The following is a 72,089-nucleotide window of genomic DNA, read 5'->3' as shown; positions in this document are numbered from 1 at the left end:
ACCCACACACACCCCCCCTAGCCCACACACACCCCTAGCCCAGACACACCCCCACTAGCCCACACACACCCCCCCTAGCCCACACACACCCCTAGCCCAGACACACCCCCCTAGCCCACACACACCCCTAGCCCACACACACCCCTAGCCCAGACACACCCCCACTAGCCCACACACACCCCCCTAGCCCACACACCCACCCCCCTAGCCCACACACACCCCCCCTAGCCCACACACACCCCTAGCCCAGACACACCCCCCCTAGCCCACACACACCCCTAGCCCACACACACCCCTAGCCCAGACACACCCCCACTAGCCCACACACACCCCCCTAGCCCACACACCCACCCCCCTAGCCCACACACACCCCCCTAGCCCAGACACACCCCCACTAGCCCACACACACCCCCGCTAACCCACACACACCCCGCTAGCCCACGCACACCCCCGCCAGCCCACGCACACCCCTCTCCGTAGCAGTGTGGATTCCGTGCTGCTGCTGCTGCAGCGTGCGTGAGTGTTCACTCCGCGGCGTCTCGCAGTGCGAGGCGACCGAGCACGAATTTCCCACTGCCGCCTCTCTCCCTGCCGCCTCTCTCCTCCATCCACCCCTCCGCCTCTCTCCCCCTCCCTCCCTCCCTCTACCGGCATGCCTCCAACCCACACAGAACCCCACGCACTCGCCCACACACCACCACCACCACCATCACCCCCCCCGCTCGCTATTCTCTCGCCGTGTTGAGCCAATTTCCTAAGCCGCCTCATGAAAGAGGCGCTGATGGCCGCGCGTGAATGAGCGAACCGCGTGAATGAACGAACGACTCCCACCCCGCAACCCCAGGCAAAAATGAATGAACCGCGTTAATGAATGAACACCGGGAGTGAAAGCGCTCTCCGATAGCCATCAACGTTGAATGATCGCGCAGTAAATCTGTCCCTCCTGGATATGCGATAGCTTGCCAAGGCGGCGCAGAGGCAAAGCGACTAACGCGAACAAATCACCTTCAACATCACACGGACACAGATTCCCAGCCACACGACCACCACCACCACCGCTGTGTAGCGTGTGTAACAGGACGTGGTGTGAGCGCGTAGCAGCGCCTGTATGAAGGCCGGGAACTGTGGCACACGAGGGGGTGGGGGTGGCCAACAGCCACGCCCGGCCGCCTTTGTCTCTCCAGTGGGGGAGACACATTACACACACGACGCTCTCACCGCCCCCTCTGTTCGCTCGAACAGAGATGTTCATCGGGGACCCAGGCGAACAGAGGGGTTCATCGGGGACCCAGGCGAACAGAGATGTTCATCGGGGATCCAGGCGAACAGAGATGTTCATCGGGGACCCAGGCGAACAGAGATGTTCATCGGGGACCCAGGCGAACAGAGGTGTTAATCGGGGACCCAGACGAACAGAGATGTTCATCGGAGACCCAGGCGAACAGAGGGGTTCATCGAGGACCCAGGCGAACAGAGGGGTTCATCGGGGACCCAGGCGAATAGAGGGGTTAATCGGGGACCCAGGCGAACAGAGATGTTCATCGGGGACCCAGGCGAACAGAGATGTTCATCGGGGACCCAGGCGAACAGAGATGTTCATCGGGGACCCAGGCGAACAGAGATGTTCATCGGGGACCCAGGCGGGATTAGTGGGGAATCCGGAGGAGCTGGGATCGTTTGGAGTTCGGATCGAGGGGGATGGGGGTCCGTGAAGGAGGCATGGTATCACTATAGAGGAGAGACATGGTATCACTATAGAGGAGAGACACGGTATCACTATAGAGGAGAGACACGGTATCACTATAGAGGAGAGACACGGTATCACTATAGAGGAGAGACACGGTATCGCTATAGAGGAGAGACACGGTATCACTATAGAGGAGAGACACGGTATCACTATAGAGGAGAGACACGGTATCACTATAGAGGAGAGACACGGTATCACTATAGAGGAGAGACACGGTATCACTATAAAGGAGTGGCACGGTATCACTATAGAGGAGAGACACGGTATCACTATAGAGGAGAGACACGGTATCACTATAGAGGAGAGACACGGTATCACTATAGAGGAGAGACACGGTATCACTATAAAGGAGTGGCACGGTATCACTATAAAGGAGAGACACGGTATCACTATAGAGGAGAGACACGGTATCACTATAGAGGAGAGACACGGTATCACTATAGAGGTGAGACACGGTATCGCTATAGAGGAGAGACACGGCATCACTATAGAGGAGAGACACGGTTTCGCTATAGAGGAGAGACACGGTATCGCTATAGAGGAGAGACACGGTATCGCTATAGAGGAGAGACACGGTATCACTATAGAGGAGAGACACGGTATCGCTATAGAGGAGAGACACGGTATCGCTATAGAGGAGAGACACGGTATCACTATAGAGGAGAGACACGGTTTCACTATAGAGGAGAGACACGGTATCACTATAGAGGAGAGACACGGTATCGCTATAGAGGAGAGACACGGTATCACTATAGAGGAGCGACACGGTATCACTATATAGGAGAGACACGGTATCACTATAGAGGAGAGACACGGCATCACTATAGAGGAGAGACACGGTATCTCTATAGAGGAGAGACACGGTATCATTATAGAGGAGAGACACGGTATCACTATAAAGGAGAGACACGGCATCACTATAGATGAGAGACACGGTATCACTATAGAGGAGAGACACGGTATCACTATAGAGGAGAGACACGGTATCGCTATAGATGAGAGACACGGTATCACTATAGAGGAGAGACACGGTATCACTATAGAGGAGAGACACGGTATCACTATAGAGGAGAGACACGGTATCGCTATAGAGGAGAGACACGGTATCACTATAGAGGAGAGACACGGTATCACTATAGAGGAGAGACACGGTATCACTATAGAGGAGAGACACGGTTTCACTATAGAGGAGAGACACGGTATCACTATAGAGGAGAGACACGGTATCGCTATAGAGGAGAGACACGGTATCACTATAGAGGAGAGACACGGTATCACTATAGAGGAGAGACACGGTATCACTATAGAGGAGAGACACGGTATCACTATAGAGGAGAGACACGGTATCACTATAAAGGAGTGGCACGGTATCACTATAAAGGAGAGACACGGTATCACTATAGAGGAGAGACACGGTATCACTATAGAGGAGAGACACGGTATCACTATAGAGGTGAGACACGGTATCGCTATAGAGGAGAGACACGGCATCACTATAGAGGAGAGACACGGTTTCGCTATAGAGGAGAGACACGGTATCGCTATAGAGGAGAGACACGGTATCGCTATAGAGGAGAGACACGGTATCACTATAGAGGAGAGACACGGTATCGCTATAGAGGAGAGACACGGTATCGCTATAGAGGAGAGACACGGTATCACTATAGAGGAGAGACACGGTTTCACTATAGAGGAGAGACACGGTATCACTATAGAGGAGAGACACGGTATCGCTATAGAGGAGAGACACGGTATCACTATAGAGGAGCGACACGGTATCACTATATAGGAGAGACACGGTATCACTATAGAGGAGAGACACGGCATCACTATAGAGGAGAGACACGGTATCACTATAGAGGAGAGACACGGTATCACTATAGAGGAGAAACACGGTATCTCTATAGAGGAGAGACACGGTATCATTATAGAGGAGAGACACGGTATCACTATAGAGGAGAGACACGGTATCACTATAGAGGAGAGACAGGTTATCACTATAGAGGAGAGACACGGTATCACTATAGAGGAGAGACACGGTATCACTATAGAGGAGAGACACGGTATCACTATAGAGGAGAGACACGGTATCACTATAGAGGAGAGACATGGTATCACTATAGAGGAGAGACACGGTATCACTATAGAGGAGAGACACGGTATCACTATAGAGGAGAGACACGGTATCACTATAGAGGAGAGACAGGTTATCACTATAGAGGAGAGACACGGTATCACTATAGAGGAGAGACACGGTATCACTATAGAGGAGAGACGGTATCACTATAGAGGAGAGACACGGTATCACTATAGAGGAGACACGGTATCACTATAGAGGAGAGACACGGTATCACTATAGAGGATAGACACGGTATCACTATAGAGGAGAGACACGGTATCACTATAGAGAGACACGGTATCACTATAGAGGAGAGACACGGTATCACTATAGAGGAGAGACACGGTATCACTATAGAGGAGAGACACGGTATCACTATAGAGGAGAGACACGGTTTCACTATAGAGGAGAGACACGGTATCGCTATAGAGGAGAGACACGGTATCGCTATAGAGGAGAGACACGGTATCGCTATAGAGGAGAGACACGGTATCGCTATAGAGGAGAGACACGGTATCGCTATAGAGGAGCGACACGGTATCACTATATAGGAGAGACACGGTATCACTATAGAGGAGAGACACGGTATCACTATATAGGAGAGACACGGTATCACTATAGAGGAGAGACACGGTATCACTATAGAGGAGAGACACGGTATCACTATAGAGGAGTGGCACGGCCTCGCTACACAGGGTAGTCCGGTTCCTAGGGAAACTTCGTGGGTTGATGGGACGAGTTTGGTTCGAGTGGTGATCCGATTGGGAGGGATATTTCCCGGGGGATACAAAGGCGGTCTTGGGGCTCACTACCCCTCCCCAGCAGCTGTGTATGAGGGAGCTCGCAGTGGTGCAGAACAAATAAATAAAAACTCAACACGTTCCCTGTCAGTAACAACACCGCGTGTCTGTGTCTGTGTGTCTGTGTGTCTGTCCCTGTGTGTGCGTGTGTCCGTGTGTGTGTGTTTGTCCATGTTTGTGTGTCCATGTGTGTGTGTGTCCATGTGTGTGTGTCCATGTGTGTGTGTGTCCCTGTGTGTGTATCTCTCTGTGTATGTCTGTGTGTGTATCTCTGTGTGTATGTCTGTGTGTGTCCCTGTGTGTGTGTGTCCCTGTGTGTGTGTGTCCCTGCTCGCTAACAGCACTTGCCCCTGCAGTCTGTTAAGGCTATATGGGGGATCTTTGTCTTTGTGTCCCTGCTGCTGAGACTGGAGCGTTCCACTAGGAGATGGGGCCTTACCATCAGCCCCACCAAAACTAAGCACCTGCTTGGGTATTTTGTACCATCGGACACTCCACCACCACAACTCCCAATCGGTGATGGGGCAGCTGTGGAGAGAGTTGAGAGTTTCCCATACCTGTGCAGTGTGCTTATGACCGGCTCCAGTTTAACAGCAGAGGTCTCACTCCGAATCAGTCGAGCGGCAATATCTTTCCATCGTATTCTTGGTTTTCGGTAAAGTCACGTAGAAGGGAAACAATAAAATAATAAAAATATAAAACAATAATTTTTATTTAATTTTTTCCCGTCTACGTGAATTTACCGAAAGAACCAATAATATGAATCCCTGCAGTCACGAAAGCTTTAAATCAAAATCTTTTCATCGGTTGCATAACGCTGTGTGGAAGCTTCAGGTCTTCTCAGCCACGGTCATTCCCTCCCTTCTCTACGCTTGCGAAACGTGGACCACCCTAATGGAACATCATCGCCGGTTAAAAAACATTTAGGCTAGCCTGCCTACGTCCATCCTGGGCTTAACCAGGCTGGATTGTGTGAGGAGCTCACAAATCCTTGAAAGATCTGGGCACGGTCCCATCGGTGAGCTCCTCCGGCAGGCAAGGCTGCGTTGGCTGGGTCATGTAGCCCGCATGCCCAGCCACCGTATGCCGAAACAGCTTTTGTTCGGCCGGATCGAGGGAGCTAAACGGGCGCGGCACGGGCTAGAGAAGAGATGGAGTGATATGGTACAGGAAGACGTGGAGCTGAGTGGACTTGCCGATGACCGGTACCAGCGGTGTCAAGATCGGCCTCTGTGGAGGAGGCTCGTGAAGGACGCTACTGGGCAGTTGGAGGCAGTCGCCCTCCAACAACAACGGAGGGCGGAGGAGCGACGCTCACAACAACGAGCGGAGCGCCGGGTGGATAAAGCACAGGAAGTTGGCACAGTAGGGGGCACAGGTGGTGCATTAGTCAGTCATCTCAGTAATCTCAGTCAGTCGACCCGTGGCACCTGGGTCTGCCCCGTGACCTTCTGCCAGCGGGCGTTCGACACTTCACGTGGCCTCAAGGTGCACATAGCCTGGCACAAGCGTCGTGGTGACGTCACCGCCACTTAATGGTGAATGGCGGTTGTTGTTGTGTATGTCTGTGTGTGTGTCTCTGTGTCTGTGTGTATGTCTAGGTGCTCGCTAACAGCACTTGCCCCTACAGTCTGTTAAGGCTATATGGGGGATCTTTATCTTTGTTTATCTTTGTGTGTATGTGTGTATGTCTGTGTATGTATGTCTGTGTGTGTATGTCTGTGTGTGTATGTCTATGTGTGTCTGTGTGTGTGTCTCTGTGTGTGTTTATGTCTGTGTGTGTCTCTGTGTCTGTGTGTATGTCTGTGTGTGTATGTCTCTGTGTGTGTGTGTCTGTGTGTATGTCTGTGTGTGTATGTGTCTCTGTGTCTGTGTGTATGTCTGTGTGTGTATGTCTGTGTGTGTATGTCTGTGTCTGTGTGTGTGTCTGTGTGTGTGTGTGTCTCTGTGTCTGTGTGTGTCTCTGTGTCTGTGTGTGTATGTCTGTGTATATGTCTGTGTGTATGTCTGTATGTATGTCTGTGTGTGTATGTCTGTGTGTGTGTCTCTGTGTCTGTGTGTATGTCTGTGTGTGTGTCTCTGTGTATGTGTGTATGTCTGTGTGTATGTCTGTGTGTGTATGTCTGTGTGTGTCTGTGTGCGTCTCTGTATCTGTGTGTATGTCTGTATGTATGTATGTTTGTGTGTGTATGTCTGTGTGTGTGTATGTCTGTGTGTGTGTCTCTGTGTCTGTGTGTGTATGTCTGTGTGTGTGTCTCTGTGTGTGTGTGCCTGTGTGTGTGTGTCTCTGTGTGTGTGTGTATGTCTGTGTGTGTCTCTGTGTGTGTGTGCCTGTGTGTGTGTCTCTGTGTGTGTGTGCCTGTGTGTGTGTGTGTCTGTGTACGTGCGGTAGTGGAGCGGTTAGCGCTACGCTGCGCTACGAACCCAGCGACCCGATTTAGATTCCCGCTCACGACCAACACCACCGGTGACATTGTCTGAACCGGTCCTGGGCCTCCCCTAGGTCGACTCAGCCTCAAATTAGTACCTGGTGCGGTGTTTAGTAAACATCGCCACGAGGTGCTGTTCGCTAACAGCACTTGCCCCCAACAGTCTGTTAAGGCTACACGGGGGGAACGAGTATACAATAGGCGACGTTTCGGGCAATGGCCCTGCTCCACAGCATGAAGACCATTGGCCCGAATCTTCGCCTATTATAGATTTTTTTTTTTAAAAAAATTCTCACCATAAAAGCTCTCCTCACGATTCAGAAAAATACACATAATAGGCGACGTTTCGGGCAATGGCTCTCCATGTGCTATGGAGAAGGGCCATCGCTCGAAACGTCTATGCTCCCTGCCTTCTCCTCACATTTAACTAAATCATCATCATCATTGTTATTATTAACACATCATCGTTTTATTGTATAATTATTATATTTTTTGCCTCACACCACGGGTCCGCTCGCTCTCTCCTCACGGTAGAGACGCAGCGCGGGAAAATTGTCCACTCGTGCCACGGCACCTGCAGTGCGTGACTCTCCCTACTCCTCCTCACTACCACCACGTCTCTCACCTCATCACCACGTCTCTCACCTCATCACCACGTCTCTCACCTCCTCCTCACCACGTCTCTCACCTCCTCCTCACCACCACCACGTCTCTCACCTCCTCACCATCACCACCACGTCTCTCACCTCATCACCACGTCTCTCACCTACTCCTCACCACCACCACGTCTCTCACCTACTCCTCACCACTACCACGTCTCTCACCTCCTCCTCATCACCACGTCTCTCACCTCTTCCTCACCACGTATCTCACCTCCTCCTCACCACCACCACCACCACGTCTCTCACCTCTTCACCATCACCACCACGTCTCTCACCTCCTCACCATCACCACCACGTCTCTCACCTCCTCCTCCTCACCACCACCACGTCTCTCACCTCCTCCTCCTCACCATCACCACCACGTCTCTCACCTCCTCACCATCACCATCACGTCTCTCACCTCCTCCTCACCACCACCACCACGTCTCTCACCTCCTCCTCACCACCACCACCACCACGTCTCTCACCTCCTCACCACCACGTCTCTCTCCTCTTCCTCACCACGTCGCTCACCTCCTCCTCACCACGTCTCTCACCTCCTCCTCACCACCACCACCACGACTCTCACCTCCTCACCACCACGTCTCTCTCCTCTTCCTCACCACGTCGCTCACCTCCTCCTCACCACGTCTCCCACCTCCTCCTCACCACGTCGTAATCCTCCTCCTCACCACGTCTCTCACCTCCTCCTCACCACGTCTCTCACCTCCTCACCACGTCGCTCACCTCCTCCTCACCACGTCTCTCACCTCCTCACCACCACGTCTCTCACTCCCTCCTCCTCACCACGTCTCTCACCTCCTCACCAAGTCTTTCATCTCCCCGTTCACCTCATCTCGTATCTCCTCATCTATATCACCTCATCTACTCTCCCCACATCATCTTCCCTCGAATAATATTCACCTCACATTGAATCTCACACCGTTTCTTATTTGATTCGCATTACCTCTTTTCTCCTCACCTTGTCTCTCACCTCTCCTCACATCGTCTCTGCTCCCCAACCTCGTCTCCTCCTCACCTCATCTCCTCACCTCGTCTCTCTGCCTCACCTCGTCTCTCTGCCTCACCTCGTCTCTCTGCCTCACCTCGTCTCCTCCTCACCTCGTCTCCTCCTCACCTCGTCTCCTCCTCACCTCGTCTCTCTCCCTCACCTCGTCTTTACCTCACCTCGTCTCTCTGCCTCACCTCGTCTCCTCCTCACCTCGTCTTTGCCTCACCTCATCTCTCGTCTTCACCTCGTCTTTACCTCACCTCGTCTCTCTGCCTCACCTCGTCTCTCTGCCTCACCTCGTCTCTTTGCCTCACCTCGTCTCCTCCTCACCGCGTCTCTCTGCCTCACCTCGTCTTTACCTCACCTCGTCTCTCTGCCTCACCTCGTCTCTCTGCCTCACCTCGTCTCCTCCTCACCTCGTCTTTGCCTCACCACGAATCTCCCGCGCATTTTACCTTCACATCGTACTTACATCACGCACTATTACAATCAGAAATATATATTTACACTAGAAAGAATCCGATGAGCTATCAAGCTCCTTTTGTTTTTGTTTTTAACAAAGATGTCCAAAATCTCTGCTCCCTCCGTCTTTAACAACCCGCATCGGACCCGCGTGGTGAAGTATGGTCAAACAAAAACCCTCACCACCAACACCCACACGTCTTGTGGAGAGCCTCATCCAGCAGTGGATCGGCAAGCAATGGCTCTGATATTCTTGGTTCTTTCGGTAAAGTCACGTAGAAGGGAAACAATAAAATAATTTTAAAATATATTATTTTATTGTTTCCCTTCTACGCGGTGACTTTTAGCGAAAGAAACACAAATATGAATCCCTGCAGTCACGAAAGCTTTAAATCAAAAATGGCTCTAATGTTATTTTTAACAATTCGCATCGATTAATCTCCGTGTGAATCTCTGTGCGTCTCTATGGGTCGCTATGCGTTCGGAGTATTTGTCTGCTGCGAAATATTTCCACGTTGGTGATGATGATGATGTTGTTGTTGTTCATAAACCACTTCGTTGAGCGATTATTTAGTGATGGTCAAAGTCGCTTCTGACAAAAAAAATGGGGCCTTTACTTGGTAAATAAAAATCGTTACATTTTCACATGGTCTATGGGTCTATATTCATCTCTATGGGTCTCTGCGTTCAGAGTGTTTGACTGCTGATAATACATTTCTACGTGGTGGTGATGATGATGATGATGAAGTCCACTTCGTCATTTGTGATAACCAGATCGTTTCTAAAAAAAAGAAGCTATATAGTTGCCCAGCGGGGCCTTTACCGGGTAAAATAAAATTTAAAAAAATTAGTTACTTCGTTACCTCAGATGTCACCTCTCACCTTGCGTCGTCTGACTTGACATCGCCTCACCTCGTCTAATCTCACTCTACCTCTCGTCTCACCTCGGAACCTGCCTCCTCGTCACAATCTCGCACCTCTCCATCACCTCCCTCTCATCATCATCTCTAGAATCTCCTCATCTCTCATCACCTCCTCTCTCTTCACCGCCTCTAATCTCAAACCCTCATCTGCCCTCCAACGCTCATCTCGCGTCACTTTCCCTCGTCTCACCCCGCACTCTCTCCCCGCACTCTCTCCTCGTCTCTCCCCGCACTCTCTCCCTGCACTCTCTCCCCGCACTCTCTCCCTGCACTCTCTCCCCGCACTCTCTCCCCGCACTCTCTCCCCGCACTCTCTCCCCGCACTCTCTCCCCGCACTCTCTCCCCGCACTCTCTCCCCGCACTCTCTCCCCGCACTCTCTCCCCGCACTCTCTCCCCGCACTCTCTCCCCGCACTCTCTCCCCGCACTCTCTCCCCGCACTCTCTCCCCGCACTCTCTCCCCGCACTCTCTCCCCGCACTCTCCACACTCTTCGTCTCTCCTCGTCTCTCCCCGCACTCGCTCCCCGCACTCTCTCCTCGTCTCACCCCGCACTCTCCACACTCCTCGTCTCACCCCGCACTCTCTCCTCGTCTCTCCCCGCACTCTCTCCCCGCACTCTCTCCCCGCACTCTGCACACTCCTCGTCTCTCCCCGCACTCTCCCCACACTCTCTCCTTGTCTCTCCCCGCACTCTCTCCCCGCACTCTCTCCCCACACTCTCCACACTCCCCGCACTCCCCGCACTCTCTCCCCGCACTCTCTCCCTTCCTCTCACCTGCGCAGTCCGCTCCGCAGCCGCCGTCGCCACCACCACCGCCGCCGCAGCCCCCCTCAGCCCCCCTCAGCCCCCCTCAGCCCCCCTCAGCCCCTCTCAGCCCCCCTCAGCCCCTCTCAGCCCCTCTCAGCCCCCAGCGTAAACATCCAAAGGGGCCGCTGGCCGTACAGAATCCACCGTGGCGCAGTGAGGGGAGGGGGGGGGTGGTGTTCGATGCCGGGTCCCGCGGATGAGGAGGAGCAGGAGGAGGCAGCCGGGGGGTGGGGGGGTAGGTGGCAACAGCCAGCTGATGATCACGGGGAGGAGGAGGACGACGACGACGACGAGGAGGATGAGGAGGTGGAACAGCAATCGGCAAAGGAACAGCAGCCGGCCGGAGCAACGCGCTTCAAGAGAGGCGCCACGATCCGAGTGTGGGATCCCGGTGAAAATAGAGTGGAGAGTAGAGAGAGCGCGCGCGTCTCTTCTCCACCCACCACCACCACCACCACTCCACCTCCAAGCAGGTGTGAGGCTCCAGGTGAACGTCTTAACACGCTCCTCGCGGCGAGAGCTCCCCTCGATCTCACCCTCAAAGGGGGGGGGGGGGGGGGGGGAGTGAGTTCAGTACCGCAGTCGCCTCCACCTCCTTCCTCCACCTCCCTCCACCTTCCTCCTCCTACTAACACCGCACGCGCCGCTCGGATTATCGGTCAGCTCCAGGACGCACGGGGAGTCGCGTCCCTTCTCCTTCTTCGCCCTCCAAGGCTCGGCGCAGAGCTTCGCGGCTCCCGCGGCCCGGAATACAAATGAGACGCGGTAGCCGTTGTCCTGTCTCCGTCTCTCCCTCCCTCCCTCCCTCTTCCTCCCTCCCTCCCTCTTCCTCCTCCTCCTCCCTCTCTTCTTCCTCCTCCTCCTCCTGCAACTCCCCTCCTCCTCACGCTCTCTCTCGCACACTCACACTCTCTCCTACCCCCCCCCCACACACACACCCCTACCCCCCACACACACTCACACTCTCTCCTACCCCCCTCCCCCCCACACACACACTCCTACCCCCCCCCCACACACACACTCTCTCCTACCCCCCCACACACACACACACTCCTACCCCCCCACACACACACACACTCCTACCCCCCCACACACACACACTCTCCTACCCCCCCACACACACTCACACTCTCTCCTACCCCCCCCACACACACACACTCACTCTCTCCTACCCCCCCCCCACACACACACCCCTACCCCCCCACACACACACTCTCACTCTCCTACCCCCCCCCCACACACACTCTCCTACCCCCCCTCCCACACTCTCTCTCTCACTCTCTTTCTCCTACCCCCCCCCCCCCCACTTACACTTCGCTCCCACCTCTCATCTCTCTCCCTCTCCTACCCCACACACTCCCCACTCCTCTCTCCCTCTCCTACCCCACACACTCCCCACTCCTCTCTCTCCTACCCCACAGACTCCCCACTCCTCTCTCTCACCTACCCCACACACTCCCCACTCCTCACACTCTCTCTCCTACCCACACTCATCACGCTCTCGCTCTCTCCTACCTGCCCCCCACACACTCCACCCACCTCTCACTCGCTCCCTCTCCGCTCCAGCACTCCACTCCCTCCCCTCGCGCGCTCTCCCACTCCCTCCTCTTTCTCTCTCCGCAACCACCACCCCCCTCCCTCTCTTCTCGTCCTCCTCCTGCACCTCCCCACTCCTTACACTCTCTCTCTCGCAAACTCCTCACTCTCTCTCCTTCCCACACACTCCCCACTCCTCACACTCTCTCTCCTACCCCACACACTCCCCACTCTTCTCTCTCTCCTACCCACACACTCCTCACTCTCTTTCTCTCCTACCCCACACACTCCCCACTCCTCTCTCTCTCTCTCTCCTACCCACACACTCCCCACTCCTCTCTCTCTCTCCTACCCACACACTCCCCACTCCTCTCTCTCTCCTACCCCACACACTCCCCACTCCTCACTCTCTCACTCACCTACCCCACACACTCCCCACTCCCCACTCCTCTCTCTCTCCTACCCCACACACTCCCCACTCCTCTCTCTCTCTCTCTCTCCTACCCCACACACTCCCCCCTCCTCACACTCTCTCTCTCTCCTACCCCACACACTCCCCCCTCCTCACTCTCTCTCTTCTACCCCACACACTCCCCACTCCTCACTCTCTCTCCTACCCACACACTCCTCACTCTCTCTCCTACCCCACACACTCCCTCCTCCCCACTCTCTTTCTCTCCTACCCACACACTCCCCATTCCTCACTCTCTCTCTCCTACCCCACACACTCCCCACTCCTCACTCTCTCTCCTACCCCACACACTCCCCCCTCCTCACTCTCTCTCCTACCCCACACACTCCCCACTCCTCACACTCTCTCCTACCCCACACACTCCCCACTCCTCACTCTCTCTCCTACCCCACACACTCCCCCCTCCTCACTCTCTCTCCTACCCCACACACTCCCCACTCCTCACACTCTCTCCTACCCACACACTCCTCACTCTCTCACCTACCCCACACACTCCCCACTCCTCACTCTCTCTCTCTCCTACCCACACTCATCACGCTCCCTCTCTCGCTCTCTCCTACCTGCCCCCCACACACTCCACCCACCTCTCACTCCCTCCCTCTCCCCTCCAGCACTCCACTCCCTCCCCTCGCGCGCTCTCCCACTCCCTCCTCTTTCTCTCTCCGCAACCACCACCCCCCTCCCTCTCTTCTCGTCCTCCTCCTGCACCTCCCCACTCCTTACACTCTCTCTCTCGCACACTCCCCACTCTCTCTCCTACTCCACACACTCCCCACTCCTCACACTCTTTCTCTCCTACCCACACACTCCCCCCTCCTCTCTCTCTCTCTCCTACCCCACACACTACCCACTCCTCTCTCACTCTCTCACCTACCCCACACACTCCCCACTCCTCACTCTCTCTTTCTCTCTCCTACCCACACTCATCACGCTCTCCCTCTCTCTCTCTCTCCTACCCCACACACTCCACCCACCTCTCACTCCCTCCCTCTCCCCTCCAGCACTCCACTCCCTCCCCTCGCGCGCTCTCCCACTCCCTCCTCTTTCTCTCTCCGCAACCACCACCACACCCCCTTACACCAGCACACCAACACTCTCTCTCTCTCTCTCGCACTCTCTCCCTCTCTCCCACCGCTCGCTCTATCGCAGCCTCCTGAGTTCCACGGCGCACGGCCGCCATCTGTTGCCCGAGGCAGAGTTGGCAACATTCTGACTGGTCCTGGGATAGACTTCGACGCGATGTCATTTCGCTGGGTGTCACGGTGGTGTTGATGTTAACTACCTCGCCTGGTCTACACGTGGTCGTTTCAATACGGGCAACAACAAAGGAAAGTCTATTTGTGTTTCTCCCTTGTGATGGGATTTTGTAGGATGAACGTTGAGATTTATAAGGGGCAAGTGGTCTGCAATAAGGTACTGATAAGGGGTTGAACAGGTACGATTATAGACAAAGACCCATAGAGATACATAGAAATAGATAGATACCCATAGAGACCCATAGAGAAACATAGAAATAGATAGAGACCCATATATATACATAGATACCCATAGAGATACATATATAGTAGCATACCCGTCATGAGGTTTATCCCCTATTATTGTAGATGGAATTGAGTTTTCAGGTCCATACAGCATACAGCCGTTTCAATACGGGCAAAATAAAATTGTGTCTATGTGTTTGTGTTTCTAGCTTGTGATGGGACGTTGTAGAATGATAGTTGAGATTTATAAGTGGCACGGGGTGACAATTAGGGTCTGAATTGGTCTGTAATCAGGTAGGGCACTGATAAGGGGTTGACAGGTTTGGTATTAGTTTATTTAAACATGTTTATTTTGTAATGGTTATGATTAGATATTATCGAATTACTACTAAACTTCGACACGTCGTCCATTATTCAGGGTGGCTAGGAGATGTTAACTACCTCGCCTGGTATTCAGGAGGTCATGGGTTCGATCCCGACCCTGACGCCTGTTGTATATTTGGAGTTTGCGTTTCTCTCTCTCTCTTCGTGGTGAGATGTTAACTACCTCGCCTGGTATTCAGGAGGTCGTGGGTTCGATCCCGACCCTGACGTCTGCTGTATATTTGGAGTTTGCGTGTCTCTCTCTCTCTCTCCGTGGTGAGATGTTAACTACCTCGCCTGGCGTACAGGAGGTCGTGGGTTCGATCCCAACCTTGACGCCTGCTGCCGTATATTTGGAGTCTGCGTCTCTTTCTGTGGTCGCGTGGATTTTTCTCCGGATCCTCCGGTTTTTTTCCCCTCCACATTTAGAATCAGCATCACCACGCGTTTAGAGCTATTTGTCTGCTGTACATTTCCACGTGCAGATGATGATGATGATGACAAGCCCCTTCGTCGAGTTGTCATTTGTGGCCGCGTCCCTAATGACAAAGAGCTACGTAGCTCAAGAGCGCCTTACCTGGTGAAATACAAAATATAGTTTTAGTTTCACAGCTATGGGGGGGGGGGGGGGGGGGTTTCACAACGAATGCTGGCGTGCTGCCGATGATGATATGGTTTTCTTTCGTATGGCTGATGTAGATTGCAGAGCAACACAATTACAATTTCACATTCAGGTGATTAAGCCACAGATAACCGCGTCAGCATGAGCAGTGGCGGCCGTGAATATATTCTTCTATGTATTTGTGGATCTGTGGGCATAGCATCGTTCTATTGGCAGTGATGAGTCTATGGGCAATGTTGAGTCTCTGGTGCAGTGTTGAGTCTATGGGCATAGCATCGTTCTATTGGCAGTGATGAGTCTATGGGCAATGTTGAGTCTGTGGTGCAGTGTTGAGTCTATGGGTAGTGTTGAGTCTATGGGCAATGTTGAGTCTGTGGTGCAGTGTTGAGTCTATGGTGCAGTGTTGAGTCTATGGTGCAGTGTTGAGTCTATGGTGCAGTGTTGAGTCTATGGTGCAGTGTTGGGTCTGTGGTGCAGTGTTGAGTCTGTGGTGCAGTGTTGAGTCTATGGTGCAGTGTTGAGTCTCTGGTGCAGTGTTGGGTCTGTGGTGCAGTGTTGAGTCTATGGTGCAGTGTTGAGTCTATGGTGCAGTGTTGAGTCTATGGTGCAGTGTTGAGTCTATGGTGCAGTGTTGAGTCTATGGTGCAGTGTTGAGTCTATGGTGCAGTGTTGAGTCTATGGTGCAGTGTTGAGTCTATGGTGCAGTGTTGGATCTATGGTGCAGTGTTGAGTCTGTGGTGCAGTGTTGAGTCTATGGTGCAGTGTTGAGTCTATGGGTAGTGTAGTCTATGGGCAGTGTTGAGTCTATGGACAGTGTTAGTCTATGGTGCAGTGTTGAGTCTGTGGGCAGTGTTGGATCTATGGTGCAGTGTTGAGTCTATGGTGCAGTGTTGAGTCTATGGGTAGTGTTAGTCTATGGGCAGTGTTGAGTCTATGGGCAGTGTTGAGTCTATGGGCAGTGTTAGTCTATGAGCAGTGTTGAGTCTATGGGTAGTGTTAGTCTATGGTGCAGTGTTGAGTCTATGGGCAGTGTTGAATCTATGCGCAGTGTTGAGTCTATGGGGCAGTGTTGAGTCTTTGGGCAGTGTTGAGTCTATGGGGCAGTGTTGAGTCTATGGGTAGTGTTGAGTCTATGCGCAGTGTTGAGTCTATGGTGCAGTGTTGGATCTATGGTGCAGTGTTGAGTCTGTGGTGCAGTGTTGAGTCTATGGTGCAGTGTTGAGTCTATGGGTAGTGTAGTCTATGGGCAGTGTTGAGTCTATGGACAGTGTTAGTCTATGGTGCAGTGTTGAGTCTGTGGGCAGTGTTGGATCTATGGTGCAGTGTTGAGTCTATGGTGCAGTGTTGAGTCTATGGGCAGTGTTGAGTCTATGGGCAGTGTTGAGTCTGTGGTGCAGTGTTGGGTCTGTGGTGCAGTGTTGAGTCTATGGTGCAGTGTTGAGTCTATGGTGCAGTGTTGAGTCTATGGTGCAGTGTTGAGTCTATGGTGCAGTGTTGAGTCTATGGTGCAGTGTTGAGTCTATGGTGCAGTGTTGAGTCTATGGTGCAGTGTTGAGTCTATGGTGCAGTGTTGGATCTATGGTGCAGTGTTGAGTCTGTGGTGCAGTGTTGAGTCTATGGTGCAGTGTTGAGTCTATGGGTAGTGTAGTCTATGGGCAGTGTTGAGTCTATGGACAGTGTTAGTCTATGGTGCAGTGTTGAGTCTGTGGGCAGTGTTGGATCTATGGTGCAGTGTTGAGTCTATGGTGCAGTGTTGAGTCTATGGGTAGTGTTAGTCTATGGGCAGTGTTGAGTCTATGGGCAGTGTTGAGTCTATGGGCAGTGTTAGTCTATGAGCAGTGTTGAGTCTATGGGTAGTGTTAGTCTATGGTGCAGTGTTGAGTCTATGGGCAGTGTTGAATCTATGCGCAGTGTTGAGTCTATGGGGCAGTGTTGAGTCTTTGGGCAGTGTTGAGTCTATGGGGCAGTGTTGAGTCTATGGGTAGTGTTGAGTCTATGCGCAGTGTTGAGTCTATGGTGCAGTGTTGGATCTATGGTGCAGTGTTGAGTCTGTGGTGCAGTGTTGAGTCTATGGTGCAGTGTTGAGTCTATGGGTAGTGTAGTCTATGGGCAGTGTTGAGTCTATGGACAGTGTTAGTCTATGGTGCAGTGTTGAGTCTGTGGGCAGTGTTGGATCTATGGTGCAGTGTTGAGTCTATGGTGCAGTGTTGAGTCTATGGGCAGTGTTGAGTCTATGGGCAGTGTTGAGTCTATGGGCAGTGTTGAATCTATGGGCAGTGTTAGTCTATGGTGCAGTGTTGAGTCTATGGGGCAGTGTTGAGTCTATGGTGCAGTGTTGAGTCTATGGTACAGTGTTGAGTCTATGGTGCAGTGTTGAGTCTATGGTACAGTGTTGAGTCTATGGTGCAGTGTTGAGTCTATGGTGCAGTGTTGAATCTATGGGCAGCGTTGAGTCTGTGGGCATTGTTGAGTCTATGGGCAGTGTTGAGTCTATGGGCAGTGTTGAATCTATGCGCAGTGTTGAGTCTATGGGGCAGTGTTGAGTCTTTGGGCAGTGTTGAGTCTATGGGGCAGTGTTGAGTCTATGGGTAGTGTTGAGTCTATGCGCAGTGTTGAGTCTATGGGCAGTGTTGAATCTATGGTGCAGTGTTGGATCTATGGTGCAGTGTTGAGTCTGTGGTGCAGTGTTGAGTCTATGGTGCAGTGTTGAGTCTATGGTGCAGTGTTGAGTCTATGGGCAGTGTTAGTCTATGGTGCAGTGTTGAGTCTATGGGCAGTGTTAAGTCTATGGGGCAGTGTGGAGTCTGTGGGCAGTGTTGAGTCTATGGGCAGTGTTGAATCTATGCGCAGTGTTGAGTCTATGGGGCAGTGTTGAGTCTTTGGGTAGTGTTGAGTCTGTGGGCAGTGTTGAGTCTATGGGCAGTGTTGAGTCTATGGGCAGTGTTGAATCTATGGTACAGTGTTGGATCTATGGTGCAGTGTTGAGTCTATGGGCAGTGTTGAGTCTATGGGACAGTGTTGAGTCTATGGGTAGTGTTGAGTCTATGCGCAGTGTTGAGTCTATGGGCAGTGTTGAATCTATGGTGCAGTGTTGGATCTATGGTGCAGTGTTGAGTCTATGGTGCAGTGTTGAGTCTATGGGTAGTGTAGTCTATGGGCAGTGTTGAGTCTATGGACAGTGTTAGTCTATGGTGCAGTGTTGAGTCTGTGGGCAGTGTTGGATCTATGGTGCAGTGTTGAGTCTATGGTGCAGTGTTGAGTCTATGGGTAGTGTTAGTCTATGGGCAGTGTTGAGTCTATGGGCAGTGTTAGTCTATGGTGCAGTGTTGAGTCTATGGGCAGTGTTGAGTCTATGGGCAGTGTTAGTCTATGGTGCAGTGTTGAGTCTATGGGCAGTGTTGAGTCTGTGGGCAGTGTTGGCTCTATGGTGCAGTGTTGAGTCTATGAGCAGTGTTGAGTCTGTGGTGCAGTGTTGAGTCTATGGGTAGTGTTAGTCTATGGGCAGTGTTGAGTCTATGGGCAGTGTTAGTCTATGGTGCAGTGTTGAGTCTATGGGCAGTGTTGAGTCTGTGGGCAGTGTTGAGTCTATGGGCAGTGTTGAATCTATGGTGCAGTGTTGAGACTATGGGCAGTGTTGAGTCTATGGGCATTGTTGAGTCTGTGGTGCAGTGTTGGGTCTGTGGTGCAGTGTTGAGTCTATGGTGCAGTGTTGAGTCTATGGTGCAGTGTTGAGTCTATGGGCAGTGTTGAGTCTATGGGCAGTGTTGAATCTATGGTGCAGTGTTGAGTCTATGGGCAGTGTTGAGTCTATGGGCAGTGTTGAGTCTATGGGCAGTGTTGAATCTATGGTACAGTGTTGGATCTATGGTGCAGTGTTGAGTCTATGGGCAATGTTGAGTCTATGGGACAGTGTTGAGTCTATGGGTAGTGTTGAGTCTATGCGCAGTGTTGAGTCTATGGGCAGTGTTGAATCTATGGTGCAGTGTTGGATCTATGGTGCAGTGTTGAGTCTATGGTGCAGTGTTGAGTCTATGGGTAGTGTAGTCTATGGGCAGTGTTGAGTCTATGGACAGTGTTAGTCTATGGTGCAGTGTTGAGTCTGTGGGCAGTGTTGGATCTATGGTGCAGTGTTGAGTCTATGGTGCAGTGTTGAGTCTATGGGTAGTGTTAGTCTATGGGCAGTGTTGAGTCTATGGGCAGTGTTAGTCTATGGTGCAGTGTTGAGTCTATGGGCAGTGTTAGTCTATGGTGCAGTGTTGAGTCTATGGGCAGTGTTGAGTCTGTGGGCAGTGTTGGCTCTATGGTGCAGTGTTGAGTCTATGAGCAGTGTTGAGTCTGTGGTGCAGTGTTGAGTCTATGGGTAGTGTTAGTCTATGGGCAGTGTTGAGTCTATGGGCAGTGTTAGTCTATGGTGCAGTGTTGAGTCTATGGGCAGTGTTGAGTCTGTGGGCAGTGTTGAGTCTATGGGCAGTGTTGAATCTATGGTGCAGTGTTGGGTCTATGGGCATTGTTGAGTCTGTGGGCATTGTTGAGTCTGTGGGCAGTGTTGAGTCGATGGGCAGTGTTGAATCTATGGTGCAGTGTTGGGTCTATGGGCAGTGTTGAGTCTATGGGCAGTGTTGAGTCTATGGGCAGTGTTGAGTCTATGGGCAGTGTTAGTCTATGGTGCAGTGTTGAGTCTATGGGCAGTGTTGAGTCTATGGGCAGTGTTAGTCTATGGTGCAGTGTTGAGTCTATGGGCAGTGTTGAGTCTGTGGGCAGTGTTGGCTCTATGGTGCAGTGTTGAGTCTATGAGCAGTGTTGAGTCTGTGGTGCAGTGTTGAGTCTATGGGTAGTGTTAGTCTATGGGCAGTGTTAGTCTATGGTGCAGTGTTGAGTCTATGGGCAGTGTTGAGTCTGTGGGCAGTGTTGAGTCTATGGGCAGTGTTGAATCTATGGTGCAGTGTTGAGTCTATGGGCAGTGTTGAGTCTATGGGCATTGTTGAGTCTGTGGGCAGTGTTGAGTCGATGGGCAGTGTTGAATCTATGGTGCAGTGTTGGGTCTATGGGCAGTGTTGAGTCTATGGGCAGTGTTGAGTCTATGGGCAGTGTTGAGTCTATGGGCAGTGTTGAGTCTATGGGTAGTTTTGAGTCTGTGGGCAGTGTTGAGTCTATGGTGCAGTGTTGAGTCTATGGGCAGTGTTGAGTCTATGGGCAGTGTTAAATCTATGGTGCAGTGTTGGGTCTATGGTGCAGTGTTGAATCTGTGGGCAGTGTTGGGTCTATGGTGCAGTGTTGAGTCTATGGGCAGTGTTGAATCTATGGTGCAGTGTTGGGTCTATGGTGCAGTGTTGAGTCTGTGGGCAGTGTTGAGTCTAAGTGCAGTCTTCTTCTTGTGGAACAGCTGCTGATGTAGATACAGAGCAGCACGACTACAATTTCACATTCAGGTGGCCAAGCCACAGCTAACCGCGTCAGCGGGAGCAGTAGCGGAGTGTAGCAGTCGTGATGCTCCTTCTTCGTATTTGTGGATCATGGGCATTGCTACGGCGCTGTTCGGGTTTCACCTCCAGTGGCACACTGCTGCAGAGTTTTTAAGAGCTGATGATGATGCTGATGCGTTGGAAGTGATTGCACAACCACACTGGGTTTTTTTTTTCATTTTACCAGGTAAGGCCCCACTGAGCTGTATATCTTTTTTTATATATATAGAAGCAACCTGGCTATCACAAATGATAGCTCGACAAAGTGGATTACCACGTGGAAAATTATAGCATGCGTCTATATATGGAGGGGAAAACCTGGAGGGAAAGGGAGGAAAATTACACACGACCACAGGGAGAACACGCAAACTCCAAATGCACAGCAGGCATGGTCAGGCTCGGGATCGAACACACGACCTCCTGTATACCAGGTGAGGTAGTTGACATCTCCTGGCCACCGTGATGATGAGAGACAGAGACACGCAAACTCCAAATATACAGCAGCAGGTGTCAGGGTCGGGATCGAACCCACGACCTCCTGTACACCAGGCGAGGTGGTTAACATCTCCTATCCACCGTTTCAGGGTCAAAGGACCCCTCTTAATAGCACGTTAAATCCATCAGAATCAGAATATTTGTTCACACTGGAGGAATCCGATGAGCTACAAAAATACAATTTTCCACAGAAGTCTAGCAGACAGACATCTGTGAAATCGAGAAGGCGTTTTCTTGCCGAATCGTCGCCCTGTTACCTAGTGTTGTTCTTTTTCAAGCCACGCGGTTGTCGTTGAAGAATGCGTTGAGTTGCGATTTGTGCAAAGAATGGTAGAGACGATAAGAGTACACCACCGCCTCCCCCAGAACCCACTGCAGAATAACAAAAGGCGGCTTAACTTAGCCCCCCTCCCCACCCACGTTTCTTCCTGGCTCCTCCTCCCCCCCCCCCCTTAACCTGTATATAAGCTCGTGTGTCCCAGAGCTGTTCACTTGAAACAGCGAACTTTGCTGTGTCTGTTCCACCTGAAGACGGAAGCTTGTGTTGCCTCCGAAACGTCGTGATTTAATTTAGTTGTTTTCATTTATTTCATTTTACCTACGTGACTTTACCGAAAAAGCCAAAGAGTATGAATCCTTGCAGTCACGAAAGCTTCAAATCTTGAACGATAAGAGGATTTCGGCGAACAATCGAACAAACACCACCACCATCAGCACCACACACACACACGTACACACTGCGTACCACCAATAGCGCGGTGTCGGTGACGCGAAGATTTTTGGGTACCAGGATCGGTTCAGATATCTCTCGCCACTCATGTTGGCCGTGGCCCGGAATCGAACCCGGATTATGGTCTCAAGGGACCAGAGCCTGGGGCAATCAGTCTGCCAGTAAGGGGGGCTGACTGCTGCTGCTGTTTCATTTCATGTATTAGGCATAGCCCTGTGAGCCATGCGGCTCTAGGCACGGGTGCAACTGCAACAAAACAAAAACATGAACAAAGAAACATCTTAAAGTTACTACACGCAACAGGAACATCCAGGAAGGGAAAAAAAAACCAGTAAAATCTTCCAGAAAAAAAAAAACACCGTACATCAACGCTGTGTGCGAAAAAATCCCAGTGGATTGCAAGTCGAACAATAACAACCATAAAACAATTTAGATTAAAGTCATCGGGCTAACTCCGTACTTTAACAGACAAACATGGCTTAGCCGCACGTTTTCGAATATCACCAAAATAAAGCTATAAAAACAATGTGACAGTGATCATAGGAACTGTGATTGAACAATAAACGATCTCCATAACACGTACGACCAAACTTTGCAGCCATAGCTGGCTGCATGAGTCACTCCATAACAGCAGGAGTATCAGTAGCAGTATATAAAAAAAATAATGCAACTTTAAAGATCAGCATACTATAATCGAAAATCAATATCATACTTTGCAGCGGACATCTGGAGCGGTGCATTTGATTTGTGCGTATATCGTCCAAATTGAGTAATTTTGCGGTGTCATTTTCGAATTTGGGAAAATTTGGAACCGTGACAACGCCACGCCAGACGCCGCGAATGTGAGTTGGTGAGTGGTGTGGTTGGGTGATAGGGTGAGTTGTGGTGAGTGGTGGTGAGTGGTGGTGAGCGGTGGTGAGCCACACTACGAACTCAGCGGCCCGAGTTCGAATTCCCGCTCATGACCACCACCAGCGACGATAATCCGAACCGTTTCCTGGGCCTCAACCAAGGTCGACTCAGCCACAAATGTGTGTGTTCGAATCGCTAACTCGGGAGACAAAGGCGGCCGGGCGTGTTGCTTGTCACCCACCAACCCTTCGTGTGCCGTGTCGGCCTTCATAGGTGCCGCTACTCGCGAACAGCACTTACCCCAAAAGTATGTTAAGGCTACACGGGGGATCTTTGTTTGGTGGTGGTGGTGGTGGTGGTAGGAGTAGTGGGACTTACCTTGTCTCCAGCTTTTTGAAATTTTGGAATTCCCAACGCCTGCAGAGCCACCGCTTCAGTAGGGTACTTTCTATAGCCCGGACTGAACTAAGTAGTGGATTTAATTGAAGGTGACCGGGCGTAGTGAGTTCACGCGGCCTTTGAAATGTTTTACGATTAACGGGGGCAATTCGCGTAAAATAGAGAGAGAGAGAAAATTTAACCCACAAAGACAAAAGATCCCCCCCCCCCCTGTATAGCCTCTACAGATTATTGGGGCAAGTGCTGTGGGTGAGTAGCGCTTAAATGAATACGTGAAGGGCTGTGCACGATCACAGCGATCGTAACACTGCGATTAACGCACGAAGTATTATTGGTCCTTTCGGTAAAGTCACGTAGAAGGGAAACAATAAATAAAAATTATCAAACAATTAAATTATCACGACGTTTCGACTGCAACACCAGCAATCATCATCAGGTGTGAAAACCACAGCAAGACATTTTGAAAAAAGTGGCGGTTTTTTTCTTGCTGTGGTTTTCACACCTGATGATGATTGCTTGTGTTGCAGTCGAAACGTCGTGAGAATTTTATTATTTTATATTTGTATTATTTTATTGTTTCCCTTCTACGTGACTTTACCGAAAGAACCAAGAATATGAATCCCTGCAGTCACGAAAGCTTTAAATCAAAATTGAACGCAACGAAGGTTATAAACTCTCGAACGCGTTCTGGGTGGGGTGATGGGGGTAACTTCCCTTCCTTCTAGCACTTCACAGATGTGACGTGCAGTGACTCACGCACACGTGGGACGCAGTGTCCCACGTGGTTTTCTTGTTGATGAATTAGAATGCGCGCCCGTGTATGTCGTGCAACCCAGCCCACCGGCACCCCGACACGGCCAATTAGTGAGGGTTTGTCACGTGACGTGCACAATTAGTTGCTTAGTTCAGCGGCAGCAGCACGCACACACACACACGTGTTGTGTGTGTTGGGTTTTACTCTCCAACACACCCCATTGGTAGTGAACTGGTAACTAGTGATCGCATCTATCCCTATATTTAAGGAACGAAACAGGAGGATTCCACCACAAGTTTGGCTGTCGCCTGATTAAGCCGGTTGTAATTACTGGCGAAATGTCGTACTCAGATTGTAAATGTTGTGGCTTGGCTCTCCAACACACTGGTGTGGTGCTGTACTACTACTAAACACTACACTATACACTACTATACACTACACTATACACTACACTATACACTACACTATACACTACTGTACACTACACTATACACTACTATACACTACACTATACACTACACTATACACTACTGTGCACTACACTATACACTACTATACACTACGCTATACACTACTATACACTACACTATACACTAAACTATACACTACTATACACTAAACTACACTCTATTATACACTACACTATACACTACATTATACACTACACTATACACTACTATACACTATACACTACCATATAACACTATACACTACACTACACTATACACTACACTATACACTACACTATACACTACTCTATACACTACTGTACACTACACTATACTACTATACACTAAACTACACTCTATTATACACTACACTATACACTACATTATACACTACACTATAAACTACTATACACTATACACTACTACATAACACTATACACTACACTATACACTACATTATACGCTACTATACACTACACTACACACTACTATACACTACACTATACATTACACTATACACTACATTATACACTACACTATACACTATGATACACTACACTATACACTACTATACACTACACTATACACTTCTACACTATACACTACACTATACACTACTATACACTAAACTATACACTACTGTACACTACACTATACACTACTGTGCACTAAACTACACTCTATTATACACGACACTATACACTACACTATACACTACACTACACGCTACACGAGACGTGGGCAAAGTACGGCCCCCGGGCTGTATACACTGCACTATACACTACACTATACACTACATTATACGCTACTATACACTACATTATACGCTACTATACACTACACTACACACTACTATACACTACACTATACATTACACTATACACTACATTATACACTACACTATACACTACGATACACTACACTATACACTTCTACACTATACACTACACTATACACTACTATACACTACTATACACTAAACTATACACTACTGTACACTACACTATACACTACTGTGCACTAAACTACACTCTATTATACACTACACTATACACTACACTATACACTACACTACACGCTACACGAGACGTGGGCAAAGTACGGCCCCCGGGCTGTATACACTACTACACTATACACTACACACTACACTATACACTATACACTACACACTACACTACACGCTACACTATACACTACACTATACACTACACTATACACTACACTATACACTACACTATACACTACACACTACACTATACACTACACTACACTATACACTACACACTACACTATACACTACACTATACACTACACTATACACTACACACTACACTACACGCTACACGAGACGTGGGAAACGTACGGCCCCCGGGCCGTATCGGCCCGTTGGGCTTTTTAATCCGGCCCGTCGAACTTGTCCAAATATTATTATTAAATTAAATTTTCCCCTTCTGTAATGCCCCCATTTCCCCATTAGATGGCGCACTTTGACCGGGAGTTACGGCATGTTTTTGTATCGTTCATGTTCGTGCAATTTGTTAAATTGCCTCGCAAGTAAACGCTTTGCTACCTGTTAAAGGCCAAATCCTTTCACGTCATGATTTTTAACGCGTCATTTATATTTAGTTCACACGAACACTCCGTCCATCTGTTCCTGGCCCGGCCCCTCTGTCAAATTTTAGAACCCATTGTGGCCCGCGAGTCAAAACATTTGCCCCACCCCTGCCCTAAGGCCATGGGTGGGGAACCTTTTTTCTGCCAAGGGCCATTTGGATATTTATGTAACGTCATTCGCGGGCCATACAAAAAAAATTATCAACTTCTAAATTTGCCCGTTATGTTTGGTCAAACGTTTAATTAAATCGCCCCTAACGCGATGGGGCTGGAACTGCTTGTCTTTGGCGAGGCATGGTGACGATGTTAGCCGGTGTTGACGATGTCGCCGCTACTCGCAACTGCTTCTCCAGGTTAGCTCCTAGGTTTGAATTTCGAGTCCAGGCCTGCGATGGCCTTGGCAGGGCCAGAGACCAAATAATTTCGTGGGCCTTAGGGGCCGTCCATAAATGACGTCACGCACCTAGGGGGGCGGGGGGGGGGTCAGACGTCACATCAAAATGCACAACTTTAAATAAATATAGACACAACACGTTCTGCTTAATTAAAATAGACTTTTTTAACAAATGTTTTCGCCTACAACATCGGAGTGCATCGCCACATTAAACACGCACTACAATGACAATAGTTTAAAGCATATTCTTAGCGCTTTCGGTAAAGTCACGTTGAAGGGAAACAATAAAATAATAAAATATATAAATAAAACAATAAAAAAAATTCTCACGACGTTTCGACCATAACACAAACGGTCGTCATCAGGTGTGTTGGTTTGCATTAATTTATTTATTTTTTTAAAAAATTTATTTACTTTATTTAAAAAATAAAAATTAATGCAAACCGACACACCTGATGATGACCGTGAGAATTTTTATTGTTTTATATATATTTTATTATTTTATTGTTTCCCTTCAACGTGACTTTACCGAAAGAGCTAAGCATATGAATTACTGCAGTCACGAAAGCTTTAAATCAAAGTTTAAAGCATGTTTTATTTTATTTTATTTTTGGGGGGGGGGGCAGAGCTTTGTGACGTCATATTCGAGTTGGGGGGGGGGGTCTGACTTTTTGTGACGCCGTGTGACGAAGTTGGGGGGGGTGGGGGGTGGGGATCAAAAATCGCGTGACGTCACTTATGCACGGCCCCTTATGCGGCCCGCGGGCCGGACGCGCCCCACCCGCTGCCGCCCAAGGCGTTACAATGCACGAAGCGACGCGCATACAGCGGCTCGCCCACAGCGTCGCCTCGACGGCCTTTAAACGAGTTGCGTTGGGAACCCCGCAGCCCCTGAGCAACGTTCGCTGCCCGCCTTTCGTCGCACGCGCGTGGAGGATACGGAACACGCTTCGTGATCATCGCCACCGCCACCACCAGCACCAGCACCAAAGACAAAGATCCCCCCGTGTAGCCTCTTAGCAAGACTCTTGGGGCAAGCGCTGTTCGCGAGCAGCACCTAACGAAGGCCGTCACGGCACATTGCGAGGGGGTGGCCGGCGCCACGCCCGGCCGCCTCACTTGAGGCTGAGTCGACCTAGGGGAGGCCCAGGACCGGTTCGGAAAATCGTCACCGGTGTTGGCCGTGAACGGCGATCGATCTCGGGTGGAGCTCGGGACGATTCCCGCTACACTACCGCTCCCCGCCACCACCACCACCACCACCATCATCTTCATCAGCCATGGTCTATCCACTGATGGATTAAGCCCTCCCCCCCCACCATCATCAGCCATGGTCTATCCACTGATGGATTAAGCCCTCCCCCCCCCCACCATCATCAGCCATGGCCTATCCACTGCTGAATGAAGGCTACCCCCCACCCCTTCCCTCCCCCAAAAAGAATAACGATTCGTCCACTCATCACCTGCTCCGATATGCGCAGCACCATGAGATGACGTCTCATCATCGCAGCCAAATCTCCCTCTCGGTGTGGCCCTCTGGGAGGGCCCCCCAATTTTCCAAATCCCCTCCCCCGCCTTTTTTGTTTTGCTGCCCCTCCGTAATTCCCCTTGACCCCACTTGGGGTCAACCAGCCTCGACGTGGCGGCAAGACGCGCTGGGTGAGCACTTGTCTTTGTGGTGACCCCCATCACCATCCCCCCACCACCACCACCACTACCCACCATCACCCCTCCCCCCAACACCACCACCCCCCCCTCCACCACCACCACCCCTCCCCCCAACACCCACCATCACCCCCCACCACCCCCACCACCCCCCCCCACCACCACCACCACCCCCCCCCCCACCACCACCCACCATCACCCACCACCACCTTTTGGCGTCCTCTGGTCTAACACCGTCTGAGACAGAGGCTCAAAAGAAAGCTGTTTCTGGTGTGGACCAATCAGTTTCAAGGACAATGCACCATATATTATTAAAGTGTTTTTTTATGTTTGCATTCTGACCACAAGCATTGTGCTTAACGCAGACGTGATTCCTTGTAAAAGGTTTCAGTTTGGTGTGTTAACATATTAACACGGCTGTTATATTGCCAGAAAAAAGGGGAAAACCTTTTCTCAAAACGTGTTAACATTTTTTTAAGCACCCTGTATATGCGTTGTCCGTGAAACTGATTTGGTCTCCAGCCTTATTTCGGGCCTAGTCTCGCCGGTGTCAGATCAGAGAACAACGCCAAAAGGCGAACGGGGACATCTAAACACCTCCTATGTAATTGCCAGAAATGGTTAAATCTTGATTTGAAGCTTTCGTGGCTGCAGGAATCCATTACTCTCTGGTTCTTTCGGTAAATTCACGAGGGTAGAAAATAAAATAAATCACGACGTTTCGGGCGCAACACAAGCATCGTGTCGTCAGGCGGGAAAGCCGTGGTCTGGATTGCACTCTCGTGCTCACGTGTCCTTTGGATTACACTCTCATGCCCACATGTCCTTTGGATTACACTCTCATGCCCACATGTCCTTTGGATTACACTCTCATACTCACATGTCCTTTAGATTACACTCTCATGCTCACATGTCCTTTGGATTACAGTCTCATACTCACATGTCCTTTAGATTACACTCTCATACTCACATGTCACTAGGATTACACTCTCATGCTCACATGTCCTTTGGATTACACTCTCATACTCACATGTCACTAGGATTACACTCTCATGCTCACATGTCACTAGGATTACACTCTCATGCCCACATGTCCTTTGGATTACACTCTCATGCTCACATGTCCTTTGTATTACACTCTCATACTCACATGTCACTAGGATTACACTCTCATACTCACATGTCACTAGGATTACACTCTCATACTCACATGTCACTAGGATTACACTCTCATACTCACATGTCACTAGGATTACACTCTCATGCTCACATGTCCTTTGTATTACACTCTCATACTCACATGTCACTAGGATTACACTCTCATACTCACATGTCACTAGGATTACACTCTCATGCTCACATGTCACTAGGATTACACTCTCATACTCACATGTCACTAGGATTACACTCTCATGCTCACATGTCTTTTGGATTACACTCTCATGCTCACATGTCCTTTGTATTACACTCTCATACTCACATGTCACTAGGATTACACTCTCATACTCACATGTCACTAGGATTACACTCTCATACTCACATGTCACTAGGATTACACTCTCATACTCACATGTCACTAGGATTACACTGTCATACTCACATGTCCTTTGGATTACTCTCATACTCACATGTCACTAGGATTACACTCTCATACTCACATGTCCTTTGGATTACTCTCATGCTCACATGTCACTAGGATTACACTCTCATACTCACATGTCACTAGGATTACACTCTCATACTCACATGTCACTAGGATTACACTCTTATACTCACATGTCACTAGGATTACACTCTCATGCTCACATGTCACTAGGATTACACTCTCATGCTCACATGTCACTAGGATTACACTCTCATGCTCACATGTCACTAGGATTACACTCTCATGCTCACATGTCACTAGGATTACACTCTCATACTCACATGTCACTAGGATTACACTCTCATGCTCACATGTCACTATGATTACACTCTCATGTTCACATGTTACTAGGATTACACTCTCATACTCACATGTCACTAGGATTACACTCTCATACTCACATGTCACTAGGATTACACTCTCATGTTCACATGTCACTAGGATTACACTCTCATGCTCACATGTCACTAGGATTACACTCTCATGCTCACATGTCACTAGGATTACACTCTCATACTCACATGTCACTAGGATTACACTCTCATACTCACGTGTCACTAGGATTACACTCTCATACTCACATGTCACTAGGATTACACTCTCATATTCACATGTCACTAGGATTACACTCTCATACTCACATGTCACTAGGATTACACTCTCATGCTCACATGTCCTTTGGATTACACTCTCATACTCACATGTCACTATGATTACACTCTCATGCCCACATGTCACTAGGATTACACTCTCATATTCACATGTCACTAGGATTACACTCTCATATTCACATGTCACTAGGATTACACTCTCATACACACATGTCACTAGGATTACACTTCTCATACTCACATGTCACTAGGATTACACTCTCATACTCACATGTCACTAGGATTACACTCTCATGCTCACATGTCACTAGGATTACACTCTCATGCTCACATGTCACTAGGATTACACTCTCATACTCACATGTCACTAGGATTACACTCTCATGCTCACATGTCACTAGGATTACACTCTCATACTCACATGTCCTTTGGATTACTCTGATACTCACATGTCACTAGGATTACACTCTCATATTCACGTGTCACTTGGATTACACTCTGATACTCACATGTCACTAGGATTACACTCTCATACTCACATGTCCTTTGGATTACACTCTCATACTCACATGTCCTTTGGATTACACTCTCATACTCACATGTCACTAGGATTACACTCTCATACTCACATGTCACTAGGATTACACTCTCATGCTCACATGTCCTTTGGATTACACCCTCATACTCACATGTCACTAGGATTACACTCTCATACTCACATGTCACTAGGATTACACTCTCATATTCACATGTCACTAGGATTACACTCTCATACTCACATGTCACTAGGATTACACTCTCATACTCACATGTCACTAGGATTACACTCTCATGCCCACATGTCCTTTGGATTACACTCTCATACTCACATGTCACTAGGATTACACTCTCATGCTCACATGTCACTAGGATCACACTCTCATGCTCACATGTCCTTTGGATTACACTCTCATACTCACATGTCACTAGGATTACACTCTCATACTCACATGTCACTAGGATTACACTCTCATGCTCACATGTCTTTTGGATTACACTCTCATACTCACATGTCACTAGGATTACACTCTCATACACACATGTCCTTTGGATTGCACCCTTTGAGTTGCACTCTCAAGCCTTTGGATTGCACCACTCTTCGATTTCACGTGAACATCATGCTAATCTCTCACATTAACATAGCCACTTCCGTTCCCTTTATCGAGGATTGCGCTTTCCTCCTATCTTACAGCTACAGTGCTCATTTCTCACGTTAACATCGCTAGCACCGGCCACTGCTTTATGCCCCTTGGGCTACACGCGTTCAAAACCTTTTAGAACAGTCTGCATCAGCAGCAGACCAATGCGTTCCCACCTGGATGACGGAAGCTTATGTAGCGCCCGAAACGTCGTGATTTATTTTATTTTATACCTACTACGTGACTTTACAGAAAGGGTTTAAACCTGTTCTTGGTTGTTTGTGTGTGTGTGTGCTGCTGCTGTTTGTTGTTGTATGTTGTTGTTTGTTATTGCTGTTAAAACTAAAAACTACATTTATTTAAGTTTATTTAAACGTGGGTTTTTTTTTCTTTCAATGGTAACGATTAGATATTATCGAATTATATTGATCAACTTCGACACGCCATCCATCATTCAGGGTGGGGATGGGGGGGGCAGGGGCGTCCATAAATGACGTCACGCGATTTTGGACGATTTTTGACCCCTCCCCCTCGTTACACGGCGTCACAAAAAGTCAGACCCCACCCCCTCAAATATGACGTCACAAAGCTCTGCCCGCCCCCCCCCCTCCAAAAAATATATTCAAATCGCTTTAAGTTATTGTCATTGTAGTAGTGCGTATTTAATATGGCGCTGCACTCTGATGTTATAGGAGAAAACATTTATTAAAAAGTCTATTTAATTAAGTAGAACGTGTTGTCTATATTTATTTAAAGTTGCGCAATTTCATGTGACGTCAAATTTCTCAAACACACCCGCCCCCCCCATCGTCACACATCGTCACAAATGTCTGACCCCCCCCCCGCCCCTCCAGGTGCGTGACGTCATTAATGGACGGCCCCTGAGATGTTAACTACCTCGCCTGTTATGCAGGAGGTCCTGCTGAGCTACTGTGCGAAGTTATTTTTTGCAGAAGCGGCCTGGCCGTCACAACTGATAGCCCAGCGAAGTGGTCTATCATATCTTTGGTTCTATTGGGTAAAGTCACGTAGGTGAAAATAAAATAACTCCTACGTGACTTTACCCAATAGAACCAAAGAGTATGGATCCTAGCAGTCACGAAAGCTTTAAATCTAGAATGGTCTATCATCAGCAGCAGCAGCACGTGGAAATTTATAGCAGCGGTAGCCAAATAACTCTAAACGCGTGACGTTAATTCTAAACGTAGAGGGAGGGAGGGGGGGAAACCCGGCAGAAAAATCCACACGACCACAAGGAGAGAGAGAGAGACACACAAACTCCAAATATACAGCAGGCGTCAGGATCGGGATCGAACCCACGACCTCCTGTATACCAGGCGAAGTAGTTAACATCTCCTAGCCACCGTGGTGATGATGATGATGAGAGACACACACGGCAAACTCCAAATATACAGCAGCAGGCATCGTCAGGGTCGGGATCGAACCCACGACCTCCTGTAGACATGGCGAGGAAGATAACATCTCCTAGCCACCGTGGTAGTGATGATGATGATGAGAGACACACACACGGCAAACTCCAAATATACAGCAGCAGGCATCGTCAGGATCGGGATCGAGCCCACGACCTCCTGTAGACCAGGCGAGGTAGTTAACATCTCCTAGCCACCGTGGTGGTGATGATGATGATGAGAGACACACACACGGCAAACTCCAAATATACAGCAGCAGGCATCGTCAGGATCGGGATCGAACCCACGACCTCCTGTATACCAGGCGAGGTAGTTAACATCTCCTAGCCACCGTGGTGATGATGATGATGATGAGAGACACACACGGCAAACTCCAAATATACAGCAGCAGGCATCGTCAGGATCGGGATCGAACCCACGACCTCCTGTACACCAGGCGAGGTAGTTAACATCTCCTAGCCACCGTGGCGATGATGGTGATGATAGACAAACACCGCAAACTCCAAATATACAGCAGCAGGCATCGTCAGGATCGGGATCGAACCCACGACCTCCTGTATACCAGGCGAGGTAGTTAACATCTCCTAGCCACCGTGGTGGTGATGATGAGAGACACACACACGGCAAACTCCAAATATACAGCAGCAGGCATCGTCAGGATCGGGATCGAACCCACGACCTCCTGTAGACCAGGCGAGGTAGTTAACATCTCCTAGCCACCGTGGTAATGATGATGATGATGAGAGACACACACACACGGCAAACTCCAAATATACAGCAGCAGGCATCGTCAGGATCGGGATCGAACCCACGTCCTCCTGTATACCAGGCGAGGTAGTTAACATCTCCTAGCCACCGTGGTGGTGATGATGATGATGAGAGACACACACACGGCAAACTCCAAATATACAGCAGCAGGCATCGTCAGGATCGGGATCGAACCCACGACCTCCTGTATACCAGGCGAGGTAGTTAACATCTCCTAGCCACCGTGGTGATGATGATGATGATGATAAGAGACACACACACCGCAAACTCCAAATATACAGCAGCAGGCATCGTCAGGATCGGGATCGAACCCACGACCTCCTGTATACCAGGCGAGGTAGTTAACATCTCCTAGCCACCGTGGTGATGATGATGATAAGAGACACACACACGGCAAACTCCAAATATACAGCAGGCATGGTCAGGATCGGGATCGAACCCACGACCTGCTCTAGACCAGGCGAGGTAGTTAACATCTCCTAGCCACCGTGATGATGATGATGAGAGAGATATATACAAACTCCTGGATGAAGACCAGCCCTCACCAGTTTCTTTCGAGGGTTTTGGCCATTTCAATGTCACGCGCGTAGCATTTTCATTGATACCACTGCCAAACGCAGCAGCAGCAGCAAGCATCACCAAAGCGATGCGTGTTCACTGATGCGTATACTGTCACCGTAACGTGGAGCTGACGTTCGACATTTCTCCTGCACGGTATCCATGCCGTACCCTGCTGCCCCACCCAGCCTCTCTCCCCCCCCCCCCACTCTCGCAATTTCCTCCCAACCCCCTGTCACTGAAAAGGCATCAGGGCATTCACGTAAACTGACTGAATGATTTAATGAAAATTATAATGCAATAACCAGAAGGCCTCTTGGCCGGATTGCCTGCAAGTGTCCATATCCATGGTCTCTTGGAGATGTACCCCATCCTCCGCAGCCGTAATCAGCGCGGGATTACGTTACGCGATCCATCAAACTTTTCAGTTAAAGCAATCGAATTCATTTTGATTAAGCTGCTCGCTGTTGGACATCGGCCAGGGTCGATTCATGCCAAGGCTTCAACCGTCTCGGCTGTAATAGAAACAAATATCTTAAGTATAATTGCAAATCGCCCGTTTTACTAAGCGGTTTTGAATCACATTCCGCTGCTGGAAAGATCCACCTGCTTTTACAACGTCTTCGCTTGAATATGGCGAGATGTTAACTACCTCGCCTGGTATGCAGGAGGTCGTGAGTTCGATCCCGACCCTGATGCCTGCTCTATATTTGGAGTTTGCGTGTCTCTCCCTCTCTCTCTCCGTGGTGAGATGTTAACTACCTCGCCTGGTATATGAGAGAAGTCTCGGGTTCGATACCGACCTTGATGCCTGCTGCTGTATATTTGGAGTTTGCGTGTTTCTCTCTCCGTGGCTAGATGTTAACTACCTCGCCTGGTATACAGGAGGTCGTGGGTTCGATCCCGATCCCGACCCTGACGATACCTGCTGTATATTTGGAGTTTGCGTGTCTCTCTCTCTCTCTCCGTGGTGAGATGTTAACTGCCTCGCCTGGTCTACAGGAGGTCGTGAGTTCGATCCCGACCCTGATGCCTGCTCTATATTTGGAGTTTGCGTGTCTCTCTCTCTCTCCATGGTGAGATGTTAACTACCTCGCCTGGGCTACAGGAGATCGTGGGGTCGATCCTGACCCAAACGATGCCTACTGTATATTTGGAGTTTGCGTGTCTCTCTCTCTCCCCGTGTGATCGCGTGGATTTTTCTCCGGGTCCTCCGCTTTTTCCCTCCACGTTTAGAATCAACGTCACGCGTTTAGAGTGTTTGGCTGCTGCTGTACATTTCCATAATGATGATGATGTTTCCTCCCACACAACTTAAAGGACGCGACCTGGGCTTGCTGTCTTCACTCCAACGTTGTCCTCTGGACAGTCCGGTCCCTTCACCTGATGAAGGCCACTTGTGTTGTGGCCGAAACGTCGTGATTTTTGTTATTTTATTTTTACCTACGTGACTTTACCGAATAGAACCAAAGAGTATGGATCCTTGCAGTCACGGAAGCTTCAAATCTAGAAAAGATGATGATAAGCCCACTTCGTTGAACTATCATTTGTGATAGCCAGGTTGCTTCTAGAATAAGTGGGTCCCTACCTGGTAAAATAAAGAAGAGTTAGTAGTTTGTTTTATGCAGTTTATCTCCCCTTTTGATAAACTATCATCAGGCTTCTTTGCTTGAACCAATTCTGGTGAAATGCCACGTGTTTAGCAGTTGAACGCGCGAGATTTCGCGACCAAATATTATTCATAATCAACGTTTTTTTGTGTTTTGGATTAGATAGCGTAAATAGAAATGCCGATTTTGATTTAAAGCTTTCGTGACGGCCGTGGAAGGTCACTGTTATGATTCAGAAGGCTCACATGACATTGACTTCTCCAAGACAGAGGTTATTTGCAAGCCATCTGGCTACCATGAGAGATTCGTTCATGAGGCTATCCACATGTACAAACACAGAGACAATTTCAACCGAGAAGATGAATTCTGGCTTAGCAATCATTGGAAGGATTTGATAAACCATTTCAGGTCTTAATTGATTGTTCACGCTTACAGTGGCTTTCAGACCGCATCCATTATTTTCGTCTCCCCCCTCCTCTTTTTCCGAACATAGATGGACTCATCTATCTGAACAAACTGTCAAATCGCTCTCCGTGGTGCTAACGTAAAACATAACCGCGACTTTTTTCAAATTTTCTTGTTGTGGTTTTCCCACCTGATGATGATTGCTTGTGTTGCAGTCGAAACGTCGTGAGAATTTTATTGTTTTATATTTTTATTATTTTATTGTTTCCCTCCTACGTGACTTTACCGAAAGAACCAAGAATATAGAAATGCCGATGTTTATCGGAAAGCGCCCACTGGCTAACATAGTTCCTCCGATTAGCACGGTTGGCTACGTACGGTGCGAAAGAAGTTCAACGTACACACGCACACACAGTCCGGCGTATGTATTTACGTAGTTCATATTCTCTGTAACGACGCTAATGGTTATTTTGTGTTGTGTATAAATGCTTCCAGCCTCGGTGGGAAATCGTTACGACAGCCTTGAGAATGTAATCACACTCTATTAAAGCTGATTAATGCTGAGAGCTCGAGAGAGAGAGAAACATGATTAACTGGCCTAATGCTTAATTCATGTCTGACCACGTGGCCACGGTATCAACCTCCCACCCCTCGTTCTCACCTCTCACGTGCTATAAAGAAGGGCCATCGCCCGAAACGTCGCTTATTATATATTTTATGTTTTCCTTCTAAGACAAAGATCCCCTGTATAGCCTCAACAGCACCACCTCACCAGGTACTAATTTTGAGGCCGAGTCGACATAGGCGGAGGTCCCAGGACCGGTGCAGATCATCGTCACCGGTGGTGGCCCTGAGTGGGGTATCGAATTTCTTTCGCACCGTACGTAGCCAACCCAAGTTAAGGTCGGTCAGTTCCTGTAAATATTGCGCGGCTTAACCTGTTGCAAACATTGATAGGTCAACTGCAATATTATATAAGCAACAACAACCGCCATTCGCCACTAAGTGGCGGTGACGTCACCACGACGCTTGTGCCAGGCTATGTGCACCTTGAGGCCACGTGAAGTGTTGAACGCCCGCTGGCAGGAGGTCACGGGGCAGACCCAGGTGCCACGGGTCGACTGACTGAGATGACTGAGACGACTGGCTGATGCACCACGTGTGCCCCCTACTGTGCCAACCTGCTGTGCTTTAGCCACCCGGCGCTCCGCCCGTTGTTGTGAGCGTCGCTCCTCAGCCCTCCGTTGTTGTTGGAGGGCGACTGCCTCCAACTGCCCAGTAGCAGCAGTAGCGTCCTTCACGAGCCTCCTCCACAGAGGCCGATCTTGACACCGCTGGTACCAGTCATCGGCAATATAAGCACACACTCACACAGTGTGATTCACGAATTTTTACCTGCGCCTTTGGAATGTTGCCTGCGGTCCCGTTTAATGCGTTCTGAAGAAGGGTCATTGACTCGAAACGTCGGCTATAAATTTATTTTAAGGCCACTGAGTTAAAATCTTTACTGTGCAAGAGGCTAAAATAAATAAAATCTAATAATCTGTCGAAAACTTAACCGCCATGCCTTCAATTACTCTGGAAAACATATTTTTAAAAGCGCTTACATTTCTAGGTAATATATTTTTTTCTTTTCTTACACCTGAAATGAGGTTATTATCTCGTTAGTGTTTTGGATAGCATTTAAAATCATGTATTTATAGAATGGTATTTACCCAGCAAAGTCACAAGGTCTGCTTAATTGTTGACTTTGGCTTATCCTGCACTGCCCTCTGCTGGCCAAAAATATTTTTTGTAAATTTTTCATTTTCCCAGTTAAGGCTCCACTGAGCTAACGTCGCTCTTTTTCAGAAGCGACCTGGCCATCACAAATGATAGCTCAACGAAGTGGCTTAGGGACCGTCCATAAATGACGTCACAAAAAGTCAGACCCCCCTCAAATATGACGTCACAAAGCTCTGCGCCCCCCCCCCAAAAAAAATATATAAAACATGCTTCAAATCGCTTTAAACTATTGTCATTGTAGTAGTGCGTATTTAATGTGGCGCTGCACTCTGATGTCGGAGAAAACATTTATTAAAAAGTCTATTCAATTAAATAGAACGTGTTGTCTATATTTATTTAAAGCTTCGCATTATGATGTGACGTCACAGCTCTCAAACCCCCCCCCCCCATCGTCACAATTGTCTGACCGTCCCCCCCCCCAGGTGCGTGACGTCATTTATGGACGGCCCCTTATCATCATCACGTGGCAATTTATTGCAGCAGCCAGACACTCTGAACGCGTGGGTGTTGATTCTAAATGGGGAGGGGAAAAACCGGAGGACTCGGAGAAAAATCCACGCGACCACGATGAAAGAGAGACACACAAACTAAAAATATACAACAGCAGGCATCGTCAGGGTGGGTATTGAACCCACGACCTCCTGTATACCAGGCGAGGTAGTTAACATCTCACCACGGAGAGAGAGAGACACACAAACTCCAAATATACAGCAGCAGGCATCGTCAGGGTCGGGATTGAACTCACGACCTCCTGTATACCAGGCGAGGTAGTCAACATCTTCTCGCCAACCTGAATGATGGACGACGTATTGAAGTTTATTAACAATTCATAACCATTACAAAAAAACATGTTTAAATAAACTAAAACCATGCATGTACCCTACCTCGTTACAGACCAATTCAGACGTTATTAGTAACCCCGTGACCCTTATAAACGTGAAAACTCAATTGCCCATGTACAAGAACACGAGCTATACACTACACTACAATACACTGCACTATACACTACACTATACACTACTATACACTACACTACTATACACTACTATACACTACACTACTACACTATACACTACACTACTATACACTACACTATACACTACACTACTACACACTGCACTACTACACACTACTATACACTACACTGCTACACACTACACTACTATACACTGCACTATACACTACACTATACACTACTATACACAGCACTACTATACACTACAACTATACACTAGACTACTATACACTGCACTATACACTGCACTACTATACACTGCACTATACACTACACTATACACCACACTACTATACACTGCACTATACACTACTATACACTACACTATACACTACAGTATACACTACACTACTACACACTGCACTATACACTACACTACTATACACTGCACTCTACACTACACTACTATACATAGCACTATACACTATACTATACACTACACTATACACTACACTATACACTACAATATACACTACACTACTATACACTATACAACTATACACAGCACTATACACTACACTATACACTACACTACTACACACTGCACTATACACTACACTACTACACACTGCACTATACACTACACTATACACTACTATACACTACACTACTATACACTGCACTACACACTACACTGCTACACACTACACTATACACTACACTACTATACAGTGCACTATACACTACACTACTATACACTGCACTATACACTACACTACTATACACTGCACTATACACTACACTATTACACTACTATACACTACACTACAATATACACTACACTACTACACACTACACTATACACTACTATACACTGCACTATACACTACTACACACTGCACTATAAACTACACTACTATACACTACACTATACACTACTACACACTGCACTATACACTACACTACTATACACTACACTACTATACACTACACTATACACTACACTACACAATACACTATACACTGCACGATACACTACACTACTACACACTACACTATACACTACACTATACACTACTATACACTCCAGCTATGCAAAACGTCAAAGTATATTCCCATGTCGTCATATTAAACGTGTGCCTGTATCTCGAATGACATATTTTTTTAAACGATTTGTTATATTAATTTAAGGACCCCACCACCACCACCCTGTATGATTGTAGAGTCTTATATGATTGTTAGAGTCTTATATGATTGTTAGAGTCTTATATGATTGTAGTCTTTGCGTGACCCTCTAACTCCGGTCTCCATGGCAACGCGCGGCGCCCAGGCCTGCAGCCTGCCTCGCCTAACGCCGCCGCTGTCGCCGATCCGCCGCGCCTCTTCCTCTCCTGTTGCAGCTCCTCCTGCTTCGCTTTCTGCTGCAGCTGCAGCTGAGTCGTTCCCTCCGTAGTCGTTCAACTCCTCCACCGCCCTCATTTCCTCCATCCGATTTCTCGTTCCGCTTTCATTCACTGCCGCGTCCTTCATTCACTGCTGCGTCCTTCACTGCTGCACCCTTCATTCACTGCTGCGTCCTTCATTCACTGCTACATCGTTCACTGCTGCACCCTTCATCCACTACAGCGTTCTTCACTGCTGCACCCTTCATACACTACAGGATTGTTCACTGCTGCATCCTTCACTGCTGCGTCCTTCATTCACTGCTACATCGTTCACTGCTGCACCCTTCATACACTACAGCATTCTTCACTGCTGCGTCCTTCACTGCTGCGTCTTTCATTCACTGCTACATCGTTCACTGCTGCACCCTTCATTCACTGCTGCGTTCTTCATTCACTGCTACATCGTTCACTGCTGCACCCTTCATACACTACAGCATTCTTCACTGCTGCATCCTTCACTGCTGCGTCCTTCATTCACTGCTACATCGTTCACTGCTGCACCTTTCATACACTGCTGCATCCTTCACTGCTGCGTCCTTCATTCACCGCTGCATCATTCACTGCTGCGTCCTTCATCCAGTCGGCTGCGTCCTTCATCCACCGCTGCACCTCTCTCCCCGTTGATTCGTCTCCCTGCTGCTACTGCTGCTGCTCCTGCTGCTGTGCTCCTGCTCCTGCTGCTGTGCTCCTGCTGCTGCTGCTGCTCCTACTGCTACTGCTGCTGCTCCTACTACTGCTACTACTGCTGCTCCTGTTGTTACTGCTCCTGCTGCTGCTCCTACTGCTCCTGCTGGTACTGCTGCTGGTACTGCTGCTGCTCCTGCTGCTGCTCCTCCTGCTGCTGCTCCTGCTGCTCCTGCTCCTCCTGCTGCTGCTGCTGCTCCTCCTGCTGCTGCTCCTGCTGCTCCTCCTGCTGCTGCTCCTGCTGCTCCTGCCCGATCATTCCCCGTGGAGCCCTCTCGTCCTCCAGCCATGTCGAGCCGCACGCTGCCTCTGCTCTTCATCAACCTGGGCGGCGAGATGCTCTACATCCTGGACCAGAGGCTCCGGGCGCAGACCATCCCGTGGACAAAGCGCGCAAGGGTAGGGCAAAAACAACAACAACAACACAAACAACAACAATAACAACAATAACAACAACACAAACAACAACAAAAACAACACAAACACAAACAACAACAAACAACAACAATAACAACAAAAACAACAACACAAACAACAAAAACAAAAACAATAACAACAAAAACAACAACAACAACACAAACAACAACACAAACAACAAAAACAATAACAACAAAAACAACAACAACACAAACAACAACAATAACAACAACAATAATAATAACAACAACAACAACAAACAACAACACAAACAACAACAAAAACAACAACAACACAAACAACAACAATAACAACAATAACAACAACACAAACAACAAACACACAAACAACAATAACAACAACAATAATAATAACAACAACAAACAACAACACAAACAACAACAAACAACAACACAAACAACAACAAAAACAACACAAACAACAACAATAACAACAACAAAAACAACAACAACAACAAAAACAACAACAAAAACAACAACAACACAAACAACAACAAAAACAACAACAATAATAACATTCATAATATTCATAATAAAGGTTTTTGGGTTAGATCGCGTTTATTTATAAATGTGTCGTAACCCTCCACCACCCGACACGGCCAATCAGCAAAAAAAAGTGTCACGTTGACAAAAGACAAATAGTTCACTACTTAGCCCACCGGTGTGTGTTGAAGAGTGAATCCACAACATTTACAGTTTGAGTAGTACGACGTTTCGCTGGTAAATACATCCAGCATCATCGGGCAATTCGCCAGAATGGTAAAGCCCTCACCTGCTCCCGGTTTTATATAGAGCAGCAGGGTGACGTCATCATTGAACTCATATCAATAATAACAACAACAACAAGGGGGGCCCGCCAACTCCACGTTTCCGTCGTCTGTCGAAACGTTGTGTTGACGTTGGGGGGGGGTGGGGGGTGAATGTTGTGTTGACGTTGGGGGGGGTGAATGTTGTGTTGACGTTGGGGGGGGGGGGGTGAATGTTGTGTTGACGTTGGGGGGGGGTGAATGTTGTGTTGACGTTGGGGGGGGGGTGAATGTTGTGTTGGGGGGGGGGAATGTTGTGTTGGGGGGGGTGAATGTTGTGTTGGGGGGGGGTGAATGTTGTGTTGACGTTGGGGGGGGGGTGAATGTTGTGTTGACGTTGGGGGGGGTGAATGTTGTGTTGACGTTGGGGGGGGTGGGGGTGAATGTTGTGTTGACGTTGGGGGGGGGTGAATGTTGTGTTGACGTTGGGGGGGGGGTGAATGTTGTGTTGGGGGGGGGAATGTTGTGTTGGGGGGGGTGAATGTTGTGTTGGGGGGGGTGAATGTTGTGTTGACGTTGGGGGGGGGGGTGAATGTTGTGTTGACGTTGGGGGGGGGTGAATGTTGTGTTGACGTTGGGGGGGGTGAATGTTGTGTTGGGGGGGGGTGAATGTTGTGTTGACGTTGGGGGGGGGGTGAATGTTGTGTTGACGTTGGGGGGGGGGGTGAATGTTGTGTTGGGGGGGGGAATGTTGTGTTGGGGGGGGGGGGGTGAATGTTGTGTTGACGTTGGGGGGGGGGGTGAATGTTGTGTTGACGTTGGGGGGGGGGGTGAATGTTGTGTTGACGTTGGGGGGGGTGAATGTTGTGTTGACGTTGGGGGGGGGGGTGAATGTTGTGTTGACGTTGGGGGGGTCAATGTTGTGTTGACGTTGGGGGGGGGGGGGTGAATGTTGTGTTGGGGGGGGGAATGTTGTGTTGGGGGGGTGAATGTTGTGTTGGGGGGGGGGTGAATGTTGTGTTGACGTTGGGGGGGGGGGTGAATGTTGTGTTGACGTTGGGGGGGGGGGTGAATGTTGTGTTGACGTTGGGGGGGGGGGTGAATGTTGTGTTGACGTTGGGGGGGGGTGAATGTTGTGTTGACGTTGGGGGGGGGTGAATGTTGTGTTGACGTTGGGGGGGGGGGTGAATGTTGTGTTGACGTTGGGGGGGGTGAATGTTGTGTTGACGTTGGGGGGGGGGGTGAATGTTGTGTTGACGTTGGGGGGTGAATGTTGTGTTGACGTTGGGGGGGGGGTGAATGTTGTGTTGACGTTGGGGGGGGGTGAATGTTGTGTTGACGTTGGGGGGGGGGTGAATGTTGTGTTGACGTTGGGGGGGGGTGAATGTTGTGTTGACGTTGGGGGGGGGTGAATGTTGTGTTGACGTTGGGGGGGGGGGGGTGAATGTTGTGTTGACGTTGGGGGGGGTGAAATGTGTGTTTGACGTTGGGGGGGGGGTGAATGTTGTGTTGACGTTGGGGGGGGGGGGTGAATGTTGTGTTGACGTTGGGGGGGGGTGAATGTTGTGTTGACGTTGGGGGGTGAATGTTGTGTTGGGGGGGGGGGTGAATGTTGTGTTGACGTTGGGGGGGGGGTGAATGTTGTGTTGACGTTGGGGGGGGGTGAATGTTGTGTTGACGTTGGGGGGGGTGAATGTTGTGTTGACGTTGGGGGGGGGGGTGAATGTTGTGTTGACGTTGGGGGGGGGTGAATGTTGTGTTGACGTTGGGGGGTGAATGTTGTGTTGGGGGGGGGGTGAATGTTGTGTTGACGTTGGGGGTAGGGGGTCAATGTTGTGTTGACGTTGGGGGGTGAATGTTGTGTTGACGTTGGGGGGGGGGTGAATGTTGTGTTGACGTTGGGGGGGGGAATGTTGTGTTGACGTTGGGGGGGGTGAATGTTGTGTTGACGTTGGGGGGGGGAATGTTGTGTTGACGTTGGGGGGGGGGGGGTGAATGTTGTGTTGACGTTGGGGGGGGTGAATGTTGTGTTGACGTTGGGGGGGGGGTGAATGTTGTGTTGACGTTGGGGGGGGTGAATGTTGTGTTGACGTTGGGGGGGGGGGGTGAATGTTGTGTTGGGGGGGGAATGTTGTGTTGGGGGGTGAATGTTGTGTTGGGGGGGGGTGAATGTTGTGTTGACGTTGGGGGGGGGGGGGTGAATGTTGTGTTGACGTTGGGGGGGGGGTGAATGTTGTGTTGACGTTGGGGGGGGGGGGTGAATGTTGTGTTGACGTTGGGGGGGGGGTGAATGTTGTGTTGACGTTGGGGGGGGGGGTGAATGTTCTGTTGACGTTGGGGGGGGGGGGTGAATGTTGTGTTGACGTTGGGGGGGTGAATGTTGTGTTGACGTTGGGGGGGGGGGGTGAATGTTGTGTTGACGTTGGGGGGGGTGAATGTTGTGTTGACGTTGGGGGGGGGGGGTGAATGTTGTGTTGACGTTGGGGGGGGGGTGAATGTTGTGTTGACGTTGGGGGGGGGGGGGTGAATGTTGTGTTGACGTTGGGGGGGTGAATGTTGTGTTGACGTTGGGGGGGGGTGAATGTTGTGTTGACGTTGGGGGGGGGGGTGAATGTTGTGTTGACCGTTGGGGGGGGTGAATGTTGTGTTGACGTTGGGGGGGGGGGTGAATGTTGTGTTGACGTTGGGGGGGGGGGTGAATGTTGTGTTGACGTTGGGGGGGGTGAATGTTGTGTTGACGTTGGGGGGTGAATGTTGTGTTGGGGGGGGGTGAATGTTGTGTTGACGTTGGGGGGGGGTGAATGTTGTGTTGACGTTGGGGGGGGGTGAATGTTGTGTTGACGTTGGGGGGGGTGAATGTTGTGTTGACGTTGGGGGGGGGGTGAATGTTGTGGTTGACGTTGGGGGGGGGTGAATGTGTGTTGACGTTGGGGGGGTGAATGTTGTGTTGGGGGGGGGGGGTTGAATGTTGTGTTGACGTTGGGGGTAGGGGGTCAATGTTGTGTTGACGTTGGGGGGGTGAAATGTTGTGTTGACAGTTGGGGGGGGGGTGAATGTTGTGTTGACGTTGGGGGGGGAATGTTGTGTTGACGTTGGGGGGGGGAATGTTGTGTTGACGTTGGGGGGGGGGAATGTTGTGTTGACGTTGGGGGGGGTGGGTGAATGTTGTGTTGACGTTGGGGGGGGTGAATGTTGTGTTGACGTTGGGGGGGGGGGTGAATGTTGTGTTGACGTTGGGGGGGTTGAATGTTGTGTTGACGTTGGGGGGGGGTGAATGTTGTGTTGACGTTGGGGGGGGGGGTGAATGTTGTGTTGACGTTGGGGGGGTGAATGTTGTGTTGACGTTGGGGGGGGGAGTGAATGTTGTGTTGACTTTGGGGGGGGGGTGAATGTTGTGTTGACGTTGGGGGGGCGTGAATGTTGTGTTGACGTTGGGGGGGGGGTGAATGTTGTGTTGACGTTGGGGGGGGGGGGTGAATGTTGTGTTGACGTTGGGGGGGGTGAATGTTGTGTTGACGTTGGGGGGGGGGGGTGAATGTTGTGTTGACGTTGGGGGGGGCGTGAATGTTGTGTTGACGTTGGGGGGTGAATGTTGTGTTGGGGGGGGGGGTGAATGTTGTGTTGACGTTGGGGGGGGGGGTGAATGTTGTGTTGACGTTGGGGGGGGGTGAATGTTTGTGTTGACGTTGGGGGGGGGGGGTGTGAATGTGTGTTGACGTTGGGGGGGGTGAATGTTGTGTTGACGTTGGGGGGGGGTGAATTTGTGTTGACGTTGGGGGGGGGGTGAATGTTGTGTTGGGGGGGGGGTGAATGTTGTGTTGACGTTGGGGGGGGGTGAATGTTGTGTTGGACGTTGGGGGGGGGGGTGAATGTTGTGTTGACGTTGGGGGGAGTGAATGTTGTGTTGGGGGGGGGGGGGTGAATGTTGTGTGACGTTGGGGGGGGGTGAATGTTGTGTTGACGTTGGGGGGGGGTGAATGTTGTGTTGACGTTTAGACGTTGGGGGGGGGGAGTGAATGTTGTGTTGACGTTGGGGGGGGGTGAATGTTGTGTTGACGTTGGGGGGTGAATGTGTGTTGGGGGGGGGGGAATGTTGTGTTGACGTTGGGGGGGGGGGTGAATGTTGTGTTGACGTTGGGGAGGGGGGTGCAATGTTGTGTTGGGGGGGGGGAATGTTGTGTTGACGTTGGGGGGGGGGTGAATGTTGTGTTGACGTTGGGGGGGGGGAATGTTGTGTTGACGTTGGGGGTAGGGGGTCAATGTTGTGTTGACGTTGGGGGGGTGAATGTTGTGGTTGACGTTGGGGGGGGGGGGGTGAATGTTGTGTTGACGTTGGGGGGGGGACTGTTGTGTTGACGTTGGGGGGGGGGTGCAAGTTGTGTTGACGTTGGGGGGGGTGAATGTTGTGTTGACGTTGGCGGGGGGGTGACTGTTGTGTTGACGTTGGGGGGGGGGTGAATGTTGTGTTGACGTTTTGGTGGGGGGGTGAATGTTGTGTTGCCGTTTTGGTGGGGGGGGTGAATGTTGTGTTGACGTTGGGGGGGGGGTGAATGTTGTGTTGACCGTTGGGGGGGTGGGGTGAATGTGTGTTGACGTTGGGGGGGGGGGGTGAATGTTGTGTCGACGTTGGAGGGAAACGTTGTTCGGACGTTGTGGTACGAAACGTTTTGACGGGGGGGGGGGGGCGATGGGGGGCGGCATTGCGTCATCACGCGTCCTACGGTGGCTGTTCCGTGACGACCCCCCCCTAAAAGTCGCCGGACTCCTGCCGGAGAGTTGTTGTCAGTCTCTCCCTCTGTGCATCAGGTCGTAGCCCATTTAGATACTGAGACAATTAGCGGGTGCTTAACAAACCTTACTCTTTGGTATCTATTCGGTAGAGTCACGTAAAAGTATAAAACAACAACAAAATTTAAACAAAAAAATTTCACACAGGGTGTAGCTACACCCTGTGTGAAGGATCCATACTCTTTGGTTCTATTCGTTAAAATCACGTCAAAGTATAAAACAAACAACAATGTTGTGTTGACGTTGGGGGGGGTGAACGTTGTGTTGACGTTGGGGGGGGGGGGGTGAATGTTGTGTTGATGTTGGGGGGGGTGAATGTTGTGTTGACGTTGGGGGGGGTGAATGTTGTGTTGACGTTGGGGGGGTGAATGTTGTGTTGACGTTGGGGGGGGGTGAATGTTGTGTTGACGTTGGGGGGGGTGAATGTTGTGTTGACGTTGGGGGGGTGAATGTTGTGTTGACGTTGGGGGGGGGGTGAATGTTGTGTTGACGTTGGGGGGTGAATGTTGTGTTGACGTTGGGGGGGGGTGAATGTTGTGTTGACGTTGGGGGGGGGTGAATGTTGTGTTGACGTTGGGGGGGGTGAATGTTGTGTTGACGTTGGGGGGGGGTGAATGTTATGTTGACGTTGGGGGGTGAATGTTGTGTTGACGTTGGGGGGGGGTGAATGTTGTGTTGACGTTGGGGGGGGGGGTGAATGTTGTGTTGACGTTGGGGGGGGTGAACGTTGTGTTGACGTTGGGGGGGGTGAATGTTGTGTTGACGTTGGGGGGGTTGAATGTTGTGTTGATGTTGGGGGGGGGTGAATGTTGTGTTGACGTTGGGGGGGGTGAATGTTGTGTTGACGTTGGGGGGGTGAATGTTGTGTTGACGTTGGGGGGGGGTGAATGTTGTGTTGACGTTGGGGGGGGTGAATGTTGTGTTGACGTTGGGGGGGTGAATGTTTGTGTTGACGTTGGGGGGGTGAATGTTGTGTTGACGTTGGGGGGGGTGAATGTTGTGTTGACGTTGGGGGGGGGTGAATGTTGTATTGACGTTGGGGGGGGTGAACGTTGTGTTGACGTTGGGGGGGGTGAATGTTGTGTTGACGTTTTGGTGGGGGGTGAATGTTGTGTTGACGTTGGGGGTGGGTGAATGTTGTGTTGACGTTGGGGGGGGGGGGGGGTCAATGTTGTGTTGACGTTGGGGGGGTGAATGTTGTGTTGACGTTGGGGGGGGGGGTGAATGTTGTGTTGACGTTGGGGGGGGGGTGAATGTTGTGTTGACGTTGGGGGGGGGTGAATGTTGTGTTGACGTTGGGGGGGTGAATGTTGTGTTGACGTTGGGGGTGGGGTGGGGGTGAATGTTGTGTTGACGTTGGGGGGGGGGTGAATGTTGTGTTGACGTTGGGGGGGGTGAATGTTGTGTTGACGTTGGGGGGGGGGGTGAATGTTGTGTTGACGTTGGGGGGGGGGGGGTGAATGTTGTGTTGACGTTGGGGGGGGGGGTGAATGTTGTGTCGACGTTGGAGGGAAACGTTGTTCGGACGTTGTGGTACGAAACGTTTTGACGGGGGGGGGGGGCGATGGGGGGCGGCATTGCGTCATCACGCGTCCTACGGTGGCTGTTCCGTGACGACCCCCCCCTAAAAGTCGCCGGACTCCTGCCGGAGAGTTGTTGTTAGTCCTCTGTGCATCAGGTCGTAGCCCATTTAGATACTGAGACAATTAGCGGGTGCTTAACAAACCTTACTCTTTGGTATCTATTCGGTAGAGTCACGTAAAAGTATAAAACAACAACAAAATTTAAACAAAAAATTTCACACAGGGTGTAGCTACACCCTGTGTGAAGGATCCATACTCTTTGGTTCTATTCGGTAAAATCACGTCAAAGTATAAAACAAACAACAATGTTGTGTTGACGTTGGGGGGGGTGAACGTTGTGTTGACGTTGGGGGGGGGGGTGAATGTTGTGTTGATGTTGGGGGGGGGGTGAATGTTGTGTTGACGTTGGGGGGGGTGAATGTTGTGTTGACGTTGGGGGGGTGAATGTTGTGTTGACGTTGGGGGGGGGTGAATGTTGTGTTGACGTTGGGGGGGGTGAATGTTGTGTTGACGTTGGGGGGGTGAATGTTGTGTTGACGTTGGGGGGGGGTGAATGTTGTGTTGACGTTGGGGGGTGAATGTTGTGTTGACGTTGGGGGGGGGTGAATGTTGTGTTGACGTTGGGGGGGGGTGAATGTTGTGTTGACGTTGGGGGGGGTGAATGTTGTGTTGACGTTGGGGGGGGGGTGAATGTTATGTTGACGTTGGGGGGTGAATGTTGTGTTGACGTTGGGGGGGGGGTGAATGTTGTGTTGACGTTGGGGGGGGGTGAATGTTGTGTTGACGTTGGGGGGGGTGAACGTTGTGTTGACGTTGGGGGGGGTGAATGTTGTGTTGACGTTGGGGGGGTTGAATGTTGTGTTGATGTTGGGGGGGGTGAATGTTGTGTTGACGTTGGGGGGGGTGAATGTTGTGTTGACGTTGGGGGGGTGAATGTTGTGTTGACGTTGGGGGGGGGTGAATGTTGTGTTGACGTTGGGGGGGGTGAATGTTGTGTTGACGTTTGGGGGGGTGAATGTTGTGTTGACGTTGGGGGGGTGAATGTTGTGTTGACGTTGGGGGGGGGGTGAATGTTGTGTTGACGTTGGGGGGGGGTGAATGTTGTGTTGACGTTGGGGGGGGTGAACGTAGTGTTGACGTTGGGGGGGTGAATGTTGTGTTGACGTTTTGGTGGGGGGGTGAATGTTGTGTTGACGTTGGGGGTGGGTGAATGTTGTGTTGACGTTGGGGGGGGGGGGGGGTCAATGTTGTGTTGACGTTGGGGGGTGAATGTTGTGTTGACGTTGGGGGGGGGGGTGAATGTTGTGTTGACGTTGGGGGGGGGGGGGTGAATGTTGTGTTGACGTTGGGGGGGGGTGAATGTTGTGTTGACGTTGGGGGGTGAATGTTGTGTTGACGTTGGGGGTGGGGTGGGGGTTGAGTTGTTGTGTTGACGTTGGGGGGGGGTGAATGTTGTGTTGGACGTTGGGGGGGGGGGGGTGAACGTTGTGTGTTGACGTTGGGGGGGTGAATGTTGTGTTGACGTTGGGGGGGGTGAATGTTGTGTTGACGTTGGGGGGGGGGGGTGAATGTTGTGTTGACGTTGGGGGGGGGGGGTGAATGTTGTGTTGACGTTGGGGGGGGGGTGAATGTTGTGTCGACGTTGGAGGGAAACGTTGTTCGGACGTTGTGGTACGAAACGTTTTGACGGGGGGGGGGGGCGATGGGGGGCGGCATTGCGTCATCACGCGTCCTACGGTGGCTGTTCCGTGACGACCCCCCCCTAAAAGTCGCCGGACTCCTGCCGGAGAGTTGTTGTTAGTCTCTCCCTCTGTGCATCAGGTCGTAGCCCATTTAGATACTGAGACAATTAGCGGGTGCTTAACAAACCTTACTCTTTGGTATCTATTCGGTAGAGTCACGTAAAAGTATAAAACAACAACAAAATTAAAAAAAAAATTCACACAGGGTGTAGCTACACCCTGTGTGAAGGATCCATACTCTTTGGTTCTATTCGGTAAAGTCACGTCAAAGTATAAAACAACAAAAAACATTTTTAAAAAATTCACACAGGGTGTAGCTACACCCTGTGTGAAGGATCCATACTCTTTGGTTCTATTCGGTAAAATCACGTCAAAGTATAAAACAACAAACAAAAATAAAAAAAATTCACACAGGGGTGTAGCTACACCCTGTGTGAAGGATCCATACTCTTTGGTATCTATTCGGTAAAGTCACATAAAAGTATAAAACAACAACAAAAATTTAAAAAAAATTCACACAGGGTGTAGCTACACCCTGTGTGAAGGATCCATACTCTTTGGTTCTATTCGGTAAAATCACGTCAAAGTATAAAACAACAACAAAATAATAAAAATTCACACAGGGTGTAGCTACACCCTGTGTGAAGGATCCATACTCTTTGGTTCTATTCGGTAAAGTCACATAAAAGTATAAAACAGCAAAAAAATAAATGAAAATTCACACAGGGTGTAGCTACACCAAAAACATTCACACAGGGTGTAGCTACACCCTGTGTGAATTTTTGTAATTTTTTTTATATTTTATTTTTTGTTGTTTTATACTTTTACGTGACTTTTACCGAATAGATACCAAAGAGTACGGATCCTTGCAGTCACGAAAGCTTCGAACTTAAAAACCTTGCCCGTGCCACCCCCCCCCCTCCCCACTATTCTGCGACTTTGCAGTCATGAACGACATCATCAGCACCATGTTCACGAAGCGCTTCATGGAGGAGCTCCTCAAGCCCCAGCAGCTGTACTCAAAGAAAGCCCTACGCACCGTGTTTGACCGTCTCGCCCACGCCTCCATCATGAGGCTCAATGCGGCGAGCATGGACAAGGTACGGAGGGGTCTCCGTCGGGAAGCGCGGGGGGGGGGGGCCCCCTTTCCCTCCGTCGGCCCGTCCAGGGACAATCTCCGCTCGCGAACTTTTCGCGGAGACTTAAATTTTGATTTAAAGCTTTCGACGACTGCAGGGGTTCACATTACACTCATTGGTTTGTTTTTCGGTAAAGTCACGTACGTAGAAATACAGTAAAAAAAAATTTATGAAAACGAAACGATCGCGACGTTTCGATCACAACGCAAGCGATCTTCGTCAGGTGTCAAGAACAAATCATGGAGGTGAATACAACGAGAAGATGAGAGACGAGAATTCAACAGACCATCTTTTTGTCGTTGTATTTACCTCCGTGATTTGTTCTTGACACCTGATGAAGATTGCTCGCGTTGCGATCGAAACGTCGCGATTGTTTTGTTTTTAAATATAATTTTATTGCGTTTCTACGTACGTGACTTTACCGAACAAAAAACAATGAGTAATTTTACGCAGTCACGAAAGCTTTAATACTTTATTAGGGATTCATATTCTTGGTTCTTTCGGTAAAGTCACGTCGAAGGGAAACAATAAAATGAAAAAAAATATTAAACAATACAATTCTCACGAAGTCTCGACTGCAAAACAAGCAATCATCATCAGGTGTGAAAATCACAGCAAAAAAAAAAAACCGCCACTTTTTTCAAATTTTCTTGCTGTGGTTTTCACACCTTATGACGATTGCTTGTGTTGCAGTCGAAACGTCGTGAGAATTTTATTGTTTTATATTTTTTTTTATTTTATTGTTTCCCTTCTACGTGGTGACTTTACCGAAAGAATCAAGAATATATTTTCAGAGACTTACGAACTTTCAGAGACTTACAAACAAACCCGCCCCTACGTTCAGTTGCCTGTTCGGACCGAGGGTCGTAAGTTTAATATATTAGCGGCGGTTGTTCGCTGTGATTACCCAGCATTGCTGGGTAATCACAGAAATGCTGGGAATGCATCTACAGAACATGAAGAGCCAATGGCATTTACATGTGCAGATTATACAACTTTCAAAGCCCGTGTTTAGTGTACACGCCGTACAACATGTTTGGAATCGACAGGAGTAAAGTTGGACTTAACGAACAAATCGACTTACGAACAGTACCTCTGGAACCTAACTCGTTTGTAGGTAGAAGAGTGCATGTAATCTGAATAAGAAGGTTTATTTTTTATTTTTTTATTTTAACTATTAAACAGTTTGTATTTTTTATTTTACTCGGTAAAGCCCCGCTGAGCTATCATATATACTGTAACTCTTTTGTCAGAAGCGACCTGGCCATCACGCACGATAGCTCTGAACGCATGTTGTTAACTACCTCGCCTGGTGTACAGGAGGTCGTGGGTTCGATCCCGACCCTGACACGTGCTGCTGTATATTTGGAGTTTGTGTGTCTCTCTCTCCCTGTGGTGAGATGTTAACTTCCTCGCCTGGTCTACAGGAGGTCGTGGGTTCGATCCCGACCCTTGATGCCTGCTGCTGTATATTTGGAGTTTGCGTGTCTCTCTCTCCCCGTGGTGAGATGTTAACTTCCTCGCCTGGTGTACAGGAGGTCGTGGGTTCGATCCCGACCCTTGATGCCTGCTGCTGTATATTTGGAGTTTGCGTGTCTCTCTCTCCCCGTGGTGAGATGTTAACTTCCTCGCCTGGTATACAGGAGGTCGTGGGTTCGATCCCGACCCTGACGCCTGCTGCTGTATATTTGGAGTTTGCGTGTCTCTCTCTCTCCCCGTGGTCGCGTGGATTTTTCTCCGGGACCTCCCGGTTTTTTCCCCTCCACATTTAGAATCAACATCCCCACGCGTTTGGAGTTATTTGGCTTTTTGCTAGAAATGTCCACACGATGATAAGCCACTTCGTTGAGCTATCATTCGTGATAGCCAGGTCGCTTCTGACAAAAGCGTTATGTAGGTCAGTGGAGCCTTCTTACCTGGTAAAATAAAAATAGTAATTAGTTTAATTTAACACGTAGGCTCGCGCGGCCAATGTTATCAATATGAAAAATAAGAATAGGTTTTACCCTTTCTGCCAATAAAACGGGTGTTTAAATGTTCAAATACCAAAATGTTACTGCATTAACCACAGACGGTACTTGTGAACACGCAAACAAAACGTGCTCTTCATAATATCGGTCGCGAAAGTCTACGTGTTAAACAAAAACATGATGTTTTGATTTAAAGCTTTCGTGACTGCAGGGATTCATATTCTTGGTTCTTTCGGTAAAGTCACCACGTAGAAGGGAAACAATCAAATAATAAAAATATAAAACAATACAATTCTCACGACATTTCGACTGCAACACCAGCAATCATCATCAGGTGTGAAAACCACAGCAAGAAAATTTGAAAAAAAATCTTGCTGTGGTTTTCACACCTGATGACGATTGCTTGTTTCGCGGTCGAAACGTCGTGAGAATTTTATTGTTTTATATTTTTATTATTTTATTGTTTCCCTTCTACGTGACTTACCGAAAGAACCAAGAATATAAAACATGATGTGATAATATTTGGGCATTGTCTTTGAAACTGATTGATCTACACCAGAGACTGCCTTCTTTAGGGACAGGTCTCACCACCAGTGTTAGACCCGAAGAACAACACGAAAAGTTGAAGGGTACAGGGGCAATGCCACTGTCAGCGCATTCATAGCTCGCGGTTGAGCAGCTACAATGTGGGACCTTTTATTTTTTTGCCAGTTTCAAGGTATGAAAAAATAACAATAGGTTTTTTAACCCTCTGTGGCAATAAAATAGGTGTTAAGATGTTCAAACACCGAACATGATTTTCCCCGTACTTTAGCACTCGCAAAAAAAAAAAAAAACGTCCCCGTAAAATATCATTCCATCGTAGAGTGTCGTTTTGGGTTTTTGTTTTCTCGTTGGGCTAGATCGCTTAAAAATATTAACGTGTCGTTAAACCCGCCGCCACCCGACACAGCCAATCGGTGCGGCTCGTCGGTTGGTTTCGTCCGACGGTTTCTCCGTCTCGGCGCGCGTGACTTTGCGCGTAGCTCTACGACCTGATGACGATGGCGCTGAAGTACCAGGTGTTCTCGTGCGTGCACCCCCGCGACCTCCTCATGGTCACGCTCAACCACGTGGACGCCGTGCGGGCCTTTGTGCGCGACTCCCCCGCCATCCTCGCCAGCGTCGACGACACCTTCCGCCACCTCGTCGAGGCACGGCCGGCGCGCGCTGCGCTACCGCGCTGCCATCACCCCCGCACTGCCGACCTGCACTACCGCACTGCCGCCACCCCGCACTGCCACCACCCCGCACTGCCTCCGTGCACTAGCACCCTGCACTACCGCACTGCCGCCCTGCGCTGCAACAGCGCGCTACGACCCCGCGCTACGACCCCATGCTACGACCCCACGCTACGACCCCGCACTACGACCCCACGCTACGACCCCACGCTACGACCCCACGCTACGACCCCACGCTACAACCCCGCACTACGACCCCACGCTACGACCCCACGCTACAACCCCGCACTACGACCCCACGCTACGACCCCACGCTACAACCCCGCACTACGACCCCACGCTACGACCCCACGCTACGACCCCGCGCTACGACCCCGCGCTACGACCCCACGCTACGACCCCACGCTACGACCCCGCGCTACGACCCCACGCTACGACCCACGCTACGACCCCGCACTACGACCCCACGCTACGACCCCACGCTACGACCCTGCACTACGACCCCAGCTACGACCCCACGCTACGACCCCACGCTACGACCCCGCACTACGACCCCACGCTATGACCCCACGCTACGACCCCGCACTACGACCCCACGCTACGACCCCACGCTACGACCCCGCACTACGACCCCACGCTACGACCCACGCTACGACCCCACGCTACGACCCCGCACTACGACCCCGCGCTATGACCCCACGCTACGACCCCGCGCTACGACCCCGCACTATGACCCCGCGCTACGACCCCGCACTACGACCCGCACTACGACCCCGCACTAGGCACCGTGCACTACGACCTCGCACTACGACCCCGCGCTACGACCCCACACTACGACCCCGCACTACGACCCTGCACTACGACCCCGCACTACGACCCCGCACGACGACCCCGCGCTACGACCCCGCACAACGACCCCGCACTACGACCCCGCACGATGACCCCGCGCTACGACCCCACACTACGACCCCGCACTACGACCCCACGCTACGACCCCACACTACGACCCCGCACTACGACCCCACGCTACGACCCCACGCTACGACCCCGCACTACGACCCCACGCTACGACCCCACGCTACGACCCCGCACTACGACCCCACGCTACGACCCCACGCTACGACCCCGCACTACGACCCCACGCTACGACCCACGCTACGACCCCGCACTACGACCCCGCGCTATGACCCCACGCTACGACCCCGCACTACGACCCCACGCTACGACCCCACGCTACGACCCCGCACTACGACCACACGCTACGACCCCACGCTACGACCCCACGCTACGACCCCGCACTACGACCCCACGCTACGACCCCACGCTACGACCCCGCGCTACGACCCCGCGCTACGACCCCACGCTACGACCCCACGCTACGACCCCGCACTACGACCCCACGCTACGACCCCACGCTACGACCCCGCACTACGACCCCACGCTACGACCCCACGCTACGACCCCGCACTACGACCCCACGCTACGACCCCACGCTACGACCCCACGCTACGACCCCGCACTACGACCCCGCGCTATGACCCCACGCTACGACCCCGCACTACGACCCCATGCTACGACCCCACGCTACGACCCCGCACTACGACCCCACGCTACGACCCCACGCTACGACCCCACGCTACGACCCCGCACTACGACCCCGCGCTATGACCCCACGCTACGACCCCACGCTACGACCCCGCACTACGACCCCGCGCTATGACCCCGCGCTACGACCCCACACTACGACCCCGCACTAGCACCGTGCACTACCGCACTGCCATCACCCCGCGCTACGACCCCGCACTACGACCCCGCACAACGACCCCGCGCTACGACCCCGCACTACGACCCCGCACTACGACCCCGCACTACGACCCCGCACGACGACCCCGCGCTACGACCCCGCGCTACGACCCCGCACTACGACCCCGCACGACGACCCCGCGCTACGACCCCGCACTACGACCCCGCACTACGACCCCGCACTACGACCCCGCACTACGACCCCGCACTACAACCCCGCGCTGCGACCCCCGCACTACGACCCCGCGCTACAACCCCGCGCTACGACCCCGCACTACGACCCCGCACTACGACCCCGCACTACGACCCCGCACTACGACCCCGCACTACAACCCCGCACTACGACCCCGCGCTACGACCCCACGCTACGACCCCGCACTACGACCCCGCGCTACGACCCCGCGCTACGACCCCGCACTACGACCCCGCACTAGCACCGCGCACTACCGCACTACCGCCCTGTGCTAGCACCCTGCGCTTCGGCCATCGTGGCGTCACGGGAACACTTGCCCTCCTGTGTTTATTGCGCGTCTTGTGTGTCTGCGTGTCTGCGTGTCTACGCGTGTCTACGTGTCTACGCGTGTCTGCGCGTGTCTACGCGTGCACAGATCTACAGTTGTCTATCTGCCGGTGAGTTTCAGCTGATCAGACAGACACTGCTCAGCTTCTTCCAGGACATGCACATCCGCGTGAGTAACAACAACAACAACAACGGTAACAAACAGCAACGCACAACAACACCAACAACAAACAACAACACCAACAACAAACAACAACAACAAACAATACCAACAACAAACAACAGCCGACTGTTGGCCACAAAGCGGCGGCGACGCCACCACATCGCTTGTGCCAGGCTAGGTGCGCTTCGAGGCCATCACGTGCAAGTGTTGCACTACTCGCTGGCAGGAGGTCACGAGGTCACGTGACCTCCTGCCAGGTGTTTTAGGGGTTCACTGAGAAAAGACAAAGATCCCCCGTGTAGCCTGCAACAGACTGCTGGGGCAAGTGCTGTTAGCGAGCAGCACCTATGAAGGCCGATACGGCACACGAGGGGGTGGGTGGCCAGCGCCACGCCCGGCCGCCTTTGTCTCCCCCGTGGAAACGTTTGCACATCGCACCAGGTACTAATTTGAGGCTGAGTCGACCTAAGGGAGGCCCAGGACCGGTTCAGGATAATCGTCACTGGGTGTTGGCCGCGAACGGGAATCGTACTCGGGTTGCCGTGTTCGTAGCGCGGCGTAGCGCTAACCACCACTACACACAAAGACAAAGATCCCCTGTATAGCCTTAACAGACTGTCGGGGCAAGTGCTGTTAGCGAGCAGCACCTGTGAAGGCCGGCACGGCACACGAGGGGGTGGGCTGCAAGCACCACGCCCGGCCTCACAAAGACACTCACACACAGACAACAACAACAACAGCCGCCATTCGCCACTAAGTGGCGTTCATTCGCCACTAAGTGGCGTTGACGTCACCACGACGCTTGTGCCAGGCCATGTGCACCTTAAGGCCACGTGAAGTGTCGAACGCCCGCCGGCAGGAGGTTCACGGGACAGACCCAGCAGGTGCCACGGGTCGACTGACTGAGACGGCTAGCTGATGCGCCCCCCCGTGCCCCCCTACTGTGCCAACCCGCTGCGCTTTAGCCACCCGGCGCTCCGCTCGTTGTCGTGAGACACGCACACAGACAGACACACGCCAGACAAAGACACGCGCGTGCGATGCACAGGCCGATGTGAGCGCTGCGTCTGACCCCGCCGTGTGTGTGTGTGTGCGCGTGTGTTCGCGCCCGGCGGTGTTTCAGGTGTCCATTTTCCTGAAGGACAAAGTGCAGAGTTCTAACGGGCGCTTCGTCCTGCCAGTGTCAGGCCCGGTCCCTCTCGGAACGGAGAACCCCGGGACCATCAGGTGGGGTGTGGGTGGGGGGGCGGGGGTGCGCTGGTGAATGCGTGCGTGCGTGCACCTGGCCTGGCACAGGCGCCGCGGCGACGTCGCCGCCGCCGGGCGGCGAACGGCGGGGTTGTTGGCATTGGGCGTGCGAGGGAGTGGCGAGCGAGGCTCTCGTCTCGTTCGCAAGGAGGGACCCGGGGCATCGGCGGTCTGCCAGCGAGGGAGCGGCGATTGCTACCACCGCGTGTGCATGCGCGCGCAGTAAGAGCCCGTTATTTCGCAATGCACAACATCGGTTATTCGCCACGAGCCAAATCACCGTCACGAATGGCCCAATCGCGGCACGGCGCGTGGAGCAACGCCGCGCTCCACGACCAGAACAACGGCTCGTTCTGGTGGCGGTGAGCGTGCGGTGAGCGTGGGGTGAGCGTGCGGTGAGCGTGCGGTGAGCGTGGTGAGCGTGCGGTGAGCGTGCGGTGAGCGTGCGGTGAGCGTCGGTGCAGACCCGTCGCTTGGAACTTCACCTCGTTTGGTGCGCTCTGTGCAAGCCAACCCTCCCGGAAATGTCGTCTACGCCTATATAGGAAAGTCACAGAAAGGGACCGGAGTATAATTCCCTTCGCCTGCGGGACTAATCCAAAGTTTTGGATGGAATTGATGCTGGCTGTGTTGCGTGTGTGACGATGCCTACGCTGTGTGTGTGTGTAAGAGTTTGGAAAACAAATTTGGAAGAAAAATTTATATTTGGGCAGTGCCACTGGGGAGTGCCATTGTACATAGTTCGGAATATTAGATAATTTGGCAAGGCAACAGCCCCATATTTGTCGACTTAACAAGGGTTTACTGTAATCCCAATTGAGTCATTTTTTTTGCCGTTTCATTTTCGAGTTGGGGAAAATTTGGGCCCGTGACGCACAACGCCGGACACCACGAATATGAGTGGGTGGGTGAGTGAGTGAGTGGATGGGTGGGTGGGTGAGTGAGTGGGTGAGTGGATGGGTGTGTGGGTAGGTGAGTGGGTGGGTGGGTGAGTGAGTGAGTGGGTGAGTGGATGGGTGAGTGGGTGAGTGGATGGGTGAGTGGGTGAGTGGGTGAGTGGGTGAGTGGATGGGTGAGTGGGTGAGTGCGTGAGTGGGTGAGTGAGTGGTTGGGTGAGTGGATGGGTGAGTTGTGGTGGCGAACGAACCCGGCGGCCCGAGTTCGATTCCCACTCACAGCCACCACCGGTGACGATTATCTGAACCGGTCCTGGGCCTCCCCTAGGTCGACTCGGCCTCGAATGAGTACCTGGTACGGCGGTGTGTAAACATCGCCACTGGGGAGACAAAGGCGGTCGGGCGTGGTGCTGGCCACCCACCCACCCCCACCCCCCCATGTACCGTTCCGGCCTTCATAGGTGCTCGCTAACAGCACTTGCCCCCGACAGTCCGTTCAGGCTACACGGTGGGGGATCTTTGTCACGGGGAGCGGTGGTGCCCACCACCCACCCACCCAGGGCAACCCGAGTTCGATTCCCGCTCGCGACCGCCTGAACCGGTCCCCGGGGCCCCCTCCCCTAGGCCGGCTCGCTTTACGGGCCCCCCGACGGTTCGCTGAGGCTGCGGCTGCGGCGGGGTGCGGTGTGCCGGGTTGAGTGGGGCGAGGTGCTCTCCTTTTGTCACCGCGTGCAGGTTGTTCGCCCCTAGCGGGGAGGTGCTGCGCTGCGTGGGGTTTCCGGCAGGCGGCGCCTACTCGCCCGCGCTGCGAGACGGCTCCTGCGAGATCTACGGGGAGCGCGTCATCACGCTGGGCACCAACATGTGAGCGTGTACACACACGCGCTCGTGTACACGCGCTTGTGTGTACACACGCTCGCGTACACACGCTTGTGTACACGCGCGAGCGAGCGTGCACACGCTCACGTACACACACCCACGTACACGCTCGCGTACACACACTCGCGTACACACGCTCGCGTACACACACACTCGCGCTCACGTACACACACTCGCGTACACACGCTCGCGTACACACACACACTCTCATGTACACACGCTCGCGTACACACACTCGCGTACACACGCTCACGTACACACACACTCTCATGTACACACGCTCGCGTACACACACACACTCATGTACACACGCTCGTGTACACACACACGCTCACGCACACACGCTCGCGCGCACACACTCGCGTGCACACGCACTCGTACACACACTCGCGTGCACACACACTCGTACACACACTCGCGTGCACACACACTCGCGTACACACACACACGCGCTCACGTACACACGCGAGCACACGCGAGTCAGTACCTGCCTTTGAGCCTCCCCTAGGTAGCCTCGGCCCTAAACGGGGTGACCACGGTGCGGTGCGCAACCATCGGGTGGCGGGGGGAGAATGCGGCGGTGGCTGCCGCCACCACCACCACCACCCACCTGAGTGTACCACGTGGGCCGCGATCGCTTCTCTTCAACACGTAGGAAGATTTCGCCGCCAATATCATCCGTGACGCGGGTGATTTTTTTTGTTGGCGTTAGATCGCGTAGATGTATGAGAGCCGTGGCCGAATCGGCACGTTCCGTTTACGTAATTGGCCGTGTCGGGTGGTCGCGATCTATTTTGATTTTATTTCTACATCACGTGACTTTTACCCGAAAGAACCAATGAGTTCATCACGCTAAGTCCGCCAATTAAATGCTAATTTTTTATGCTAATTCCTTTGTCAAGGCGCTCTGCTTCCTCTCACGCAGCTTAAAGTTCGCGGTCTGAGCTTGGCTGTGTTTCGCTCCAGCGCTGTCCTCTAGACACAGTCTGCTCCCTTCACCTGATGAAGGCCACTTGTGTTGTGGCCGAAACGTCGTGAAATTTTTTTTTTTCACGTGACTTTACCGAATAGAACCAAAGGGTATAGAACCAATGAGTGAGTGTCGTAATTCCTGCAGTCACGAAATTCTTCAATCCTAGATCAAAACCTGCATCGTAGAGGCGGTCCCGAGAGTGGTGCGTGCCTGCGTGCCCTCTCGCCCCGCGGCATCCCGCGTCTGCGTTTTGCACAGGTACAGCACAACACGGAGTGTGGACACCGATCTGGCCGGAGCCACCAAGGCGTGCTCCCCACACGCCCAGGTGAGCCCAGATCTCCGTTGTGCGTTGCACGTGTGCTGTACGCGCGTTGAACTTCTTTCGCGCCGTACGTAGCCAACCGCGCTAATCTGTGGGTCTCTGTGGGTCTCTGTGTGTATGTTGAACTTCTTTTCCGCCGTACGTAGCCAACCGTGCGTCTCTGTGGATCTCTTGTGTGTATTCTTTTCCGCCGTACGTAGCCAACCGCGCTAATCTGTGGGTCTCTGTGGGTCTCTGCGTGCATGTTGAACTTCTTTCGCACCGTACGTAGCCAACCGTGCGTCTCTGTGGGTCTCTGTGGGTCTCTGTGTGTACGTTGAACTTCTTTTCCGCCGTACGTAGCCAACCGTGTGTCTCTGTGGGTCTCTGTGGGTCTCTGTGTGTATGTTGAACTTCTTTTGCACCGTGCGTAGCCAACCGTGGGTCTCTGTGGGTCTCTGTGTGTGTTCTTTTCCGCCGTACGTAGCCAACCGCGCTAATCTGTGGGTCTCTGTGGGTCTCTGTGTGCACGTTGAACTTTTTCTTCGCACCGTACGTAGCCAACCGTGTGTCTCTGTGGGTCTCTGTGCGTCTCTGTGTATGTGCGTTGAACTTCGGGTGGTGAAAATGCAGCCAGTTGGCGCAGTAAGTGGTACAGCTGGTGGTGCATTATTTCAGTCATCTCAGTCAGCCAACCCATGGCACCTGCTGGGTCTGTTCCTGTCAGCGAGCCTTCGACACTTCACGTGGCCTCAACGTGCACCAAGCCTGGCACAGGCGCGCCGTGGTGACGTCACCGTCACTTAGTGGCGAATGGCGGGATATTGGTATTGGTTGAACTTCTTTCCCACTGCACGAAGCCAACCGTGCTAATCGGTAGTCAGCATCTCACCACGGAGAGAGGGACACGCAAACTCCAAATATACAGCAGGCGTCAGAGTCGGCATTGAACCCACGACCTCCTGCATACCAGGCGAGGTAGTCAACATCTCACCACGGAGAGAGAGAGAGAGACACGCAAACTCCAAATATACAGCAGCAGGTGTCAGGGTCCGGATCGAACCCACGACCTCCTGTACACCAGGCGAGGTAGTTAACATCTCACCACGGAGAGATAGACACGCAAACTCCAAATATACAGCAGCAGGCGTCAGAGTCAGCATTGAACCCACGATCTCCTGCACACCAGGCAAGGTAGTCAACATCTCACCACGGAGAGAGAGAGAGAGACACGCAAACTCCAAATATACAGCAGCAGGCGTCAGGGTCGGGATCGAACCCACGACCTCCTGCACACCAGGCGAGGTCGTCAACATCTCTTAGTCACCGTGGCGCTCCAGTAAAGCAAACGTCTTACGTTAAGTTTCAAGTTTATTTTGTTTAACCCGGTCAAGGCTCAAGAGAGGAGGACTGAGGCTCAATTAGCGCTGCGTCAAATGCGAATTGGCTGATTCGCGGTGTGATTTGCAAAGTTGGCAGCTAGTAGGACATATGATTATTCAAGACCAAAGCTTCGTGTGTATGTGAATCTGTACGTGTGTGTGTGTATGTGAATCTGTATGTGTGTGTTGTGTCTGTGAATCTGTATGTGTGTTTGTGTATGTGAATATGTATGTGTGTGTTGTGTATGTGAATCTGTAGGTGTGTGTATGTGAATCTGTATGTGTGTATGTGAATCTGTAGGTGTGTGTATGTCAATCTGTGTGTGTATGTGAATCTGTAGGTATGTGTATGTGAATCTGTAGGTGTGTGTATGTGAATCTGTATGTGTGTTTGTATGTGAATCTGTATGTGTTTGTATGTGAATCTGTAGGTGTGTGTATGTGCATCTGTACGTGTGTTTGTATGTGAATCTGTATGTGTTTGTATGTGAATCTGTAGGTGTGTGTATGTGAATCTGTGTGTGTGTATGTGAATCTGTATGTATGTGTGTGTATGGGAATCTGTATGTGTGTGTGTGTATTAGTATGTAGGTTTGTGCATATGTTCATTTGCAGGTGTGTGTGTGTGAATCTGTAGGTGTGTGTGTGTATGTGCGTGGGTAGTAGGTGAGTGAGTGGGCGAGTGAATGGGTGAGTTGAGTGAATGGGTGAGTTGAGTGAATGGGTGAGTTGAGTGAATGGGTGAGCGCCCGCGAGTGTGACACCGCCCACCGCCCACCCACCTCGTGTGCCGGCTTTAGCATGCGCAGCTCCATACTCGCTAACAGCGCTTGCCCCGACACTCCGTTAAAGGCTATACCGGGGGGGGACCTTTGTCTCTGTGTGCAGGAGAGCTCCCTACCCAACCTCTTGGCCAAGGAGGAGCTGAATCTTCTTGCTCATCTCATGGGTGGGAGCCTTGGGCCGCAGGCCTCCGGGAGTGAATTTAAACTGCTGCTCTTCAACAGCGAGCGAGAGGAAGAGTGAGTCTCATCTTGATTTGAAGTTTTCCTGGCTGCAGGAATGCGTTACTCTTTGGTTCTTACGGTAAAGTCCACGTGGGTAGAAATAATAATAAAGAGGTCACGACGTTTCGGGCGCATCGCGAGCAATCGTCATCAGGTGAGACAGCTTCAGCAGTTTTCTCGCAGTGGTTGTCTCACCTGATGACGACTGCTTGTGTTGCGTGATCCGTTATCTTTTCTACCTGCGTGACTTTACCGAAAGAACCAAAGATTAAGAGTGAGTCTGTCCGCGCGCGCGCGCGCGTGTGTGTGTGTGTGTGTACCTGCTGAGGTGTCCGGTGAACATCAGCACCAGCCGTGGTGCAGCGGTTAGCGCTACGCAGACGCTACGAACCCGGCGATCCGAGTTCGCGTCCCGCTCACGGCCAACACCGGTGACGATTTTCTGAACCGGTCCTGGGCCTCCCCTAGGTCGGCTCAGCCTCGAATGAGTACCTGGTGCGGTGGTGTATAAACATCGCCACTGGGGAGACAAAGTCGGTCGGTCGAGCGTGGTGCTGGCCACCCACCCCCTCGTGTGTTGAACCGGACTTCACAGGTGCTGCTCGCTAACAGCACTTGCCCCAGCAGTCTGTTACAGGCTACACGGGGGACCTTTGCCCTGTCTACGTTGAACTTCTTTTGCATCGCACGTAGCCAACCGTGCTAATCGGAGGTCCGGGGGAAGGACGATGAGCATATAAATGATGAATAATAAAGGTTTTTGGGTGAGATCGCGTTATTTATAAATGTGTCGTAACCCTCCACCACCCGACACGGCCAATCAGCAAAAAAAAGTGTCACGTTGACAAAAGACAAAATAGTTCATTGCTTTCGCCCACCGGTGTGTTGAAGAGTGAATCCACAACATTGACAGTCTACGTGTTAAACTCAGCATATAAATGACTTTATGAGCTTATGAATATGTCGAATGAGTGGGTTTAAAGATGAGTTCATGAATTAACGAGTTAATGAATGGGTTGAATGATGAAATTGCTAAATGCATTTCATAATTAATGCATCATGTTTTAAATTACCTGACTGTTTAGTGAATTAATGAACAACGAATTTACGAGCGTGTTGACTTAACTAACGTGCTGACCATTAAGCCCGTTGCGCTAACGTGCTGACAGAGCGGCCCTCCTCGCGGGAGGACTCGCTCACAACGAGCTGACACCGCAGTGGCTAGGAGATGTTAACTACCTCGCCCGGTACGCAGGACGTCGTGGGTTCGATCCCGACCCTGACGACGCCCGCTGTATATGTGGAGTTTGCGTGTCTCTCTCTCTCCGTGGTGAGATGTTAACTACCTCGCCTGGTCTACAGGACGTCGTGGGTTCGATCCCGACCCTGACGACGCCCGCTGTATATGTGGAGTCTGCGTGTCTCTCTCTCTCTCCGTGGTGAGATGTTAACTACCTCGCCTGGTACACAGGAGGTCATGGGTTCGATCCCGACCCTGACGACGCCCGCTGTATATGTGGAGTTTGCGTGTCTCTCTCTCCGTGGTGAGATGTTAACTACCTCGCCTGGTCTACAGGACGTCGTGGGTTCGATCCCGACCCTGACGCCTGCTGCTGTGTATTTGGAGTCTGCGTGTCTCTCTCTCTCTCTCTCCGTGGTCGCGCGGATTTTTCTCCGGGTCCTACGGTTTTTGTCCCTCCACGTTCAGAATCAACGTCACGCGTTCAGAGTGTTTGACTGCTGCTGTAAATTCCCACATGATGATGATGATGATAAGCCCACGTCGTTGAGCTATCATTTGCAATAGCCAGGGTCGCTTTTGAAAAAGAGCGACGTAGCCCAGTAGCGGGCCTTACCTGGTAGAATAAACAGAAATAGTTGCGTAGTTTATAGCGGGGAGCTTGCTTGCTTCTCGTACAACATATATTTATTCATGTGCCTGTTTGTTCACTTTTGTCCTTTCCCCAGAGAGGCGCTGACCCTCCGATCGCACGACTCCCATCACCGCGTCATCAACATCAACGCCGCCAAGGTAGTCCGCCCTCTTCGCAGGCCGCCGCTGGGAAGCGATCGCCCCGCGGGGGAAGTAACCCGGCTCGGGGTCACGGGGCGTTGCAAGGCCCACCACAGGGGGCCACCGGCGGCCTGTCCCTCGGTGGCCCCTTGTGGTGGCGGCCCCACTGCCAACCCACGCCCACACACCTCCACCCACGCCCCCCACCCACACATCCCACCCACACCCCCACCCACACACCCCCACCCACACCCCCACTCACACCCCCACCCACACCCCCACTCACACCCACACCCACACACCCCACCCACACCCCCACTCACACCCCCCACCCACACCCCCCACCCACACCCCCACTCACACCCCCACCCAGACCTCCACCCAAACCCCCACCCACACACCCACACCCACACACCCCCACCCACACACCCCACCCACACCCCCACTCACACCCACACCCACACCCACACACCCCACCCACACCCCCACTCACACCCCCACCCAGACCCTCCCCCACACCCCCACCCACACTCACACCCACACACCCCACCCACACACCCCACCCACACACCCCCACTCACACCCACACCCCCACCCACACCCCCACCCACACCCCCACTCACACCCCCACCCAGACCCTCCCCCACACCCACAATCTCCACCCACACCTCCACCCACACCCCCACCCACACCCCCACCCACACCCCCACTCACACCCCCCCCCACACACCCACCCACACCCCCACTCACACCGCCACCCAGACCCCCCCCCACACTCACACCCACACCCCCACCCACAGTGTGGTTTGTCACGCAAACAAAACGTGTGATTTGCCCGACGATGCTGGTTGATGTAATTACCAGCGAAACGTCGTACTACTCGAATTAGAAACGTTGTGGATTCACTCTCCAACACACCGGTGGGCTCAAGTAGTCACTAATTGGTTTACGTGACAAACCTTACTGGCTGCTGCGTCGGGTGGTGGAGGGGTTACGACACAACATTTATACTTACGCGATCTGACCACAAAAACCCTTTATTATTAATAATAATAATATTGGTCGCGGAAAGCCTACTTGTCGGAGGGTAGAGCGCAGTCCGCACTAGCCCGCGAGATGATGCGTAACGCAGGCGAAACAAAAGACCGAGTTCGCGTAGCGGGTGACATCTCGAGCCGTGGTTCTTATCCTTCGCTGCAGCCCTGGGTCTCAATCGTACAAAACAAAAAAAATGTTAATAAATACATTAGGTTTAAAATTTGTATTTAAAGCTTTCGTGACTGCGGGGATTCATATTCTTGGTTCTTTCGGTAAAGTCACCACGTAGAAGGGAAACGATCAAGTGATAAAAATATAAAACGAGAAAATTCTCACGACGTTTCGACTGCAACACAAGCAATCATCATCAGGTGTGAAAACCACAGCAAGCTGGATAACTGCCAAATCGCTCTCCGTGGTGCTAACGTTAAGAAAAAACCGCCACTTTTTTCAAAGTTTTCTTGCTGTGGTTTTCACACCTGATGATGATTGCTTGTGTTGCAGTCGAAACGTCATGATAATTTTATTGTTTTATATTTTTATTTTTTCCCTTCTACGTGACTTTACCGAAAGAACCAAGAATATAAATACATTAGGGTTTGATTAAACAAAGTAAGTTGTAACGTACGTGCCCCATGCTTAATTTGCTTTTTCGATGATTTACCTCCTAAAAAAAATCTGGCCGCTGATGTAGAAAGAATCCAGCAGCATCCCCGATGCAATTTGCGTGACGATGCTACGCCCGGGGCAGCCGCACGACCAACCGCTTATTCTTACTCGCGCGACGTAGTTCCCCGTTCACTCATCAGAATATTGATTTAGACTGCAGAAGGAATCCGATGAGCTGTGAAGCTCTTTTGTCACAGATGTCCATTCGGGTCACGGGGGGTCAGAACGTCACAACGACAAACGGTACACAACGCGATGGTAGTGCAAAGTGCAAGAAATGGTAAACAAGTCACTCAAACACTTACAAATACAACACTAAACCATCGCCATCCTACCCAGGCAAAAGCTCACTGAGCAGTGGCGGATTAAGCTAGTGCGGGGCCTGTAGCATGATCTTCTTTGGTTCTTTCGGTAAAGTCACGTGGAATGAGAATAAAATAATAAAATAACACAATAAAATTCTCACGACGTTTCGGCCACAACGCAAGCGGCCGTCTTCAGGTGAAAGGAACAGACCTGTCGGGACGACAGAGCTTCAATGAACGACGTTAAGATTCGTAGCGACTTTTAAGCTGGTTGGGAGAAGTGAGGCACCTTGACAAAGGGGTTTACATATCAAATAGCTGAGGGATTAGCTTGTGACTGGTCACAGGAATGGCTATGTTAAAGTGAAAACCTACACATCCACAGAGGCAACTAGTAATTTAGCATTGAAATAGCTGAGGGATTAGCTTGTGACTGGTCACAGAAATGGCTATGTTAAAGTCAAAACCTACACATCCACAGAGGCAACTAGTAATTTAGCATTGAAATAGCTAAGGGATTAGCTTGTGCAAATAGCTGAGGGATTAGCTTGTGACTGGTCACAGAAATGGCTATGTTAAAGTCAAAACCTACACATCCACAGAGGCAACTAGTAATTTAGCATTGAAATAGCTAAGGGATTAGCTTGTGCAAATAACTGAGGGATTAGCTTGTGACTGGTCACAGAAATGGCTATGTTAAAGTCCTGTAGCATGATGTTATAAAGGGGCCCTAAATAAAAAAAAAACACGTAAATATTAAAACACACATTTCTTACTTTCATAGTAAAGTAATTGTATTTTTTCATTTGCTACACAGCCAGCTAATACGACAAATCGCTAACCTTAAACACCCGGTCGTTCGTACAAGCTGAAGGCGGTATAGTACTATAGTAATAGAGCGAGTGCAGAATCACTGAAACGGAATTGATAGCTTGAAAGCGTTTAGCGCGGGGCCCTTGAAAGTGCGGTGCCCGTCACATTGTGTAGCTACTTGTGCTGCTAGGATACTCCGGCACTGCCACTGAGGCATTCTTTTTCAGAAGCCACCCGGCCATCACAAATGATGAGCTCAACAAAGGCGGCCTATCGTCACGTGGACCTTCGTAGCGACCGTGTTATAAAAGTGCTCCCTAAAACGTCCGTCGCTCGGTATCCGATTTCCGCGTCGCGGAAGCTGACCGTGCGTGCAGTAAGGCCTGCCCGTCCCTTCTCTCGTCCCGCAGTCGCAGCCCAATCAAGAGCTGCAGAGGATCATGGGAGGCTTCTCCGACGAGGGGCACCCGGGGGAGGCCACGGGGGGGGAGGGCGCCAAGGGGGACGGCAGCCAAGAGCCCAGCAGCAAAGGCGAGGAGCTGCTGGCCATGATGGACGCGTTGTGATCGCGTCTGTGCGTGCGCTGTGCGTGTGGGGAGAGGGTATTGGTGGCGGTTGGCGCGCTGCTCTGCGAACCCGGCGACCCGAGTTCTATTCCCGCTCACGGCCAACACCAGTGACGGGTATCTGAACCGGTCCTGGGCCTCCTCCACTAGGTCGACTCAGCCTCAAATGAGTACCTGGTGCGGTGTGTAGTAAACATCGCCACTGGGGAGACAAAGGCAGCCGGGCGTGGTTCTGGCCACCCACCCCCTCGTGTACCGTTACCGGCCTTCATAGGTGCTGCTCGCTAACAGCACTTGCCCCTACAGTCTGTTCAGGCTATGCGGGGGATCCATAATCGAGGTTTTTTTGTCGGGTTAGAGCGTGTAAATATAAATGCGTCGTTAAACCCACCATGACCCGACACAGCCAATTAGTGAGCGTTTGTCACGTAAACAAAACGTGCCAATTCGCTACGAGCACAGCACTAACCGGTGTGTTGCAGATTAAAGCCACTACAACATTTACCATTCAAGTAGCCGTGATGATTTGCCGGATGATTCCAACAACAAAAACCAGCATCATCAGGCGACAGCCAGAGTTGTGGAGAAGTCCACCCTCCTGTTTCGGGGGAAACTAAGTTCGAGTCCCGCTCACAGCCGGTCGCGATTATCTCAACCGGTCCTGGAACCTCCCCGAGGTCGACTCAGCCTCAAATGAGTACCTGGTGCGGTGTGTAAAAACAACGGCACAGGGGAAACTCAAGTTAGGCCGGGCGTCGTGTTGGCCACCCACCCCTTCGTGTGCCGTGCCGGCCTAAATAGGTTCGCGCTAACAGCACTTGCCCCAACAGTCTGTTTGAGGCCCAATCCAGAACTGTCGAGGGTCATGGCAAGCTCTTTGATGTTCAAGGCTACACGAGGGGTCTTTGTGTTCGCGTTGTAATTATTTCTGGGTCGCACAATCCATTCGTAAAATCCAATTGCTTTAAGGTCGTGGTGAATGTAGCATTGCCTAGAGGCGGCAGGGGGCCGTGTGTATGTTGAACTTTTTTCGCACCGTACGTAGCCAACCGTGGTACATCGGAGGCGTTGGTCATGTGAACCGGGGCACCGTGGTGGCTCGGAGATGTAAAGTACCCTGCCTGGTATACAGAAGGTCGTGGGTTTGATCCGGAACCTCACGCCTGTTGTGTGTTTGGAGTTTTTTGCGTGTATCTATGTATCTGTCTCCCCGCGGCCGCGTGGATTTTTCTCCGGTTTTTCCCTCTGCCTTTAGAATCAACGTGCGTGTCGGGTATTTGGCCGCAAATAAAGCTCCACATGATGATGTTATCCAGTCCGTTGAGCGGTCTTTTGTGGTGGGCAGGTCGCTCGTGAAAAAGGGCTACGTAGCTCCAATGGGGCCTTCAGTAAAAAAAAAGAGCCTCGTTTCAGTTCCAGAGTTCACACTCCCGGCTGGGGTGAGGGGGCAGGGTTCAGCGGATCCAATCATTACAACAATTCGTACAATTGTAACAATTGCAATAATTCCAATGATATCTGTACCGGGCGCTCGACGGTTCACAGAGACGGTTGACCGCGAGACGGCAACGAGGTTGCGGAGGTGCCACCGGAAAGCCGGGCCAGAAAGAGGTGGGCCTATTCAGAGACGTTGCTGGGCCCACGACGGTACAACGGTTAGGGCCACGCGTGCCGACGTTGGGCCAACATTTGCCGGGTTGTGCTCGCCCGGATTCGATTTCCGACCCGGCTTGGTTTTTCCGCGTTGGTGGTTTGCTACGTTCTCCCCAAACCCCGTCCCCTAGCTCCTAAAGGTGGCACCACTGTGGCTAGGAGATGTTAACTACCTCGCCTGGTAATACAGGAGGTCGTGGGTTCGATCCCGACGATCAGTTGCCCTACCTTATTACAGACCAACTCAGACCTTATTGGTCACCCCGTGCCACCTTATAAATCTCAACGTTCATCCTACAAAGTCCCATCACAAGGGAGAGAAAAACACGAAATATACGTTTTTGTTTGCCCGCGTTGAAGCGGCTGTACTCCGTGTGGACCTGCAAACTCAATTCCCCTGTATAAGAATACGGAGTATAAACCGTGTGGGTTAGCAGGCATGCTATATCGATGTATCTCTATGGATTTTCTATTTATATGGGTCTCTGCGTGTCTCTGTCGGTCTCCATTTGTCTATAAGGGTCTCTATGTATCTCTGTGGGTCTCTATGTATTTATGACAGGTACGGGCGACTTGTTGGGGGTGGGGAATTCCTTCATCCAGCAGTGGATCGAGCATCTCCGACCGTGGTGGTGGTGAGTGAACTAAACAAGATGGCGGCGGCGCGTGCTTGTGCGCGCCGCCGCCATCTTGTTCAGTTCAAAACAGGTCGCACCGCGTCATCGACATCGTGCGACTTTTTTGGGGGGGAATTTTAAAATATATTGGCGACGTTTCGGGCAATGAACGCTTCTTCGTAGCAATGTGTTGAGTTTTGTTTTTAGAGTTTTTTTGTTTAATTTGTGCTTTCAACAACGCGCGACCCCCCCCACGCTCGGTGGTGACGTCACCTCCCGATCCACGGAAATCGATGCGGGTCGCGGGGA

At 51.1% G+C, this 72,089-nt stretch overlaps 2 protein-coding genes across 4 annotated transcripts in view; one reads left to right on the top strand and one right to left on the bottom strand.

The window, feature by feature from the left end:
- Window positions 1-11,735, bottom strand: part of LOC116937942 (uncharacterized) — a 276,405-nt gene extending 264,670 nt beyond the window's left edge. For all 3 annotated transcript variants that reach the window (XM_076053470.1, XM_076053469.1, XM_076053471.1), the window contains exon 1: window positions 10,911-11,735. The gene's annotated coding sequence lies outside the window, so the exon portion shown is untranslated. The remainder of the gene's footprint in view (window positions 1-10,910) is intronic.
- Window positions 11,736-40,431: 28,696 nt separating this feature from the next.
- Window positions 40,432-70,821, top strand: LOC116955753 (protein OSCP1). The gene is given in 11 exon segments (XM_032977040.2): window positions 40,432-41,684; window positions 41,687-41,704; window positions 51,547-51,701; window positions 54,736-54,903; window positions 57,342-57,422; window positions 58,540-58,643; window positions 60,296-60,424; window positions 61,671-61,740; window positions 63,987-64,120; window positions 66,074-66,137; window positions 69,355-70,821. Coding segments are annotated over 11 exon segments (1,170 nt in total). The 5' UTR covers window positions 40,432-41,593; the 3' UTR covers window positions 69,511-70,821.
- Window positions 70,822-72,089: the final 1,268 nt, after the last annotated feature.

This window comes from Petromyzon marinus, chromosome 61 (assembly GCF_048934315.1).
Source record: "Petromyzon marinus isolate PM22_M1 ecotype Great Lakes invasive population chromosome 61, UKy_Petmar_22M1.pri1.0, whole genome shotgun sequence".
Lineage (NCBI taxonomy): Eukaryota > Metazoa > Chordata > Hyperoartia > Petromyzontiformes > Petromyzontidae > Petromyzon > Petromyzon marinus.
This window is presented reverse-complemented; position numbering and strand designations above follow the sequence as displayed.